Source organism: Eptatretus burgeri, chromosome 6, assembly GCF_056783735.1.
Source record: "Eptatretus burgeri isolate ZD-2024b chromosome 6, Ebu_testis_v1, whole genome shotgun sequence".
NCBI classification, from domain to species: domain Eukaryota; kingdom Metazoa; phylum Chordata; class Myxini; order Myxiniformes; family Myxinidae; genus Eptatretus; species Eptatretus burgeri.
In genome coordinates, this window is record NC_140966.1 from 77831962 (window position 1) to 77894887 (window position 62926).

General features: G+C 42.9%; 1 protein-coding gene and 1 long non-coding RNA gene across 5 annotated transcripts; one reads left to right on the top strand and one right to left on the bottom strand.

The window, feature by feature from the left end:
- Positions 1–4615: 4615 nt before the first annotated feature.
- On the bottom strand, positions 4616–48675 carry LOC147025126 (uncharacterized). Of its 2 annotated transcripts, none has more exons than XR_015059361.1 (2): positions 48574–48675; positions 4616–4765 (listed from the first exon to the last, which is right to left on the bottom strand). It is a non-coding gene; the product is annotated as an uncharacterized LOC147025126 (long non-coding RNA). The 2 variants fall into 2 exon arrangements; XR_015059362.1 differs by lacking the exon at positions 48574–48675 and adding an exon at positions 8052–8083.
- Positions 10446–60173, top strand: MPL (MPL proto-oncogene, thrombopoietin receptor). Of its 3 annotated transcripts, none has more exons than XM_085885776.1 (12): positions 10446–10611; positions 18051–18153; positions 19932–20443; positions 20621–20790; positions 21289–21445; positions 28055–28163; positions 29298–29515; positions 34733–34878; positions 41748–41901; positions 43437–43527; positions 47416–47497; positions 56103–60173. In XM_085885776.1, exons 1-12 carry the CDS (start codon positions 10479–10481, stop codon positions 56829–56831), a joined length of 2604 nt encoding a protein of 867 aa, XP_085741902.1. In that variant the 5' UTR covers positions 10446–10478; the 3' UTR covers positions 56832–60173. The 3 variants fall into 3 exon arrangements, with proteins under 3 accessions (XP_085741902.1, XP_085741903.1, XP_085741904.1); XM_085885777.1 differs by lacking the exon at positions 10446–10611 and adding an exon at positions 17033–17570; XM_085885778.1 differs by lacking the exons at positions 10446–10611; positions 18051–18153; positions 19932–20443 and having other exon boundaries at positions 20631–20790; positions 21285–21445.
- The last annotated feature ends 2753 nt before the right edge of the window (positions 60174–62926 follow it).

The window sequence follows — 62926 nt, forward strand, 5'->3', positions numbered from 1 at the left end:
GTTCGTGCGCGGGCTCAGCTCACAACTTGCGCCGTTAACGCGGTTGCTCAGGAAGGACGAGCGCTTGGCCTGAGGGCCTGCACACCAGGCGTCGTTCGACCGCGTCAAGCGGCTGCTCACAGAGGATACGGTCCTCGTACACTACGAGCCTGTGCGTCCGTTCCTATTGGCATGCGACAGCTCTGCATATGGCATCGGGGCAGTGCTCTCCCACAGGATGGACGATGGTTCCGAGCGGCCTGTTTGTTTTGCTTCCCGGACCCTGTCCACAGCAGAGCGCGGATATGCCCAGATTGAGCGTGAGGCTCTCAGCCTCGTCTGGGGTGTGCGGAGGTTTCATCAATACCTGCTGGGGCGGCATTTCACTTTGCAGACGGATCACAAATCGCTTCAATTCATCCTGAGACCCGAACGCGGAGTGCCGGTGGTAGCAGCCGCGCGAATACAGCGGTGGTGTCTGTTTCTGGGTGCTTACGATAATGATATTCAGTTCCGAAGCACTGAGAAGCATGCTAACTACGACGGGCTCTCTCGCTTGCCGTGTGCGGAGGGTCCAGCTGCGTCTGAGTTGGGCGACCTGGTCGATGTGTTCGCGCTGGGCCAGGTCCAAAGCGGGCCGGTCACGGCCAGGCAGGTCGTGGTGGAATCGGCTCGTGATCCGGTGCTTGCCCGTGTCGTCCAGGCGATTTCTACGGGGAATTGGAGCGATCTGCCTTCGACACCGGCATTTCAACCTTTCACGTCACGCGCAGCGGAGCTGTCGTTGGTCCAACGGTGCGTAATGTGGGGAATGAGAACGGTGATTCCACCGAAGTTCAGGCAGCGGTGTTTGGAAGAACTGCATGTCAGTCACCTTGGCATCGTGAAGACCAAGAGTCTTGCTCGTAGCCTGTTGTGGTGGCCGGGGTTGGACAAAGACATTGAGCAGTTGGTTAAGCGTTGCGCCACGTGCCAGACAGATGCTGATAACACGCGTCGAGCTTCGGGTCTCTGGCCTGTGCCAGACCAAGCTTGGCAGAGGGTCCATGTAGATTTTGCGGGACCGGTTAATGGCAAAATGTTTTTGATTGTGATCGATGCATTCCCTAAATGGCCGGAGGTTGTAGTAATGCAGCATACATCAGCAAACATTACAGTAGAGAAACTGCGGACGATCTTTGCTAATAAAGGGTTGCCGGAGATCCTGGTCTCTGATAATGGTCCGCAGTTCATCGCGGGTGTATTTGATGAGTTTATGCGTCAAAATGGTATTCGACATCTAAGGTCCGCAACGTATCATCCTGAGACGAATGGCCAAGCTGAGTCGTTTGTCAAGATGTTGAAGTGGGCTTTGCGCAGGGGGGGGGGGGTGTTGCACCTGTGCAGACGGTGGTCGATGTCTTTTTGCTCCATTACAGGAACGCAGTTCATCCTGTCACGGGTGATTCGCCTGCCATTCGTCTCTATGGACGGGCTTTGCGGTCCAGGCTGGATTTGCTGCGACCTGGAGGGTCGGGGAGTGGGGCAATGTCGCGTCCGATGCAGCTGCGCAGCTTCGAGGTGGGGCAGCGGGTAATGGTGCGCGATTATTTCCACGGTTCCAAATGGGTGCCGGCGGTGGTCTCTGTGGTGCTGGGGCCGGCGAATTGCATGGTGCGGACTGATGGTGGGGATGTGTGGAAGCGGCACGTGGACCAAATGCATGATCGCTGTTCAGCGTCACCCCCCCCCCCCCCACACCTCCCCGGGCCGAACGATGCGGGACCCCCACCGGTAGTATCGCCGCGCCTGACGTTGTATCGCCTGGGCTGGTTGGGCCGACGCCAAGGGGGTCTTCGCCTGATGCCGTCCTACCCGGGGACGTCGAGCAGGCTGGGCAGTCGGGGGTAGCTGGTGTTGCGGAAAGTGCGAGTCCGGCGAGGGTGTCACCTCGACCGAGCCGGGAGGCGTCTGAGCCTGGGCTGTCTGGTGGCGCTGCCCGTCCGAGGCGGGTCAGGGTGCGGCCGCGGTATTTGGAGGATTATGAGTGTTGATGGGTTTCAGATGGTCATGTTGTGATTGTCCATTCATCATGTGACGGGTCATTTTACGAGGGAAGGAGTGTGCTGTGTCACGTGATTGGGTTTTCGTATATCATGCCTCGCCCGCTAGGGGTGGCAGGAGTGTACTTCTGGTCGCGCAATAAAGCGGAGTTGATGCTGGCCCGCGTGCTTCTGGCGTCCCACTGCACCTCGTACACTCTAGAGGCCACCTCAAAAACTCTGCGGACGCCGCACATTTCTGTCAATTCAGGGGGGGGGGGTACGGCCGCCGTATCCTTGCCGTAGAGCAAATGTGACTCATGCTTACGTTCGCAATCAACAAATGAGTTTTATTGTTCACTGGGACATGAACAACATTAAAAAAATAATTACAAGTCTGAAGACGACGATGGTTCACGAGCGGTATTTGACGATGTAGATCGTTTCAGAAGTCAAGGATGAGACAACGTGATAATGTTTGACCAAGATATAAAAATGATCAACATGATGTGGTACGAGGACAGGCAAAATGTCAAAAACCCGGTTTCGTTTGACAACTTTAAAAATTTGACCTTTGCATAACCTTTAAAGGTCACAAAACAATGTTGCGGACATAGCTTATTGGAGTTAGTTCGTTGAAGAAGGTCGAAAACCCAGTTCAATTCCCACAACTTTGAAAATTTGACCTTTGTGAACTTTAAAGGTCAAAGGTCAAGGTTTATGACCTTTGGTGAAAAACTTCCTCTGGAACATTCCAAGAACAATATAACGTCATATAGGCTATATGGAATTTTGCACTCCTCGGATTATGCATACTTTGATGAAATCAGCGTAAAAACAAACTTGAAGGGGGCGCCACGGGCAAGGTGTTCGAGATAGAACAAAATGGTTTCAAGACTTTAGGTGGGGAATAACCTCAAGATTATGCATTAAAAATTATTGTCATCCTAGCTCTCAAAGTTTGGGCGGTCATTTGATTTTTATGTCAAAATTCGAAATTTTCTAAGTTCATGACCTTGTGACCTTGATCTTGTGACCTTGACCTTAGGACTAAAATGAAAAATCGAGCTCCGTGGGGCTATGCAGTTGCCATTGGGCTAACCAAATACCAAAACCCCTGCCAGATTCGACAAACCCCTCGGAGAAAAATTTTTTACGTCAAAATTCGCAATTTTCTAAGTTTGTGACCTTGTGACGAAAATGAAAAATCGAGCTCCGTGGGGCTATGCAGGTGCCATTGGGCTAACCAAATACCGAAACCCCTGTCAGATTTGACAAACCCCCTAGGAGGAGATGCAAATTGAAATCGGATACCCCCTAAAAACACATGTTGTTTGGGCGTGGCTCCGCCCATAATGGGCGGACCACGCCCATTTTCAGGAAAACAATTAGATGATGATATAAACCTCCCACCAAAATTTTGTCAGGATCGGATCAAAATCCACGGAGCTATGCTCGGGACAGACAGACAGACAGACAAGCTGGTAGGCGGACATGGGTACTTGACTACCCAATAGAACCTGACGCGATGGGCCCGTTCGATGGGGAATGACCTGAGGATTAAGCACAGAAAATTCATGATTCTAGCTCAAGGGTTAATGCTGCAGATTGTTTTTTCGTTAAAATACCCCCACATTTAGAGGTTTTTCGGCCGTTGCTCGGCAACAGAGGGGTCCATAGCAACGGTTCTTTCTCACACATAACTAGGACATACCATGAACCTACCATACCAGTTTCATGCATATCTGACTCATAGTCTCTGAGATATAACGAACTTCGTTTTTTATTGTTTTCGACCAGGGTTCATTCAAAGTCTATTTTCTGCGACAGTTTTCATAGGATTCGGCTGGAAAATTTTGACAATATGGCTGAATGTACTGCCCACATTTGCTCGTGGCCCGATTTTTGAAAAAAATAATTTTTTTAATTATTTTTCAAAGATTTCAAAGTCCCGTTGCTTGGCAACGGTGGTGTCCATAGCAACGGTTCTCATTTGCACACAACTTGGTCATGGTATGAACCTAAAAACCAAGTTTCATCGAAATCGCCATTGTATTTACTGAAAATCGCCATTTTAAATTCTGATAAGGGCAGAACAAATCTCAAAAAAAAATAATTTTCGACTACATCGACAACCCAACAGACACACAACAATAACGAATATAGTGGTCACTTATTTTTTTCGTGAACCAATAACCTTTAAATGTCATTACCAGGTTCTCAACAACCACTTCCTGCGAAATAGATCTCCATGGATTCTTGGGTCTTGGGTAGAGACTATCAAGATGCTCTCTGTCTCCTTGAGGCTTAGTCTGTTTGGTATCTCCATTTGAGCACTTGACTCCGAAACTGGAATCCCAGGTGCAAATCCCATAAACCGTATGAATCTGTATATTGTCACCACCTGTCCTTGTCCTACCTGAAATGTATGTGCAAGCTCCTCCTGAGTTTTATGGCAACTATAAAGTGAAGGTGAAAAGCAAAAATATGACAAAAACAAAAACACAAAAAAAAGCAATATGTACACAGCATCAACCAAGGTGAAAGTTGAGAAATAATTTACAAAAGTGTAAATACGAGTTCAATCATAGGAATCTACATTTACAAACAGTTACCTGCATGTTTTTTTTTTTTGTTTGGATACATTTCGTGGTTCTGTTGAGTGTGTTTTTGACATGAGTCTTCTAATCGCAATGAAGTCGTGCTGAAACCCCAGTGCTCCAGCATTGAGATATTATTTCAGAAGTAGATCGAGCCGCAGAGTTCTGTGCAGGGAGATAAGGGTAACACATAAATGACGAGGGCAGAAGGGAGGAGTGTGGGGAAGAGGAAAAGGACTTGGTCTCGCCAGGCAAGCAAAACGAAACCTCATGCAAGTGTGAAAATGCAGGTAGGTTTTGTTCCTCCTCCGATGTGACAGAGTAAACTGGTTACGAGCGATGAGTTGTGGGTAATCGTTCTCCATTTGTTACCGGGGAAAGGTTTTCCATGATTGGACTTCACCACCTTTGAATTGTGTTCTTGGGTTTGAACCCTCACTGCCGTTGATCCCACAAACTGTTTTCCTTGTGTTGTACGTAACACCTGCGCTGCACTACAGTCGTCACCTTTTATGTGTAAACTAACAAGTGGATGCTTAATTTGCTGCATTTTATGAAATAACGAAATATTGTATCATATTTTTCATAAATCATTACAACTCTACCCATGCTAAGCAATATTTTGCTTTCTTTGTTTTCAAACTCCCTGAATCACTAGATTTGGTTTACTATTACTGAGAGATTATGTTGTCGAGCAATAAGTTATTTCCGCTTCTATTGCATTCTGAGAGGTACTCAATATAACCCGCCCATGAAATGAGCCAGATGCAGTTGTTAAGTATGATCTTCTTGTCCTTCTTCATCTTCCTCTTCTTGCATATAGCAGCTTGGCTGCCAGGTTGCTAACAGTTTGTTGGGGCACAACTATGCTGCTGATGCAGTGCCCCATACCAGTAAACTGGTACTCATTTCGCCAAACTTGGAAGGATGACGGGTTGCTTCAACCCCACCTGCTGTTAATTCAGCAGCAAATGGGCTTCAAACTCAGGGCCTTAAGATCCCAAGCCAGCCACCCAAACCACTAAGTACTAATTACTAAGCTCGAGGTCACCACCAGGCTGTTCAGTATGATCAATGATAACCACTGAGATTGCCCACGTTTAAAATGTGCTGTGCACAGTACTGAGTATAGAACTTTCTTTCTTTCAACTTGAAAAGCTTTCTGACATCGGTCCATGGTGACGCACGCACGCACGCACGCACGCACGCACGCACACACGCACACACACACACACGCAAGGCCGATATTGGCAATTTTTGGGGAATCGGTAGGTTGGAGTCAGTGTGATTACCAACTACAGTGCGTACTGTATACAACCCAGAAGCCTTGAGTAGCTTTCACCGAAAAACAACGTTACATTTATCAAGACGTTTCAGGGAGATGTTCACAAACATTATTCTTTATAAACAGCTGTGTGACGGGTGGAAAAAAATTGGCTCGGTCATTTAGAAAATACGTTAATACGGCAAACGGCTCAGAATTCGGGTGTTATCAAATATATTTTGCTTTGAAACTCACAAAGAGAAACCATTTAACCTTTGCAAAGCAAATCTGATAACTAAATGCTTTAGAACCAGGTGCGAGGACAAAGGAAAACCTGAAAGAACCTCCATATGATATGAGATTAAACTTTGTCACCACAGCACCTGTAACAGGTATGGCATGTCCACACACCCACGGAGAGTCCATACACATCCAAATCTACCGATATGTACCGCGTCCGTGTGTGCTGTATACGTACCTCTACCTTGTGGTATCTATCGACTGCACATCCCGATCAGGACACGAACCGTACTGTACAGCTCGGTAAGTGGCTTAAGCACTCAAGCCCTCCAACAGAATGCCTGGCTTGGCAACGATTACCAATTGCCATCGATGCAACTATGCCCCGGAAACACCCGTGTAATGTCTGAATTGGATAAACTAGTACTTGCGTGGCCGTACGTGCAAACCAAAAAAAAAACAAAACTTTCAAACCGCGAGCCAGAAACAACCACACAGGCCGTGCCTTCGCTCGCGCATGCCCGTACGGGCAAACCCCCAAAAAAACAACAACAAAAAAAACTTTCAAACAAACACACAGGCCGTTCCTTCGCTCTCATAAACCACGACTGGATTGGGGCATTGTGTTTATCTCTAAATGCACATAACAAATCGAGAAATTATTTGAATACATTAAGCCATCACTATCCAGAAGTGGTGCGTGCCCGTACGGAATGTTCACATGCATTCCACGAATTATCGCTTGCATCGAAGTAACAACTGCTGTGAAACTTACACACAGTTAATTAAAATCCAAATTAAAATCAAGTTTACCTCCCTGTCTTTGCTTGCCATGACATTCGCTGCCATTGACCATTGCCACTCCTACGCCAAGGTGACAAAAGCACCGATCCCCATCAAACCGGCACAGCACGTGACGTCATCGTCGGCCGGCCGTGCACCAGCCTACGCAGCAACGTGTCCTTTCATTGGTTGGTAAATAAATGGCCATAACTTGGGAAGCACTTGTCCGATTACTATCAAACCTTGAAAAGGCACATCCACAGGGCCCAAGCAATATACCTGGCAAGTTTCAATTATATCGGACTAGTGGTTGGCGAGAAACAGCGCACACACACACACACACACACACACACACACACACACACACACACACACACACACACACACACACACACACACACACACACACACACACACACACACACTGCTGGAATTATAGATAGATGAACACTTTTTGGGGGAGTCGGAATTGCTGATACTTTCAAATCTGGAGCTTACATTTTGTAATTCTGGTTTGATGAAGAGATTCTCTCAGTTATTTAGATGCGCAAATTAAATAAAGCCATGAACACTGGCGTCTTCAGGCGTTTATAAGCATTGCAATATACCCAGCGATTTGTAGCTATGATGAACAGGCATTCGATATGAGTGAGGAAAGCGGAAAAAAAAACTTTACCGTTAAGAAATCGTTGCAGCCTGTTCCAAGTCAAGGCATGGTTGAGCAGGCCAAAAAACATGGCGGCTGGAGACCCAGCAAGGCTACCCAGGAAATGCCTGAAGACCCCAGACAGCGAGGTGGCCGAGGATCACCGGATGAAGGATATAATTAAAAAAGGCCGTTAATTATCTTCAAAAGGGGTGTTTTAATTAACCCAAGCACACAATTTTCACTCTTGCACTTCCTTGGAGCATTCTTAGTATACATGCAAAGTTTCAGGCTCCTTGGTTTTACAGTTTTGGAGAAAACCCCCACACACACACACCCTTTAATTAATATATATATATATATATATATATATATATATATATATATATATATATATATATATATATATTTATATATTTATATATATATATCGATATAGATATGTATGTAAAAACATGTGGAGTGTGACATGCACTTCCCCAATCCCCTTTGGAGACAGTCCTACACCAAAGCATCACCTCAAACACAGAGGCCTCGGTCCAGTGATTCTGTCAAACAGACAAAGATTGGTCAACATCAGTTAAACATCAGTTAAACATCAGTTAAACATCAAACAGAACCAACACTTCCGACTCCCGACTCCCGACTCCCGACTCCCGACTCCCGACTCCCGACTTCCGACTTCCGACTTCCGACTTCCTTACCCACATCAGGATGGCATACCGATAAATATCTAACCAATGATAACCACATTCGTCGTTTATACATTAGACGCACCTCCTGACTGTTGTGGTGAGTACTGTTGCGGATCATGTCTCACACGGAAGAACCGCATAATCCGCACAGAGCAACTGTCCATCTGCCACCCAGACAATTGTTCCTGTTAATGCAAACCATTCAACCAGAAGGCATGTGTTGCGATCGGTGGGCAAATCGAAACATGTGGAGTGTGACAAGCACTCACCCGATCCCCATTGGATATAGTCCTCCACGAAACATCACCTCTATAATTTTGTCAAAATCTTAATTGAAGAAAATGCTTCTTCCTTCATCCTTTAAAAGCTTTTGTAAACATATTAAATTTCTTCAATTCCTTTATCTCTCTGGCATCAGCATGACATGTGTTCTTCTTCAATACAATCTCTTCTTCTTCTTCTTCTTCTTCTTCTTCTTCTTCTTCTTCTTCTTCTTCTTCTTCTTCTTCTTCTTCTTCTTCTTCTTCTTCACAAGACATAGGATAGGCTACTTTGAAAACCTCTCATCGAAGCGTTTGGTCTGTCATCTATCCTCTGGTTCCAGGAGTACTGCTCTCCCCTCCGGGCTGGCTCCCCTCCTTCACTTCTTTCTCAGCTTGATGCCGTGGAAACCAAGGCCTTTAAAATCATCTCCCGCGATGATGCTGAATCTATGGGATAATCAAGCCACCGTCACAGAAATGTCTGTGGTCTCTCTGTCTTCTACCACCTCCTTTCTGGTCTTGCATCCTCTGCTCTTTCTGTGCATTGTCCACCCCCTTCTGCCCCCCCTCACAGGTTTCTGCAGGGTCACAAGATCCACACAACTCTCTTCTGGTGAAACCACCTAAATCCAGGATCCCTGCTCATCTCCACTCATTTGTTCCTCTTTTTCCCCACCTGTGTAATCAACTTCCACATCCTCTTCAATCTCATTCTTCCCTCCAAATCTTCAAGACAGCTGTTCACCACCATCTCAGATCATCCCCAATACAAAACCATAATCTTTTCTATCCCTTCCCCCCACTCCCTCCCTAATCCCTCCTTCCAATTTGCCAGTTTTCTCTCTTTGGAGTTTGCTTCTGTATCTATCTTGTCCACTCCATGCATCCTCCGTGTCCAACTTGTCCATCGCATGCATGCACGTTTTGCATCCTGTTTTTGTCCGTTACGTCCTTATCCATTCATTGTACTTGCTCTTCCAGAAGCCTCGACGATGTATCCAAAAACAATAAATTTGATACCTTCTATTTCAAGGCTCCAGCATCAACACAAATGTTAGAAATCCATTTTCATTTGCAATCGGGTTCCTTCCTGTGTTGTATGCAATATTCATGAAAGTTTAGGTTTTAAGGAGAAAAATAGATCCCACTATTCATAAGCACCTGCAGAGCATGATAGATATTTAATATTAATGTCTATTTGTAACCCGAAATTACAGTTGATGTATGTGGACTGTATTGTTCCAAAAACAATTTGGAATGTTGAAGTATAGACGAATGATAATGCCTCGCATGGTTTCAACTTAGATGCTTGTCAAATGTGCTGACGTGGTCATGATTGGTTGGTGTGCAGGGCATGAAACTGACTTTCGACATCTTCCTTGGCCGTACAACATCCAGATCACAACCCGTTTGATAATTATGTGAGTAAACATGAAACATGGACACAGAGCATGAACACAACTATAGTGGGGAAACTTAGCTAAATATAGCATAACAATTGTGCATTTTGTGAGGAAAGCACCAAATTTGGAACACTAGTAGCCTAACATATTATGAACAGATTTGGATATTGGGCCATCTCAAATTTTTGATGGCAGTGGAAAATGGCTGCCACAGCCATCAGCGGCTGAATTTGAGATGGCCCAATATCCAAATCTGTTCATAATATGTTAGGCTACTAGTGTTCCAAATTTGGTGCTTTCCTCACAAAATGCACAATTGTTATGCTAAGTTGCCCCACTACTACTGCTATGGTCACGAGGTGGGTGTTTTAAAATCCTTCTGCATGACCATGGATTAATTATTATAGATTAATTGTTTTCTCCTGATCATTTAGTGGTCATGTTTTCTTGACTGAGGTCACCAAAACAATAATAATTATCGTTGGCCTTGCAGTGTATGTGTTGTACATTGATAGATTTGTAATGAATTCTATTGTTTATTTCAGAGGCATTATACAGATGTATGCAGAAGTGAACAAGTGTACATGGAGAGAAGTCAAAATACTCAGATGACCTCCAGGTTGTGCACGCTACAGGGCGTTCCCACTGCCCTGGGAGCTGTTCTGCTGCTGTTTGTTACTGCTGTGCTTCCTGCCACAGGGATTGGTCGATTTATCGGTGGGTAGCTGGTTGGGTTTCCACTACGGAATTCCAGTTCACCCCTCTGGTGCTCCTTGTTGTGTTATTTTCTTTCTGCTTGTAGTGTTACTTACTCTACAGTGTTATTCTACATCTAACCTCGTTAAACATTACATACCTATAGACGGTATCAATTCATGTGCGCTGTCTGATGAAGTTGTGTACACCGAAAGCTTTAATATCACTATCGACAATAGAAGCTGTCCTATAAAAAGTTACACCTTTTAAAAGAGCTTTTAAACGTTTTTTATTTATTTTTATTTTTAGCTTTCATCCTATGATTATGAGACAGGCATCATTATATGGGACAACCCTTAAAGGTTTTGCTTATATTCTTTTCCTTTTTACAGATTGATTGCTTCATGAAAATGTCTCAGCTAAAGTGAAGAACGACGTTTTTGTGGAATAATAGAATAAGACCAATTCTGTTGCTTATCAGTATCGTAATCATAGGATGAAAAACCAGGGATGAATAAAGGATTAAAACTCTATAAACCTTTATGGGATAACCTGTACATCCCTCATTTCTTTATTTTTCACTTCAAATGGAAATTAATTGTGATATCGGGTATTATGGCCTGTAGCCTGGTGTTGGCGCAGTGGTTAGGGCCGTGGCTTGGGATCCAAAAGGTCCTGAGTTCAAGCCCTGTTGGGCCACTGAATTAATAGACCAGGGAGTTGACTCAGCCTGTCATCCTTCCGAGGTCGGCGAAATGAGTACCAGTATACTGGGCCGGTGTATACCCCGGTTAAAATAGGTGTACCATATCCCTGTGTCATAAGAGGCGACCAGGGTTGCGTCAGGAAGGGCATCCGGCGTAAAACCTGTGCCAAATCACTATGCGGATCAGACGGATGATCCGCTGTGGCGACCCCCAACGGGAGCAGCCGAAAGAAGAAAAAGAAGATCGGGTATTATGGCCTGTTCATGAACAAGTACAATCATTCTTTATATGGAAGGGAATGAGACCTGAAATCAACCATACTTTGATTAATATTATATTTGACCACAGGTATGATATGATATGATATCCTCCCAAGGAATGAGATTAATTTGAGTAATTGAGATAACAGAGGTGAATTAATTTCTCCAGGTGTGTGTGTGTGTGTGTGTGTGTGTGTGTGTGTGTGTGTGTGTGTGTGTGTGTGTGTGTGTGTGTGTGTGTGTGTGTGTGTGTGTGTGTGTGTGTGTGTGTGTGTGTGTGTGTGTGTGTATGTGTTGTTATGTCTGGCTTCCTTCTTGAGAGTACGGTGCAGTAAAAATTGGTCTTTATTTTGATTTTGTTCTGAAGACTTTTCAGGATGGTCACTGAGACCCAGACAGCTTCCAACTGTAGTTAATTTGTAGTAATATTCCCAGGGATGGTTTTTAAATCTCCATGAGGTTCTTCTTTATCATTCCCATTGCTCCAATTAATTATCATTGGTACAATTTCGGTGCTCTTCAGCTTCCAAGATATTTTCACATCATTTTTTTTTATTGCTGTGTTGGTTTGGCGAAAATCATTGCGTAATGAAACCTCAATTACCAATTCCGTTTTTTTTTTCTTTTTTGTATCAAAGTACAAATCCGGTCGCAATGCTTTGTTTTCCATGTTCACACTCGATGGGATCATTTGGTCATGTGTAAGCATCACTTTCTTGTTTTTAATGATTGTTGTTGGTTGATGTTTCCATTGAGTTTTCTGGACCTGGGATATCATAGTTTTTACAGATGTGCTTTACATACTTTGTTGTGCCTTTGTTTGTACAGCTGTTCTGACATGAGTTTTTTTTAACATGCTCATTGGAGGTTGCTCATGCTTTCTGTTTCAACTTTGCAGAATCGACACTAGTCCGATTGATTCAGTCATACCATCTTGTTAAAGCCATTTGTGTAGTGTCCTTGATCTTGAGCATTTGTAATGATTTGTTCTCCACTCCAGTTGAGCTGATTTCTTCTTAGCCATTCCAATGAGACTTCTTTACCTCTGGCCAATCTGCCCAATTGTTTTTTTGTACCTGCCTGCTGTGTTGTCATTCTCCCAGTTGTCGGTGTACATCTGTTGATACATCGTTTTATATTTTTCTATTGTCGTTTTTGTAATAGTTGGGGCTCTATTCATTGCTGTTTCGGTTTCATGTGTGACAACTTCTTCTCGCATCATTCCGTGTTTGGGAATTTTTTGCTCGGTGGGTTAGGGATACCTTTTCTGGTTTGCTGTCTTTGTGTTTGCATACAAATTGGATTCAGTAGTTTGTTGAGCTTTTCATGTACTCAGCCAATCCTACTGTCGTCATTCTGCATACTTGGTTGAGTTCCATCAGCCTGCTGCCTCCTCATCTTGGCAGGTACATTCTCGGGATGCACTTATTTTTGAAGAACGTTTTGTGGATAGTGAGGAGTTTCCTTGTTTTGATATCTAGCTTGTTGATTTCCATTTGTAGCCAGTTTATTATTCTGCAGTTGTATTGGAACACTGGTACTGCGAATTGGTTTACAGCTTTGAACTTGTTTCTTGGGGTGAGATACGTTTTCAGGCTCAGCCTCATTCTATTGCAAGTATTCTTTGGGAATTGTTTTGCACATTTGTTTGTGACATATTTTGTGGCCCTCTTCTCCACGAAGTTTCTTGTATGATGCTTTATTTTATTGTTCCTGTATTGTTGTATCTCGGTCAATTTTTATGCCATCCACTTTTGTTGGTATACCCTGAACGAATGTGCAATTGACACACTAGTTTAAGCCAAATTCCATTTAAATGGCGTTGGAGTACTGCTTCACTAATTTCAGTTGTTCTGCCAGTTTTTTGGCGTTTGGTGCAAAGAACGTTTAATCATCCATGTACAATAGATGTCACTTTTCCTGTCTGCATTTGAGGTTAGGTTATGTCCTTGTCCTTGCTCATTTATGAGGTTGCACAGTCGGTCCAGAACCAGGCAGAACAGGAGGGGTGAGATGCTGTCTCCCTGGAAGATCCCATGACATATCTTCACAACTAGTATTTCCGTTTTTCCTTCTGAGTGCTGCAGTATCAGTGTGGTACTCGAGAGCAACATTGTTTTCTCAATCAGTTTGATTATTTGGGGATTGATTTCGTATATTTTCTTGCATTTTATCATCCATGAATGTGGGACACTTTCAAAAGCTTTCTTATGGTGTATGTGGACTTAGGCTGTGGACTTAGGCTGTGTATCTTAGGCTGTGGACAATTTTGTTCTTTGCATTTTGCAGTTTTCAAGAATGACCTTGTTCAGTAGTAGGTGGTCCATTGTTCCATAACACCTTCTCTTACATCACTTCTGTTTAGTCCCTAACCCTCATTGCATTGTTACGTGGTGGTGTAGCTTTTCTGTGATGATTCCAGTCATAAGTTTGTGTGTTGGTGGTGGACGTGTTATTGGCCGATATATGTGAGGTAGTTGGGTTTCTCCTGATTTTGGAACGAGGAAGGTGTTAAATTCTGTGAGCCATTCATCCATTGTCTTTTCTCCTTGGATAAATTAATTGAATGCTCTAGCGTAGTGCTTGTGGAGAGCTTCCAGTTGCTTCAGCCAGAAGCCTGGGATCCCTTGGCCAAGGCTTTTGAAGCTTGGCATTTTTTCCAGTTACCTCCACTCCTGAAGATAGATGGAGGTTATCTTTTCACCCTGTCTGTCTGACTGTTTGTTATTTGGCAAAATATTGTTTTTGCCAAGTATGTTATTCTGTCGCGTTTGTCTATTTGTCTGTCTGTTTGTCACATTATTTTTTGGCCACAGTTTTCAAGCAATCGTTTTGAATTTTTTTTGTGTGTGTAGGAGAGCAGCCACAGAAGGTAACGCTAAATTTTGGTGAAGAGCTGAATCGAGATCCGGATCTGAGAATTTTCTAAGTGATTCTTCACAATTGAGAGACAGAACCAAAAACTATATTGCACAATATCTCAAAAGGTTATGTAGAGATTTACACAAAACTTGGTGGATAGGTTGGGGGTGCCACTCGGAAGAATTGATTCAATTTTGGTGAAGATCCGAATCCGGATCTGGATCTTTCTGGTGATTCTTCACCCTTGAGAGATGGGGCCAAAAACTATGAAAAGCATGTTATCTCTAAAAGTTGTGGATGACTTGTGACAAAACGAGGTGGAAGAGTTGGTTTGGTGACAAGAACAAACCAATTCGATTTTGGTTAAGGTCCAGAATCAGATCCGACCTATCAGTGGCATACAGAATGTAAACTATTCAGTCTGGCGGAGGTATGTTCTCTACGGAGTGCCGTTACGTTTTGCCAAGTTGTCACTCTGTGAGTGATTTTTCATTTGAAGGCAAAAAAATTTTTGGGATAAGTATGTTGATCGCCTCTGTTTGTTTGTTTGTTTGTTTGTTTGTTTGTGTGTTTGTTTATCTGTCTGCTCGCCTCCAGGCCAAACCATTCAACCGATCTTTCTGAAATTTTCAGTGAATAATGTCACTGACCCTGTGACAGTCCCGCATTGAAGTTTCGTAAAATTCGATCGACCGAAAAGGTCTACATAGGCCAATTTGAGCCAAATTTACTTACATCCTCAAATTTCATCCGTTTGACTTGAAATTGGAACATCATTTCCATATCAGGTCAGTGAATTCAACCAAGTATTTCTTTTGAGGTTATCTTCGGTCAAATGGTCAACATGGGCCATAAGGTCAACCCAAAATAGGCCAAATTTTAAAATTGTTTCTAAAATCCTCAATTTTCATTCGATCGAGTTGAAATTTGAAGAGCATTTGCATATCACGTCACCAAATTCAACCACCTATTAATTTTGAGGTCAAGATAGGCCAAAAGGTCAACATAGACCAAGAGGTCAACACAGGACAAATTTCGAAAATTCTCAATTTTCATCCGATTGACTTGAAATTTGAAGAGCATTTGCATGTCACGTCACCGAATTCAACCACGTATTAATTTTGAGGTCACCATAGGCCAAAAGGTCAACATAGACCAAATTTCTAAAATTCTCAATTTTCATCCGATTGACTTGAAATTTGAAGAGCATTTGCATATCACGTCACCGAATTCAACCAGCTATTAATTTTGAGGTCAACATAGGCCAAAAGGTCAACATAGGTAAAAAAATTTCTAAAATTGTCAATTTTAATTCTCACTTGACTTGAAATTTGAACAGGATTTGCATAGCAGGTTAATGAATTCAACCATCAATTATTTTAAGGTCAAAAGGTCAACATTGGCCTGATTTCTAAAATTGAGACATAGGGCAAAAAACTATATATATCATGATATCTGAAATAGTTGTAGACGAGTTATGACAAAGCTAGGTGGATGAGTTGGTTAGGTGACAAGAACAAGCGGATTAGATTTGGTTCAGATCCAGTTTATCAGTGGGAGACAAAACATAAACTGTTCAGCCTGGTGGAGGTATGTGCTCTTCCGGGTGCCATTCTACTTTGTTCTGTTTTGCCATGTGTCGCTCTTCGAGTGATTTTTCATTTGTCTATTTGTGAACAGGGTATCTCAAAAAGTTGTTGACGGATTCTGACAAAATTTGGTGGAGAGCTTGGGTCTGTTAAACGGACGAAATTATTTTAGTAACGATCTGGATCCATGTCAGGATTCGATAATTTTTAAGTGATTTTCACCATTCAGAGATAGGGCCAAAATGACATATAGCAGGATTTCAGAAAAACTTGAGGATTGATTTGGATGAAACTTGGTGGATGAGTTAGGTGACAAGAACAAGCCAAATAAATTTTAGTTCAGGTCCAAATCCAGATCCGGCCTATCAGTGGGATACAAAATGAAACTAATCAGCCTGGCGGAGGTATGCACTCAACCGAAAGGCCGTTCTAGTTTTCTTAATCTTTTCTTCATCAATTAATTATCATTGGGGGTACACTTCTCCAAATTTGCGATCCATTCCACCTCCTTGTTATATTGTTTTCAATCTTCATAAATTCCTTTCTCAGAAGTCTTTGAGGTTATCTTTTTCAGGGGGAATGAACACTTTCTGCCTTTGTATCCCTCATTCTCAGTGGAATCTTTTTGGGTTACTCTCACACATATGGTTTTGTTTTCTTCCTTTGTTGGCTTCGTCGTAGTTTTTTTTTTTAATCTTCCTTGCTATGATTTCTATTTTTGGGGTTGTTTTTATTGTTTTCAATTCCATATTAAATTTTTATTTTTTGAATTTTCTTCTTCATTTTGGACTGTGATTTCCTCATTGGAATTGTTTCATTTGTCATCTCTTTTCTCAATTGTTCTCTTGTCTTTCAAGAATTTGCTTCCATGGTGGTGTTTGGCTTTTATTCATGGGTCTTTTTTTCTTGCTATGTTGTTTTCTTTTTCTTGAATGAACATTAGTGCTGCAAAACAGTATTGATGGTTTTTTTTCTATGGAAATGGTGGGGGTGGGGGTGGGGTTGGTATCATTTTCATGATCGCTTGGTTGGTTTCTTTGTTAACACTTTCATCTGTTTGTTGTTTTGTATTCCGTAAATTTTTGGCCTTTCCCCAAATGGCATCATTCTCATCTCTACTATTTTGTTTCCCAGTTCTTTTAGGATGTTTTGTTCTTCACCATCGTCATCTTTCTCCTGTTCCCTATTCTGCTGATTTCCCTTGTCTCTCTGGTTTTCTTCTTCTTGCTTATTGCATTCATTATTTTCTTTAAATCCTCCTGTTATGTCATCTCTTCTGCTGTGTGTGTCGTAAGGTCATAAGGGTGTGTCCGTTTTTTTCCCCTGGTGGCAGTCTGCTTTTGCTTTTTCAGCCTTGTCCTAGCTACTGCCACTGATACTCTCATCACTAAGTCATGCTCAAAACCCTTATCCTGCCACTCAGCTCCTCCTGTGCCCCTTCCAACAGGCTCCTATCATCCTCCATCCCATCTCCTGGTAAACACCCATCATCTCCATCAATTGCTCAGGCTCTCCCAATGTCCCATTCAACAGGCCCTTGTCATCCTCCACCCCACCTCTTGGTAAGCACCCAAACCCCATTGTCTCCAAAGCCCACTTAGCCCCTATAGTTGTCTCCTCCATCAGGCCCCTAACATCATCCACCCCACCACCTGGTAAGCACCCAACACCCATTGTGCCCCTCCCCATCCCCCTTCAATAGGCAATCCTCCTCCATCCCACCCCCCCCCCTCCCCCTCCCCCGGAAAGCATCAACCCCCCCCCATAGTCTCCATCTCTCTTGTTACCTTTTTCCTGGCTCTAGTTGTTATTTCTTCCATTTTTCTTTTGGACAGGTATTAATAAATTATGGATGCTACTCTATCAAATTCATTTTCTGGCACTGTCTCTGTTCTGATGGCCAATTTTGACTTTCTCAGCAGGTGTGTGTGTGTGTGTGTGTGTGTGTGTGTGTGTGTGTGTGTGTGTGTGTGTGTGTGTGTGTGTGTGTGTGTGTGTGTGTGTGTGTGTGTGTGTGTGTGTGTGTGTGTGTGTGTGTGTAGACATGACATGTTACAGTGAGAAGCTCTACTCCCTGCGATGTTTCTGGCAAGTGAGTGAGCATACAGCTTCTCCCAGCCACTTCACGTTATTCTACAACTCGAGGTAAAGACCACGAGTGTTCGTATACTCTGTATGATCACAAGTAGAACAATGACAATGGGAGTCATCACTACTTTTGCAATAGCTGAACTTAAACAGTTCAAATTTCGTATAAAATGGATAAATCGACATAGTAAACGAGATTTGAACCTGGAGCCACAACATTATGATATAAGAGTCAAATTGAAACACCGAATACTGTGAATAGGAAAACTCAAATACAACTGATTATCTTTTTCTTGCGTATGGCTGCCAGGTAGCTATCATTTTGTTAGTGCGCGACTATGCCGCTGATGCTGTGCCCCGATACCAGTATACTTGTACTCATTTTGCCGACCTCGGAAGGATGACAGGCTGAGTCAACCCCACCTGGTGTTAATTCAGTAGTGAACAGGTGCTCAAAATCAGGACCCTGAGGTCTCAAGCCAGTCACCTTAACTGCTTAGCCCACATCAGGCAATCTTATACCATAGACTGTACATATTAACAGAAGTTTCAAGGCTGCTTTTTTTGGTACTCAGATGTTCAGCTTCTTGAAGCCTGTTTGGTGTCCTGTCTAGTTTTAACATTTATCAGTGGATGTAAAATAATCTATTGTGCCTTTTGTTTGAGTTGGCCATTTTTGTAAGCACCCAAGCCAAATTATAAATGAATACCGGAATGTGCAGGGGCACTACATCAGTGGCACAGCCTCACTTCAGTATTGATGGAACAACTGGTAAAACTCATAATTGAACCCCATATCGATATGCATCAGATAGATGAGATGAGATGAAGCCTGTTATATAATCCTGAGATTCTTGACATGTAAACTGGAAAATTCCTGGATTGTCCTGTAATTTTGTTTGCTGGGAAGCTTCCAGAGCGCATCCTTAATACGAGCAGGGGTACCTGGTGTTGCCCGGTGATGTTCTAATCCTGTTGGCATTTTGAAGAAATTAAATTGTTTTTTTCTATTTTTTGTGAGGGTCTAAAACACTTCCCTACACCCACTGAGTAATTTAATATTACCTTTCCACATACTGAAGCTACAAAGGCTAAGGGCATTTTAGAGTGATTTAAAAATATATCCAAAAAAGTGCAACTTATAAAAAAAAAAATTCCCCTAAAACACTCCCAGACACTCACGATGAACCTCTGAAACTTTGATGAAGATCCATTTGGCCATCTCTGAAAAAAATGGTGATGCAAACAGACAAACATCTCTCTTGTTGTATAGACAATAGATAATAGTAATTTATATCATAGCTAGTTTGATATGATGGTGCAGGAGTAGCATACTTACTTTTGAGCTATCTTCCCTGCATGGAAATATAAATTGTCAGATTGGTGCTTTGCAATGAGGGGGTTGTATCTCAAAGTGTGCCGTCCCTCAGACGGAGGTTTATCTGGGTGTCCCATCTGCCAGCAATGGTTGTTGGTGTAGGTTAAAGACCCCATGGTAGATTTTGCTTGGAGTTGGTGAGTTTTTGCTCAGCATCCTGATCAAATTACAAACTTCTGCCACTTTCAGTCGAGCTTCATCCCCGTTCAGCATGTTCGTGAAAGACTTGGGATAAAATTGTTTCCCGGCTGATTCAACAAGAAGTTGGGGATAATTGGGACTGTTAAAATAGAACTAGTAGTAGTAGTAGTAGTAGTAGTAGTAGTAGTAGCAGTAGTAGTCGTAGTAGCAGCGGCCGTATATAATTACTTTTTTTGTTAGTCTATTCTGTGATCTTTTTTAGTTTAGAATTAATAAGCCCCCCCCCCCTTCCACCCCACTTATTCTCCTCCCTTAGTCTGAATCAATGCTATCCATGCAAAAGCATCAGACGGGACATCACCCCAAGCACTGGTGCCAATTTCTACTGTGATTTTCCTGCAGAGTACGTGATATATTTTGTACCAATAACCATCACGCTCGTCACGACAACCCCATCATGTTCAAGGGCAAATGCAGACCAAAGTGAACAAGGCTTTCCTCATCTTCAAGACCTCGTTCATCAGCCAGATAGCTACGTTGAACCTTGCGACCTCAGTGCACATACCGAGATCCCTTTGAAGCAAAATGACAAGAAAGAACTTCAATATAATGCTCACGATCAATCAACTCCTCAAAATGAACTCGATAACAATTATTATGACCACGAAAGGCAATCTGCAACTTACCGAACCCCTTTACCTTCCATAAAAGTCATGCATAATCTGATTCGTGAACCAAAGGACTTTATGACAACTCCAGAAACCTCCATTAACTGTTCTCCAACCACACAGATGCTGCACCGTTTGACGTTTCGTGTTGAAAGACACAGTGAGACATACTTCGTTCTTGCATTCACACTTTGTCTAACAGATATGTATCATTTCACACGAGCACGTCATACAATCTTGCTTTTATTGCCAATAACTCTTATGCCTGCTCATTTAATTAAAAGGGTATAGTGTGGGGTCTCTGCGATGTTTAGATGTTACGTTTATCCACCAACAGTGAGGGTACGAGAGCCAAGGAGACTGCAAGTGCATCAAAATGGTGGCGTGCAGAAAGTGGTGAAGCAGGGTGTCCTGTGGGTGAGCTGGCAAGAGCCAGATACAGGTGGTCTTGGTAGCAAAGTAGAGTATCGACTCCACTTTGGCCCTGTTAATGCCACTTCGCACACGGTGAGTTTTCAAGGGTGAATTGTCACTGATGAGATAGAGAAATTGCATGACATCAGGATATGTACAATTGTGTGATGTGGTATTATGGAGTGAGGTGTAGTGTGGGCTAGTGTAGTGTATTGAGTTGCATTGAGACAAGTTACGCAGACATATTGTAAAGAGTTGGTGAAGGATGTGGAGTGGGTTATGGGGTGGAGGGTGGGCACTGTAGAGGGATGGCGGAGAAGTTGAAAAGTTTTTCGGTGAGAAAGTTTTTTCCTTGACTGTAAGCGGAAGCTCGTCATCGGTGTTAGTTATTTTTAGTGGTGGCTGAGTTTCTTGATACCATTGGAATTGTTACATTTTGGCTCTGACATCTTTTTAAGAGGTAAATCTTTTGACCATCCTCCCCCAGTTCTAAGTCAGATGATATGATAAAAAAAATCTTGTTTGATATCATCAAATGCGTTACTGTAGACTGTATATTGGTATGGTGTGATTATTGATCTGGCAAGACAGGAGCTTGTGATGAAAGAGACCCAGTTAAACCTGACAGACCTGAGGCCTGCCCAGCCATATTGGTTCCGAGTTTCTGCACGACCAGACGGACGTTCCTTCTCTGGCCCCTGGAGTCCTTGGTCTCCAGATAGCATTGCCACACCACCACTAGTCACAGGTTAGTGAATCACTACTAATGAGATTAGTGTAACCTAGCAGGTAATCCTTTCATCCCATTGGATATTAAAAACATTCTATTTTAATGGCTGTACTGTATTATTTTAAATTTTGATATCAACATCCAACTGTCACAATGGAGGGTAGTATGGAACAATGGAAGGTAAATGCAGAACCCCATGTTATTACGTAGGATATCAAGTTAACTCTTAAAGCTAATGCATGCCACAAAACGATTTCCCATGAAATTCTCAAACTGAAGATGTTTTTGTAAACCTGGTATGTGCAAGTCCATGATATGAAATTCCATCGTTTATGGTTGATTACAGAGATTTCTGAGCATTTCTGTTGCTCATCCTGGTTTGGCGTAGTGGTGGTGCAGTGCATGGTAGCTTTTTTCTGTTTTCTCGATTCACTCGGTCGTGTGTTAATCAAGGAATGGGGAGAATACACATGATCAGCATCTCAACATGTGGAGTATAGCTTATGTGTCGATGAAGGTACAGTGTATGATCGAGAAACAGGATAAAATTCTGAAGATATGCTCTGACAATTTTTGTTGGCCCCTGACTGATAATTTTTTTTTTTTAATGCGACATCAACTATCACCAAGGGTTGGCAGGCTGGCCTTAAGGTGCACACACTTCAAGGTCACCTGTTAACTGTCAGCTGTCTCGCCTGGTTTGAATCTTGTACTCAGCTATAAACTGTCATCCTGGTGTTTTACAGGTAGGGTGATTCATGAATGTGTGTGTCGCCCGTCAGATGGATGTTAAACTGATGTCCTATCTGCCAACATTCGTTAGAGGATGCTAAAGATCCCTTGGTGTTCTTCATGAAGAGTTGGCTAGCTATCGCCGACAACATGAACAAATTACAAATTGCTGCTCTAACCTACAGGGGCCTTGCATCAGTGCAGTGGTTCAGGCCCTCCTACCCACCTTTCCCCCTCCCCAAAGAGAAAATATTGCTATCCACAATCATGAGTTGCATACAAAACTAGAACGGCATTCGGTAGAGCGCATACCTCTGCCAGGCTGAACAGTTTACATTTTGGATCCCATTGTGAGGCTGGATCTGAATCCAGACCTGAACCAAAATTGAAGTGGCGTGTTCTTGTCGCCGAATCAACCTGTCCGCAATGTTTTGAGATATCGTGCTATACCGTACGTTTTGGTCCTTTCTCTCAATGGTGAAGAATCACTTCAAAAAATATTTTAAAATTCCAGTATCCACATCCGAATCTCTACTAAAATCGAAATGGTTCTTCCTTGTCACACACCCAACATGTCCACAAAGTTTTGTCCAAATCCAACCATAACTTTTTGAGGTATCCTGCTCACAGACAGACAAACAGGGGTGAAAAGGTAACCTCCATCAAAATGCAAAGCCCGTCCACATCCTCTTTGCACTCAAACTAAACTTATTGTGTTATATCTGTCATATGTTTGGACAAATTTCAGTCTGAAGAAAAGAGAATAAAAGTGTGATTTATATTAACTGTTGGTCGGCGTTGTTTATCACAACTGTGGGAGAAAACTCGAAACCTCGATCAAGTTACTCCAGTCACAATGCAGGTTGAATCAATAATTTAATGCATACGCATGGAGAAATACAATCAATGCAACGTGATGTCTTTCTGACTTGATGTTTCAAACAGAGTTTCTTATATCGTTAAGAGTAAATGGTGGGGGGAGGGGGTGATCTGCTCGCATGCAAGTGAGTTGACCAATACCAGATAGTCACATTCTGATAAGAGACAAACAGAACATTATCAATCATGTGGTATTGCTTTGGAGGCAAAAAAAGAGATGTTATTCAGTCTTTTAAACAAGACTGTTTTTTTAGCATATCGAAGCAAATTCCTATGGTCTTATTCTCAAGTTTATCAGGCATTTACATGGCTCCACAGCCCTTCTCCTTCACGACTATTGCATCATGCATGCTTTGTAACAATGCCCTGTGTTCCAGAGTTGTGCGATTATGTGATCCCGAAAGTTTTACTCCCTTGCAAATTTGTCATTCAGCATATTGTATGCATTCATGAATTGCAATTAAATATTATCATGCCTCTCTGTTGCCAAGCAAAGGTAGCTGCCTTCAGACAGGGTTCATTTAATTTAACTTGCCAATCGATAAAGAAAAGACTTGTTACACTATGTCTATCAATCAGTATGTGATGATCAATTATCAAGCATATATATATATATATATATATATATATATATATATATATATATATATATATATATATATATATATATATATATGTTAAAGTAAACTACAGAGAATATAATTAATTGTAATCTACTGTTTATCTATTGAAATCAAAGGGCCCTTCTTGAAAGGGATATATACAGGGTGTCCCAAAAGTCACCTAAGGATTTGGGTCATTCCGTGTCAAATCAACAAATGCCTCCACGTCGACCATCTCAGATTTTCATTATTTTTTGTGTGGGTTGGACAAATATTGAACAGAAAAAATGTCAAATATTAGTTCTCTATTCCAAGGAGTTTTTGAGATATGATCCCTAGACCGTGTCAAGGTTGGTTGAAGAAAAACGACCCCCTAATTATCCTTCAATTTAAGTAACCCATTTGTTGGCATCTGTTTGAGATAAAGCAATGAAATTTTTTTTCCAAATGCAACTTTTATGGTATTCTAAAGAAAAAATAAAGACGGATACATTGCAAAAAAATGAGGCCTGCAGCAACTCTCAAAAATGGTTAAAAAATCAAAATAGCACAACTGAAATGGGCAACTTTGACCCATGTTAAAGTACCTTTCATTTATTGTCACCCATGTAATTTTTTGTGTGAAAAATATACTAAAATGTCTACTAAAATATGAATTACCAGGTGTCTACTGCATTTATTTTTTATTTTAGGCCCTTTCAAAAAGGGAAAAATATGAAATTTCATGATTTTCAGGTCAAAAAAATCACATGTGGTCGACCTTCAAAATATACATGCTTGGTATCAAATGAAAGCTCCTTTCATGTACTATAACTGTACCGAATCTCATTAGTTTTACAGCAATCCTTCATGTCCTACCAACCCCATCAATAAAGCTAAACAACACCAGTGCGTTAAATCCATTTATAGTACACAGTACAAAACACCTTACAAAAAACGCAGCGCAACGCAACGCAATGTCAGTGTGGCCAGGCCATTAGTCAAAATAACTGTTAATTTCCACTTGAAAACTTCAAAGTTGATCCCTTCAAATGACCGATACATCGCATATTACTGAAGTTATTCAGGCACTGATAATGTTGTGCAAGTTTTGTTTAGAATCCAATGACATCAAAGTAATGCGCACATTAGCTCAACTACTGATTCATAAAATTGACAGTATAATTTAGAAAGAACCAGACATGCATTTGAAAATTGCCCTTTGTATGCATTTATTGTATTAGTAATAAAGTTATTGAGGCATTGTGTTTATCTATAAATGCGCACAAGAAATCGAGAAATTATTAGAATACATTAAGTCATCACTATCCGGAAGTGGTGCATGCCCGTACGGAATGTTCACATGCATTCCACGAATCATCGCTTGCATTGAAGTAACAACTGCTGTGATACTTACAGACACAGAGTTAATTAAAATCAAAATTAAAATCAAGTTTACCTCCCTGTCTTTGCTTGCCATGACATTCGCTGCCATTGACCATTGCCACTCCTACGCCATGGTAACTAAGGCACCGATCCCCATAGCAACCGGCACGTGACGTCATCGTCGGCCGGCCGCGCACCGGCCTACACAGCAACGTGTCTTTTCATTGGTTGGTAAATAAATGGCCATAACTTGGGAACCACTTGTCCGATTAATATCAAACCTTGAAAAGGCACATACTCAGGTCCCCAGCAATATAGCTGGCAAGTTTCAATTAGATCGGACCAGTGGTTGTCCAGAAACAGCGGTCAAACCACACACACACACACACACACATTGCTGGAATTATAGATCTAAAGTATAAGTGTAGCAAAGAAAAGGGAGAGGTACACATTTCATTTGACCAAGCATGTACTAATAACCAAATAATATTGGGAAAGTCAACAAATATATCAATCAACAGTCCTAAATTTCTTTAAAGATATGTTACACAGTTATTTGGATCTAACAAGGTCACAGTATGTTTGAATAAGGATTCTACCCCCCACTCACTTGTGGTTTGCCATTTACAAGCAAACATTTGAGATGAGCAAAAGAAACTCACAAACTGAGGACGATTCACATTTGCAAGCTTAATGAGTTCTGCCTTTGATCCTTCGTCAAGGACCTGATAAGTGTCTTTTATGCTGCAAGCATTTTAAAGTTTTATCCTCAACTCCAGGTAGTGCCTTTACCCATGATGCTTTCTGGTGAACAATTCCTGATATTGTGAAAAAATGACTTTCATCAATTACAATGCTTTTCAACAGGTTTTAAACCTCAATATTATTTAAAAGCATTTGAAAGCATGCAGTAAGAAATGATTACATAATTTGTGAACAAAGAGTGCCAATCCCACTCTGAAAAAAACTTTTTTCAGAATGATTAACACCAATGCTTTGTGATAGTCATGTGATCCACAGAGCTTTCTATGACCTTATATGTCCATAAATTGTGGGTGTAGCATATTATACACATTCCACTAGATGTGATAAATTATTTTAATTCCACAACAACCTCATCAAAATGAACTTTTAGTTAATGTCTGATGTGAATAGTTACAACAAGGGATAATACAAAACCCACAAAACTCCACATCAGCAAGCGAGAGAATACATACAGGTAGAGAGATCTTCATAGAGGCAAAGGCAGTCAGTATGTGGTCCACAAAATTCCACATCCAGACTGCAGGCATCATCAATCCTGACTTTGAGCTAATCCTTTAATCCTCCCTCCCCCTCAATGGACTGATAACATGATGATAATTTAACTGCTGAATTATTCTTGAGTTCATCCCCTCTAATGTTCCATTATATTTGCCACTAATTCTGTGTTAGTGGCCTCCCGCCACTGACGTTTATCAATTTAGATTAGAGTGTATCCATTCAGGCCTTTTTTATGTTTCAATTGTGAAATCATGAACCTATTCGGTGAAATCCAGCAATGAAGTCTTTTATTAGTCCCTCAATGGTTTAACCGGAGGAGACGATAGGTTTTCTCTCCGTCTGTCCAGTCGTTCATCAGTCCCACCTGTGTTTTTTCCAACTTCCCCCCCCCATACCCTTTAACATATTGAACTGAAACTTGGTACATGGCTTTATTGTGATAAGTTACAGAATCACATATTATACATGGGTCGGTTTTCAGTTGCCCTGATTCCACCCCACTGCTTTAAACCCATTGGCTGGACAACTGGCCTGACTCCACGACAATAAAAGAATGTGCTGCCATTCCATGAAGCAGCACACATAGGCAGGCCTGAGGTCTGGGTGTTCGTGCATGGCCCAGTGAAAGTAGAACGATCCCAGATATATAACCTCAATGTATTTTATATGCAAATAAGCCGGAGGCATGTTTTTGTATCATGCATTATGTACATCGGATTATTTTTAAAAATTATTTTCTGCACTGAACGCGCTATTATATACCACCCAAATAAAAGGATGTTTTTACTGGTTCAAAAAGTTTGGTAAAAACCGAAATTATGCACAAAAAAAAAACCTCATTTATTTCACTTTTGTGTAAATAGCATAATTAAAGGATTTAAAGGGTGTCAGTGGATGGCCTATAGTTATGCACACTCGCCTCTGTCTTGGTGGAGTTCAAATCCCGATCCAGCGATGAACAGTCACCCCGTCACACGCATGTTTTTGCTTCATGTATGTACATCGGGTTATTTAAAATACCACGTCGGTAGGGGACATGTATTTAAAAAGCAATTCTCGCTCTTTTAAAAAAAAAAATTGCATTCAACAAATGAAACTTTTTGATGACGTTTGATGTGGGGTCCTTGGTGTTGGAGTCCAGCAAGCCGAATAAACATTCTCTGCATTTATCGAAAAAGGCCGGAGCACTTTTACTCATTTTTCCTGCTGAGAAACGATGAAACAGTTCACAGGGAGAGGTCTCGGTGGAATCAGCTTTTCTTCCTCATTGCAACCACATTCCCTGAACTCGTCCACAGGGTGAAAAAAAACCCCGCAGTCTCGTGCTTGAAAGCAATATGTATGGCTGGGCTAATAAAGGCAATTTGTAGTCACTATGAATTTGCACTTTCACATTTTGACCTAATTTAAAAAAAATAATTCTCCATATTCTCATAATAAAGGTTTCTTGAAAATTTGATGACAAGAGCTCAAATGGTAACACAAAAAGAAAAGGTGAGGGCCTGGACGGACGGACAGACGGACAGATACACATATGCACAGAAGCAATTACAAAACCCTGTCTCTCACTGCCCGTGGGGTGGGGGGGGGGTGGACGCTAACAAGAAGAACTTTACAGCAAATCATACACAAAGTCAGGACTCATGGCAGAGAGAGTATGTATGCAAAACTTTTGATTATCTTGTGCGGTACTGTACTATTTGAACTGTCGTGTTGACTCTTGGCCCCAAAAAATCTTTGTTTTTTGTGACTTGACAATTACCCTGTACTACCTTCCAAATCTCAGGTGATCCAGACCTGGAATGCTTCACTTCAGACATTCTTCACCTGAAATGCCATTGGGAGGTTAATGCTTCACTTCCCACAATTACATTCACTGTAAACTACAGGACAAGGTACAGCGTATCTCTAATGTATGTAATGGTGCATAATGCCTGGGGAAATCATATGTAGTCACTTTTCATGTTGGTGATTTGAAAAAGTGTACTTGTCAAAGCTTGAATTCTATAAATGACTGTTTTGAGGATTCAAAAAATGGATGCAATAATAAAGAGAAACAAGGGTGGTGGTCACACATTGAGGATGGACTACTCACAATAACACCTTTACAAACATGGATCAAGAGTCAAGTATTGGAGAAATTTTACTTTTGGCACTATCTAACACTCATCTATCCTGGGTTCCGATCTCGGCCCAACTATAAACTGTCATCCTGGTGTCTTGCAGGCAGGACGAGGCATCAATGTGTGCACTGTCCCTTGGATGGATATTGAACCTGGTGTCTCGTCCGTCAGCATTAGTTTGTGGCCGTTAAAGACACCACAGTGTCCTTTATGAACATTAGGTGAGCTATTGCCGGCATCCTGGCCAAATTACAATTTGCTGCCCTGGCCTACTTGGTGCGTTGCATTCATGGCACAGCCGCGCACCATCCAGTGACACGACGCACATCCTTGTGCTACATACGGAAGAAGAAAAAGATGCTATATATGATGATTATATCATTTCCCTTAGTAAATGAAGTGGAGGCAACTATGTTTTGCCTTTGTGGTTCCTTGATTGGCTGTGAAACTCTGAGATGCACGTGAAGTAAATAAATAGGTTTTCATAGTTTCAGAGCCAATCAGAGAACCACATAAATAAGACATGGCTGCCAACGCAGAAATCATGTATTTGTTCTCTTTTCAAATAAGCACATGAAGAAGTCAAAATTAGATAACAGTGAGGTGTAGTAAATCTCCCTTTTCAAAAGTGTGAGTTTAGTTTTGTTACGTTTCCTGGATCTAATTTAGTGTTATGCGAGGCATGCATTGAAGGTATATCTTTAGACACAATTTTATTTTCCTTCCATGAGATAAGGGTATTATTATTGCTAACTTATTTTGATCAACCTCCAATGTCCATGGTATGATTGACCGTGACTTTAAAAATTGAAGTCAAGGTGTTCTATTCCCCTGGCCTTGTGATGTTCTGGCACCATGAGGCTTTCAAGATTTCTGATTAGTGATTATGTCCATTTTATCCCATAGGTCCTCTCAGGGTTTGTGCAGAGACATTCTGATGTTCCATGGCACCAAACGACTGGAATACACTTGTCAGTTCTCTGTGCTAAAACCTGAAAACAATGACTCTCAAAACGTGGATCCGACAATCGAGGAGAAAACATGGGTGGAGGTTGTTCTACATGGAGAGAGTGTCGCTGGACAGCACACAGTCATACTTAGTCCTTTCATACTCCAATATGCAGGTGGGTGAGACGAGGCTGAAATGTGTCCATTTTTCAATGTGCTGGGAGATGTGAAATGAACAGAAAGAAAGGATTATAAAACAACGTGTGAGACCGAGATGAGTTGTTCTACATGTTAAATGACTTGTTAACAATTATGATTAACAATTAACAATTACAGTCAATAGGTAAAATGATATTAACTTCTAAGTTTGCATTGTTTTTTTAATTCATAGAAATACTTTGCTCATTAATGAATATGGATGAACAATAAAAAGGGCAAAGAAGAGGAGTAAAAAGAAACGCAATGACATCAGCGAATAGCAAGTGCTATACTATACAATTGCGATGTCAAAAAAGGCGAAATAATAATAACAAAAAACAAAAAGGTAACAAGATCTGAGAATGATTGATATATATTAAAGTGGATTCCCCCCCCCCCCACACACACACACACACACACACACACACACACACACACACACACACACACACACACACACACACGCACACACACACACACACACACACACACACACACGAGATAAGTGTACCAAGTGCACATTCATACAAGGTAAACCAACAAAAATGGACAACATAAAAATCGATCTAAATACAACAATACAGCAACTTGAAAACAAAGCATCATAAAAAATATCTCTGAGTTGAAGAGGGCCACCAAATATGTCACAAACAAATGTACAAAGTAATTCCCAAAGAATGGCCTGCATAGAACGAAGCATACCCTGAAAACATACCTTTCTCCAAGAAATAAAATCAAAGCTATCAACCAATTCACAGACTCACTGTTCCAATTCAGCTGCGGAATAGTAAACTGGCCACAAGCGGAAATCAACAAACTAGATATCAAAACGATGAAACTCCTCACCAACTACAAAAATCAATGCAGTTCATGAATGTACCTGCAGAGACCAGAAGGAGTTTGCGGCCTGATGGAACTAAACTAAGTGCACTGAATGACATCTGAAGGATTGGCTGAATATGTGAAAAATTCAACAGACTACAGAATCCAATTTGTATGCAAACACGAAGACAGCAAGCCAGAGAAGATATCCCTAACCCATGAGCAAAACATTTCCAAAAAACAGGTGAGAATATAAGATATCAAATGAAACCAAAACAGCAACAAATACAGCCCCAACTATTGCAAAATAGACAAAAGAAAAATATAAAGACAAATATCAACAAATATACATTGACAACTGGGAGAATGACAAAACAGTCAGGAGGTATGAAAAAGAGTTGGACAAATTGGGCATAGACAAAGTGGGCTCATTGGAATGGCGAATAAGAGGTCAGCTTCACAGGGATGGAGAACAAATTATTACTAATGTCCAAGACAAAGGCCACTACACAAATGGCTTTAAGAAAATGAAAGGACTGAGTCAATCCGACAAGTGTAGGTTTTGCAAGATAGAAACAGAAAGCATGAGCCACTTCCTATTGGGATGTAAACATCTCATGTCAAAACAGCTGTATACACAAAGGTACAGAAGAGTTTGTGCAACAACGGGGATGCCTCTCTGTGGTGGACATACCCCCCAACGCAAGTCGGGGCCCAAGTCTTCCCCATTCTTCCCTGATGTCCCAGGTTCGTCAGGGCAATGTAGTCACGGTTAGAGTGCCGAATGGTCCCCAAGGACTGGCCCTTTCCCTCTCGTCTCTGTTTCCTGTCTCTTCTCTCTCTCCCCTCTCTCTCTCTCTAACTCGAACTCTTTCATGGCCCTGTCTTTGTGAAGGCAGGGGTACACCATCCTGGATGTGGGTGATCTCTGCGTCGCTCCTGGGAGATTGATTGGCTGTCTCTGTGCGGCAGGCTTGTTCGAGAGAACTGTCTGTGGCTATACAACAACAACAACAACAACAACAACAACACAAATAGAGTTTGTAGAGTAATCCACTGGCACATCTGCAAAACTTCAACATGTCAGTTTCAGAAAACTCATGGAAACATGAAACAAAAGCAATAATTGAGAACAAGGAAGTAACGCCCCTTACCCAGCAATTGCGGCCTAAACAACACAGAAATCAAGAAAATGAACAAATATCAAGATCTCAAAAATGAAGTCAAAAGATCCTGTAAGTTGAAAAATGCCAAAATCATACCAGTGATAACTGGAGCAACGGGAATGGTAAAGAAGGACCTCACGGGATCTTTAAAACCACTTATATAGGTCAAGGTATGAGAACATGATGATTTATTTCTCCTCTGATGAAGTCAAAGGTCCTCACCGACGATACACCTCCTTCTTGATGAAAGTTGAAATGAAAAGATATGGGATGCAATGCATAATTCAGATAATGGTGGAAATCCAACTTCTTCACACCCAGTACAGACTCTTAAGCTGAGCTATGTACTTGAGATTACTTGTGAAAGAAAAAGGGACAACACATACCCAGACATACAGATAAGTGAGAGGAAGGTTCCAGTCGGGATGGTAGGGTGGCCTACAGCTGTACACACTTAGCTCTAAGCCGTCGAGCCTGAGTTCAAATGTCGGCCCAGCCACAAACTATCATAGTGGTGTCTCACAGGCTGGGTAAGCCATCAATGTGCATGCCATCCCTCTGATAGACATTAAACTTAGCTTCCAATATGCCAGCGGTAGCTGGTGGACATTACAGATCCCACGATGTGCGTTGCGAAGAGTAGGTGAACTATCACCGGTACCCTCTAAGCCTGCTCTTGGCTTAATTACGAAAGTATGAGTTTGAGCCCCGATCCAACCATTGAAATAACACCAGGTGGGTTGACTCAGCCTGTCATCCGTCCAAGGTCAGCAAAATGAGTACCAGCTTATTAGCAACAGGGGGGACTGCAAAAGCGGCACAGCTGCGCTTCCAGAAAATGATGCAACCAGCAGCCGCAGGCTACACACGAAACACAACAACTGGAGTTTATTGAACACGATACCCCACGCAGTGTTCAAGTATATAGTTCAATTTTAATATAATAATGAATTTAACACGTTGACTGCCGACCACGAGTGCACTCGTAGTGCTGGGTGTACCAGATTCTGGCACTGCGAGTATTCTCATAGAAAAAATTACACTATTGTATTGTAACCAGAGTATATGCTGCTACGCCAGATCATGCAACAAATGATCTGCTGGCAGTTCGGTGAACATAAATCCATATAATAATCATGATCATCATTATCAGTCTTCATGAGAAGTTTTTCCGCTTCACCGGCATTCATACGTGCCATTTTGAAGGGTAATGACAAGTAGCAAAATAAAAATAAAAACATGTGATACTCAGCACATGATCTACCATTATCAACGTCGTCATACCAACGTCTATCAGTGCTAAAAAAAAATATTCCCACCAGGTAGCTCGTACCTGGCATGCGGAATTGGAAATCTTGTCTCAATGCCTGCTTTGAGTTTTCTCATAACATGGGGTTTCCCAAGCAATGGATAAGAAATGGACTTTATTGATCACCAGTGATGTACATAGCCACATGGCAGCTTCTTCACCCCTAATACTGAACCATCTCAAATGCCACGCCTGATAATGCCATACATCAATACACTGCATGGTTCATCGAAGTGTTACTAAGGCGATTTGTGTCATGCAGTATTCAAATGTGTAATTCAATTTAAATTAACGTTTAAAGAGGTTTAAAGGCGATTGGAGAAAAACATCCCATTAGTTATTTGTGCCCGTTGTTTGTGTCCATTATGACGTCGTCAAAAACAGGAAGTTTCCTGTTTGGAATGATTTTCAATTTTGTTTGATTCTCAGGCAGGCAGAGAGAAAAACATTATCTCACTCCTCTCTGCGCATGTGCGGACGGGATGAATACAAAGACAAAGTACATTAAAACGAAAGACTTGTCTTTATATTCATGTTCCGATTCATGTTCAAAATATAACAATCAATTTTAATAAACTTTTCCTCGATTGATCATAAACTGATAAGATGGACAGATATGAACCAATTCCTTAACTCCGCTTTTTGCTTCGCGTGTTTGGGATGACAACCGATATCCTGAGTGTGCGTGGGATGACAACCGATATCCTGAGTGTGCGTGGGATGACAACCGATATCCTGAGTGTGCGTGGGATGACAACCGGTATCCTGAGTGTGCGTGGGATGATAACGGGTATTCTGAGTGTGCGTGGGATGATAACCGGTATCCTGAGTGTGTGTGGGATGATAACGGGTATTCTGAGTGTGCGTGGGATGACAACCGGTATCCTGAGCGTGCGTGGGATGACAACCGGTATCCTGAGTGTGTGTGGGATGATAACGGGTATTCTGAGTGTGCGTGGGATGACAACCGGTATCCTGAGTGTGTGTGGGATGATAACCGGTATCCTGAGTTTGCGTGGGATGACAACCGGTATCCTGAGTGTGCATAGGATAGTAACCGGTATCCTGAGGGTGCGTGGGATAATACCTGGTATCCTGAATGTGCGTGGGATGACAACCGGTATCCTGAGTGTGCGTGGGATGACAACCGGTATCCTGAACGTGCGTGGGATGACAACCGGTATCCTGAGTGTGCGTGGGATGACAACCGGTATCCTGAGTGTGTGTGGGATGATAACCGGTATTCTGAGTGTGCGTGGGATGACCACCGGTATCCTGAGTGTGCGTGGGATGACAACCGGTATCCTGAACATGCGTGGGATGACAACCGGTATCCTGAACGTGCGTGGGATGACAACCGGTATCCTGAACGTGCGTGGGATGACAACCGGTATCCTGAGTGTGCGTGGGATGACAACCGGTATCCTGAGTGTGCGTGGGATGACAACCGGTATCCTGAGTGTGCGTGGGATGATAACCGGTATCCTGAATATGCGTGGGATGACAACCGGTATCCTGAACAAATTTCAAATTCCTACTGTAAGCTGCAGGGGATGTTGTATCCGTGGCAGAGCCACGACCTCAGCCAATGACTTGCCTACTCACAGCCATGTGCTGCATACATGAACTTATTTGAACAGAGATAATTCAAATTTTACTGCTAACACATGTGGGATACCCAACACCTTGCACACAGAAGATCATTACCATTTATAGAAAGGGGAATTGCAGACTACCTTGTACATATCAGTTACTGAGATAATGTTACAAAAGTAAACTCAAAATGAGCATGCGACGATAATATGACTGTTTGAAAGTTTTTCCCGATCCCCGAAAGTTGCATGAAAGTTGTATGTGCTCTCTTTATGTTGCATGCACTGTGGTCTGATGTTCTTCAGTGATGCCTGATGCCCCACAAGATGTGCAAGCCATGCCAGGTGTTCATCAGGGGGAACTGAAGGTGCTCTGGGATCCTCCCTCTGAGTTTCTTGCACCACACCTTCAGTATCAACTTCGGCATCGCAGGGAAAAACAGACTTGGCAGGTATATTCACTTCAAGCACGTCACATCATCACCAGCATCTCCATCTTCTGTAGGCTCCTTTTATATTGCTCAAAAGAGCAGGACTTCATTGAATGTTTGATAGATCTTGCATCATAAGTACTTTAGTAAGAGCAAATGTATTAGCAGAAGAGAATTGGCAGAATAGCTTCGAGGAAAGTGCACCAAAGAGATTTTGACCTGTTTGGCCTGGGTTCAAATCTTGACCCAGCAATAAACTGCTACTCTGGTGTTGCACATATTGAGCGAGTCATCATTGTGTGAGCCATCCATCTCTGGCATTCCTGCCATTTTCAGTTGAGCATCATGTGACAAAGTGGTAATCCTTCCAATATTGATTCGAGTCGAGAAACATGATACCATTTGTCATGAACACTCAAGAATGTCCGATCAAAAGTATGGGCCTCCATAAGGATGACGATGTATGGGCTTCTATTATGATGAGCATGAAGTATGAGCCTCCATTGTGATGATGATGAGGATGGTGGTTATTATTATTATCATTAATATCAGATGTGGTTCATAAGGTTATTCTCTAATGATGACCACTTCCTTGAACTGTGCAGTCTCGCTGACATTCTCCCAGTCTATAATAATGAATGTCAAGAGTGTGTCAGTCAGTCAGTGCGGCTCTTTCATAACTCCAAAACCGTGAATCCGAGCAGCCTGAAACTTCGCATGCACACAAAAGGAACTCCAAAGAAGTGCAAGAGTGAAAATTGGATGTTTGGATAAATTAAAACACCCCTTTTGAAGATAATTGATAGCCTTATTTAATTATAGTCTTTATCAGGCATATCCTCACCCACATCGCTCTCAGGCCAGGTCAGGTATGCTACCATGTGCCAGTGCAGCGCTTCGCTGTGTCCACTTTCTACCGGTACTCCAGGGCCTCCATCTGGCCATCCCCCAGGCAGATGCCAGGCCCATCCCCATCTCCTTGAGAAGCTGATCAACCTGGTGCAACCACAAGGCACGTGGTCAGCGCATTGGCTTCCTCCACTCACGAGGCTCCCTCGCAGATAGAATCTGGTGCAGGATCAGCATCAGGAAAACGAGCCACATGCCCATAGAGCCACAGCTGATAATCATGCACTGTGCAGGTAACATATCTCATTTGAGTCTCTCTCAGCAACCGATCATTGGACACAAAGTCCGACCAGCGATAGCCAAGGATTCTCCGAAGAGACCTGGTCCCAAAAGGAATTAAGTCTCCATCTCAGATCCCTGGTCAGAGTCCAAGTCTCACATCCATAGAGCAAGACTGGAAGCACCAAGGACCTGAAGACTCGGACTTTCGTCCTCTCGCATATGTATCGGCAGCGCCACACCCCATGATCCAGTGAATCCATTACTACCCAAGCCTGACCCAGACGTCTATTGACCTCTGATTCACAGCCAGCAGAGACATGAATATCACTGCCAAGGTAAGTGAATCTCTCCATGACCTCAACATCCTTACCTTAAACAGGTACAGACAGGACAGCAGCATCCAAGATGTCAATGAAAGCCTGGAACTTCGTTTTGACCCAGTAAACCCGTAATCCCAGCAGCATCGACTCCTCATTCAGCACCTCGAGGGCCCCCAAAAGCATATCTAGAGTCTCCGCAAAGATGACTGCATCATCTGCGAAATCAAGGTCATTGATCTTGACATTCCCAAATGATGCACCGCAGCGTGATCTCTCCAACATCCTCCCCAGAATCCAGTTCAAACAAGTGTTGAAAAGTGTGGGGACCAGTACACACCCCTGCCAAACTCCAGTAACAACTGGAAATAAGTCAGTGATAGTGCCACCACATCTCACAGCACTCTCAGTACCAGAGTGTAGTTCAGACATCAGATTGATCAGTTTTGGTGGCACCCCACGAAGACCAAGAATCCTCCAGAGGGCGTCCCGATTCACTGAATCAAACGCTTTCCAGAGATCAATAAGAGCTGCAAGCAGCCCCTGCTGAAACTCTCCTCTGCGTTCGGTGAGGACACAAAGAGCAATGATACCGTCATTCCTTGAACTATTTGGAAAAAAGCCTGACTTGTCTGGATGCTGGTGCTCAAGCAGATGGTGGTGGACCCTGTCAATAATTATCCGAGCAAAGACCTTGACGGGACAGAGAGCAGCGTCACCCCTCGGTAGTTGTTGCAGTCTTGGCGATCACCCTTCCACTTACAGAGAGTGATAACAAGGCCCCTCTTCCAGTAAGTTAGGATGATGCCTGTGTTCCAGGCAGAGCACAGAACTGCATGCAACGACATGAGTGCGGCATTTCCACCAACCTTCAGAAGTTCAGCATGGATGCCAAAATTCCCAGGAGCTTTACCCCATTTCAACAGGTTCACCGCAGCCTGTGTTTCCACAAACAAAAGAGGGCCACAATAGATTGGAGGGTCAGCAATAGGGATTGTAACATCCCTGACATCCAACTTCACAGCTGGTGGATCTGCCTAGTACAGCTGCTCAAAGTAACCGGCCCAGCGGGCCTTCACTTCGGACTCCTCTGGCAAGAGCCCTCCACCCTCTGCTCGAACTGCAGTACAACGAGGAATGGGCCTGGATGAACGCAATGTGCGAATTTCCCTGCAAGCAGGACGAGAATCCCTTGACCACAGGTGATGCTCTACCCCCTCACAGATTTCTCGCACATAGGCCTCCTTGTCCACCCTTAGTGCACGTACAGTTTTATGCCTCAGCTCCCTGAACAGCTCAGCTCTGTCATTCAGCCGAGCCCTACGACTCTGGGCAATGGTATCCAGTGTCCCTTGGGAGACAAAATTCTCCTTCACCTTCCGGTGAGTTCCAAGACATCTACCGGCAACATCAAGAATGGTGGTCTTGAAGACACTCCACAACTCTTCAGGAACCCCCAAAGCACACAGACCCCCCAAGTGTCCACTCAGCCTCCTCAGCTACCCTCTCATCCTTGAGCTTGCCAACTTTCAGCCAAGGCTGGAATGGTATCATTCTCCTGGATTTATGCTGCAACTTAAGAGTTGCTACAACAAGTGGTGGTAAGTATTGAGTAACTGAGCACTCCGGTAGACCTTGCAATTCTGGATCATCCTCCAGTGATTATCAATGAGCACATGGTCAGTATCCTTTACCACACCGCCAGCATTGGAATACCAAGTCCAGTGATGTGCCTCTGGGTGCTGAAACCATGAACCAGCCACCCTAAGTCCATGACTTCTTGCAAAGTCAAGGAACTTAGTGCTGCTATTCTGGTTCACAGTTCCAGACCCATGGGGACCAACACATGTCTCATAACCATCCCTATCAGTTCCATTCGATGCATCGAAATCCCCCAAGACTAGAAGAGTATCTCGCCTGGGACACTGATCAACCACAGACTCGAGCGTGGCATAGAATGCGTCCTTCACGGTGAGATCACTCGCCTCAGTCGGGGCATATACAGAGACCAGGGAAATGACACCCAAGGAGTGACGAATTCTTCGTCTCATAATATGCTCGTTGACCAGTGTTTCCTCAATTATCATTGGAGTCAGTTTATTGGACACAGCTACAGCAACTCCCTGGGCATGGTAACCATCAGAGCGACCAAACCAATAGTAGATGTAACCACCTGCCATTATCTCGCTGCAATATGGTCTCTGAACCTCAGAGAGTGCTGAAATACCGATGTCCAAATGCTTGAGCTCAGATGATAACGGGGACAGGTGATCATCCTCTCTTCGGGAAGGACATTCCAGGCACCCACCCGAAGGGGCCACCTCAGGTTAACCCAAGGAGATCACTGTCCGGTGGACGACGCCTCAGCACCACCCCGACACACAATCCCACAATCTGACCCGGGAATGTTACCTCGTGGTTTCCCTCCTATCATCAAAGATTGGGGGTCCCGAAGGCTTGGCCCCAATCCTGTCATCCGGTGAGCTGCCCTGTAAAGGGAAGCTGCACCGAGTGGGTTTTCAGATTTTGTTCATGCTTTTGGAATGTTTTGTGGAATGAAGCGTTTTACAGTGTCCGGAGTAGAAATCTTGCCACCAACTTCCCAATAAAAAGTAACCCAACTGCAGGAGGACGTCTACAAACACAGTTGGGCACAAGATAAGGATGGCCGTTGGCTCACAAGGAGCTCCTCCGCCCGATGACAGGTTTTGTTCTTCATCTTGCTGGGTGTCCATATCATACACCCTCCTCACCAAGAAACTTTGTGGGGGAAACGGTTTAGTCTCCGACATGAAACAGATTCGTACAGGTTTCTATGGTACCTGTAGCAAGTCACAGATCTTGTCTGACCTGACCAGACACATAATCGCTCTCCCTCACTGGGATCTTAAGGCACATCCTTGTTTTGTCACTCTCCCTTGTTTGGATCTTAATTTGCCATTTTGTTTGGCCTACTCAACAATGCCTTGAGTTGGAACAGGCTGCAACGGTTTCTTAACGATAGGTTTTTTCACTGTCCTTACTCATATCATTGAATGTCTGATAATCATTGCGATGAATCACTGGCTACATTGCAATGCTTATAAATGGCCAGAGACACCAGTGTCTGTGGCTTTCTTTCATTTCCGCACATGCAATAACCTCGAGAATCTCTTAAACTAAGCTGAATTACAAAATTTTAACCTACTGAATTGAAGTTAGCAGCAGGTTTGACTGCGAAAACAGTGTTCTATTCATTTGTTCAATTCAAACATATTTGATATCATCATACCTATGAATCGCTGGGTACATTGCAATGCTTATAAATGACCAGAGATGCCAGCGTTCATGGCTTTATTTCATTTCCGCACATGCCATAACCTCGAGAATCTCGTAATCTAAGCCAAATTACAAAATTTTAAGCTACAGAATTGAACTAAGCAGCAGATCCGACTCCTAAAAAAGTGTTCATTTGTCCAATTCGGACATATCTGGCATTTTGGACATCTCCGAGAGGTGTGTTTAATATGATGGTTCAGCGATTCATCAGTTTAATTAGAGTACTATCAGTTTAATCATCAACAGTTTCATTAGAGTACTTCCTTCAGTGCTTAAGCCACTTGGAGAGTGCTCTACAATATTCACACTGTCACTGAATACTGTATATCGATTGACTTGAATAAATTCAGGGGCCACTCACCCACATTTGGCTCCACATTTTTCTGTGATTCATCGGACATTGGCTGGCTCGCTGAAAATGGGAAATTTTATTTTACGCCACATTTCCCCTTTTTGTATGATCTTCTTTGAGAAAAAGTTTGTGAGAGAAAAAAAATCATCTTCATGATACTGCAGGCATGTGGAGAAACGTTTTGTGGTCAGCCAAGACAAAAATTGAATGTTTTGGTCTAAATTAAAAGCGTTACATTTGGTGCAAACATAACACTGCACATCACTCAGTCCACACCATCTCTACTATCAAGCATGGTGGTGGCAGCATCATGTTTTTGGGGCTACTTTTCATCAGTAGGGACTGGCAAGATTGTCAGGATAGAAGGGACAATGGACGGTGCAAAGTACAGGAGAATCCATGATGAAAACCTGCTTCAGTCAGCCATGAATCTGAGACAGGGTCAGAGATTGACATTTCAGTAGGACAACGATCCGAAGCACAAAGCTAAAGCCACACTGCAGTAGTTTTATAAGGATAAAATTAATGTTCTTGAGTGACCCAGTCAAAGTCCTGACTTGAACCCAATTGAATATTTATGACGAGACTTGAAGATTGCAGTCCATTGCCGATCCCCATCAAGCTTGGCAGAATTCGAGCAATTTTCACATGAAGAATGGGCAAATATGTCACCATCTCACTGTGCAAATCTGGTAGAGATCTACCCCAAAAATACTCATTGCAGTCATTGCTATAAAAGGTGATTCCTCCAAGTACTGACCTTAGGGGCTGAATACTTTTACAACCAGTGAATTTTGATTTGTACATGTTAGTTGCAGGTATTCATGACAAGTAATCCCCTTCAACTATGAGTTTTAGTTTGATCTCTTCAGTTATGAATAAAAAAGTTCATTTTGAAAAATTGTTTCCTCATAATTTGGAATTCATTTAAATTTGGCAATTTTGGTCGGGGTGAATACTTTTGTCGGCCGCTGTATATAAAGGCGATGTGTAATCTTTCCGAGAGCGTGCTGTACCAGTCTGTAATGCGAGCCTGACTGAATCTAAGATAAATGAGTGGAAAGAATTAAAAAAATAGCCCACAGTATAATCTTGGGTCCATCTTATCAGTATTATGATCAGGCCCAGCAAGTCTGCAGAGTACAAACTCTGAAGCAACGCAGATTGGAAATTTGCCAGAAATTTGTGAAACAAATGGTTAAAAAACACACTCGAGTTCAGACAGTGTTTGTCCAGTTATAGGTATGATGAGATGCATTGTGCTCTTCGAAATGCACTTAACATCTCCACAGATCTTCTGTAGAACAAGTGGCTCGAAGAAAAGTGAAAATCCTTGTTTTGTTTGGATTTTGAATGAAATCCATCAATTCTGCCCAAATCGATGTAAAATGTTTGGTTGTTTTTATTTTGAGCCACTGCTTGGAAAAATAAATGCACGCAATTTAGTTTTTAACTATTCTGTACTTTATTGGCAGACACATCTTACATTTATTCCCATGCTACTTGTTTCAAGTGCTGAATGTTTGAAATAAACCAATACATTGCTGAATGCTTAAAATGAAAAAAATAAAGCAAAAAAAAAAAAAAAACCCAATAATAATCTGTCTATTCTATGACACCCAACTTAAAGAGGGTATTTGGGTATTTTTCAAAATTACATGTTAAATTAATTTAACATTACAATGAGGGAAGACTGAAGAATAATAAAAAAATTCCTCTTTAGTGTGAACCATTGACCCTGACTATGACGTTCACCTTCCACCCCCTCCCAGCTCTTGAGTGTGACCCATGGCAGGAGCCGGCTATTGGATGGGTTGTCCCCAGGGGAAAAGTACCAAGTCTCAGTCCGTGCTCTCCCAGCAACCCTTTCCTTACAGGGTACTTGGGGCAGCTGGAGTGAGGAGGTCACAGGACAAGTGTCAAGGGGTGAGCAGTTTAAACTTGGATCAAATTTTTCACACGTCTTTGGTCTCAAACCTGATCTTTGATCGATTTTCAGCTAAAAACCTAACTTTTGGTTAAAAGGCCAAATGGTATTGAATTTGTATGCCTTTATTATACACAATTATACATTTTTAGATCCTCGTGGAGGATCTCTAAGTCTTACTCACGTTGTTCTTCTTGTGGACTTTTTTGTTTCACAGCCTACAGTTTTCATCGAAACTTCCTGAAACTTGGTGTATATATGTAAAAATACCCTGCGCAGACAGTAACCATCTCCGATTTTGAAAATTCCTCCTAGAAAAAAAGTTATGACGTCAAAATATCTCCGCTAATGGAAATCACCTAAAAAAATATCTCGGAAACGAGGCAAGCTTTTTGAATTCTGTTTGCGGGAATCGAACAGGGCATTAGCAGAGATGAATTACCGCACATATGATACATCACTATGATGTCATACCAATTTTTATGATGTCATTCCTATATTTTGACATTTTTTGTTTCACAACCCAGAGTTTTCATTGGATCTTCGTGAAACTTGCCATGTATGTGCAGAAAGCCCACGTGCAGGCAGTAACCATCTCTGATTTTGGAAATTCTTCCTAGAAAAAAAGTTGACGTCATAATATCGCCACTAATGGAAATTGCCTATACCATTATCTCCGAAACTCGGCAAGCTGTTTGAATTTTGTTTGCGGGAATCAAGCCGGGCATTAGCACAGATATAATTTATCGCAAACCTGCTACATCACAATGACATCATATTCGTTTTTATGACGTCATCATTAAGAGGACGAGGATCTTAGCTCATTGGAGCTTGTTAAACCAGACTGGGTGGCGTAATGGTTAGAGCATCTGCTCCGAGTTGGGGAGGCTGGTGGTTCAAACCCAAGCTGAGTCATACAGAACACATTAAAAATGGTATGTGCTGCTTCCTTGCTCAGCATTTAAAAAGGATAGAATGTGGACAAATCATGTTAAGGCAATGGCAAACCACCCAGTATAATCCTTGCCAAGAAACTGCTTTGGCAGCACCAATGCTCTGTAACAAGTCTGGTACACCAAAAATCAAAAAATACATTTTGATGCTACGTAGATGATGGTAGAACAACATCATAACATCTCATTGGGATCAGATAATCCATCGCAAAGTTAGAGGGCAACGAAACTTGTGCTCAAACCTGAAATACGTGGATGTTTAGAAATGTTCACCAAGGAAGAGAGAAATATTGTCATGATGGGATCACCTGTCCTTGCAAATGGCTTTGCCCAAATTCTGAGACATCATTTTATCAAATGCTACAATTTAAATCTCAATCATTTTAATGCTCAATCTCATTATTATTGCGAAAAATTCTTGCTGGTGTCATTTATATTGTGAATGACATTTACTGCTGCCATCTTGTTGCTTTTCAATCACATTGTCCATGCCTGCGCTGCTATGAGCAACTGATATCTGCAAATTAAGAAATAAAATTCAAACCCTTAATAATCTTCTTTTTTTTAATGTCTCACTTAAGGCCTGACCATCTCGATGTGGATTTATTATGCTCTTGGTACCTTCACTGCTCTCCTGGTGATCTGCTTTTGTTTCCACAAAATCCAAGCCAGGTAACTTATCTGTGCTATTCTCTTCCTTACCCACTCCACCAGTTCCTGTTTAATTTATCGAACTTTGTGAGCATCAATTATGGACCAACTACCTTTTTGTTATTTTGCCATTTGATCCATAAAAAGCTGGAATATAGACTCTCCAACCTGCACATGCATATTTTTCCCCCATTGCAAAGAATCGCTTTATAAAGGTGTGCAGCGGGTTTCTAAAATTAATTAGTTATCACTTGGCCATGAGACAAAATGCGAATGGATTTCCAAATGGAATGCCATGCCAGATGAGGGGTAAGAGTGTCACATCATTTCCTTAACATTGGGCCTTCCCGGGTTAACTCGGGTATTGCTACACAAGGATACACAATTGGAACTTTGGCACAGGAGGCCACTTGGCCCATCATGTCTGTACTGCACCAACCCCAGTATCATCACCCGTCCACACACAAGCTACCTATCATGAAAACAAGCCAATATCCCCAATACCCCTCTATCTCCAATGCATACAAGTACCTATCTAAACTTATCCACTCCTTCCGCTGCCACTACCTTTCCGGGGATTCCATGCATTAAACACTCCCCAATTGAAAGACCCCCTGCCTTAATACTGTCATACTAGTACAGGCAAAATGTCGGATGACCTCCCACAAATTGCAACAAAAGCAAACTCAACAGATTTTGATTCCTGGATATGTCCTCAGTGACAGAAAAAAAAAGTCCGAAGGGATCCTCCGGGGGGGAAAGTCCTGAAATAATGGAAATCCAATATGGCCGCCACTTGGCTTCGGAGAAAATGAGAAAATTGTAAAGATTGATATTTTAATATGTAAATATATGTTTTTCTGCATTCTAATTGTTTCTAGTTATGGTCAGTATATTCATATAAAAGAATAATTATAAAAAAGTGAAATGTATTGAGGGTAAAATTAAAAATTACAGGTATGGTACAGGCACCAAGATGGTGCCTGTAGCATACCAGCGAGTAAGTGATACTCAGAATATGACTAAATACAGGCAAGTTTTACCTCTCCACCATATCTCTCCAAAATAAGCAATAAGCGAACCCATCTTTATGTTTCTTGAATGAACCTCTTTCCCTTTTGAATCCGAGTAGCTGTTTTACCAGCCGCTATTCAAACCTCAATACACCCGAGTGGCCGTTTACCGGCCATATTCAAACCTCCATACACCCAAGCGGCTGGTATACCGGACATATTCAAACCTCCAGACACCCAAGTGCCGATTTACCGGACATATTCAAACCTCCACACACCCAAGTGGCCGGTTTACCGGCCATATTCAAACCTCCATACACCCAAGCGGCTGGTATACCGGACATATTCAAACCTCCAGACACCCAAGTGCCGATTTACTGGACATATTCAAACCTCCATATACCCAAGTGCCGATTTACCGGCCATATTCAAACCTCCAGACACCCAAGTGGTTGGTTTGCCGGCCATATTCAAACCTCCATACACCCAAGTGGCCGGTTTACCGGCCATATTCAAACCTCCATACACCCAAGTGGCCGGTTTACCGACCATATTCAAACCTCCATACACCCAAGCGCCTGCATTATCGGCCATATTCAAACCCCCATGCACCCAAGTGCCGGTTTACCCGCCGAATTCAAACCTCCACACACCCAAGTGCCGGTTTATCGGCCATATTCAAACCTCCATATACCCAAGTGGCCAGTTTACCGGCCGAATTCAAACCTCCACACACCCAAGTGGCCGGTTTACCGGCCGAATTCAAACCTCCACACACCCAAGTGGCCGGTTTACTGGCCATATTCAAACCTCCAGACACCCAAGTGGCCGGTTTACCGGCCATATTCAAACCTGCATACACCCAAGCGGCCGGTTTACCGACCATATTCAAACCTCCATGCACTGAAGTGGCCGGTTTACCGGCCATATTCAAACCCCCATGCACCAAAGCGGCCCGTTTACCGGCCGAATTCAAACCTCCACACACCCAAGTGGCCGGTTTACGGGCCATATTCAAACCTCCATCGACCCAATGCCGATTTACCCGCTATATTCAAACCTCAATACACCCAAGTGCAGGTTTATCGGCCATATTCAAACCTCCATACACCCAAGCGGCCGGTTTGCCAACCATATTCAAACCTCCATGCACCCAAGTGCCGGTTTACCGGCCATATTCAAACCTCCATATACGCAAGTGGCCAGTTTACCAGCCATATTCAAACCCCAATGCACCCAAGTGCCGGTTTACCGGCCGAATTCAAGCCTCCACACACCCAAGTGCCGGTTTATCAGCCATATTCAAACCTCCATATACCCAAGTGGCCAGTTTACCGGCCGAATTCAAACCTCCACACACCCAAGTGGCCGGTTTACTGGCCATATTCAAACCTCCATACACCCAAGCGGCCGGTTTACTGGCCATATTCAAACCTCCATACACCCAAGCGGCCGGTTTACCGACCATATTGAAACCTCCATGCACTGAAGTGGCCGGTTTACCGGCCATATTCAAACCCCCATGCACCAAAGTGGCCGGTTTACCGGCCGAATTCAAGCCCCCATGCACCCAAGCGGCCCGTTTACCGGCCGAATTCAAACCTCCACACACCCAAGTGGCCGGTTTACGGGCCATATTCAAACCTCCATCGACCCAATGCCGATTTACCCGCTATATTCAAACCTTAATACACCCAAGTGCAGGTTTATCGGCCATATTCAAACCTCCACATACCCAAGTGCCGGTTTGCCGACCATATTCAAACCTCCATATACCCAAGTGCTGGTTTACCGGCCGAATTCAAACCTCCATACACCCAAGTGCAGGTTTACCGGCGATATTGAAACCTCCATATACCCAAGTGCCGGTTTACCGGCCGAATTCAAACCTCCATACACCCAAGTGCCGGTTTACCGGCGATATTGAAACCTCCATACACCCAAGCGGCTGTTTTTTTTTTTCTCCAGGAGCACAGGGAGTGGGAGTCGAAAGTCCAAGGAGCTCTGGCTTCAAAGGGTTAAGAAGGTTGAATCCCAGTACCTCTCCTGACCATACTGAGCATACCAAATTTCCATGCTGACATCTACAGGGTAGCTGCAGACTGGGATTTCAGTTGTGCCAACTTCTCAGCTGGGTATTTACCTCTGCCACCGAAGGTGGATGGAGGTTATATTTTCACCCGTGTTTGTGTCTGTCTGTTTGTGAGCAAGATATCTCAAAAAGTTAGGGACGGATTCGGACGAAATTTGGTGGACAGGTTGGGTGTGTGACAAGGACGAATTGATTACATTTTCGTGAAGATCCGGATCCAGATCCGGCATATCAGTGGGATACAAAACGTAGAGTTCAGCCTGGTGGAGGTATGCAATCTACCGTGTGCCATTCTTCTTTCAGATGTGATACTTGAGTAAAATGTATTACTCTCCCATGTAGATTGGCTCCTCCACATAATACTTCTCACTCAGGTATGCTGTGAGGATGAAAACCTCATCAGCATTTCCTGCACCCTCACATAACTGCTTCTCTGCAGTTCTACCATTCATAAAGCAATGCTGTTCTCATTCGCTTTCCAAAGTGCAGCATTTTGCGATCTTCACTCATCTATTCACCTTTTCTCCCATCTGTTTCAGTCCAATTCCATTCTTACCTACATTGTTTCAAAACATGTCAGTCTGGCACCATCTCCTATCATGTTTAATCCTGACTTGTGATTTTTTTTTTTGACATCCCCACTATCTCTTTTCTCTGCTTCCTTCAACTCTGATGTGCAGTCTCCTTGCTTATTTGTCCCCTTCTGATTATTAAAATACGTTTATAAATAATTTCAAAATAAATATAAAAACTTCATCCATTCATTGATTCCTGAATTAATCTAATCACTGATATTATTCTCAGGCTGAAGATATGGCTTTGGCGACCTCTGCCAAGTTTACATCGAGCTTTTCCTGGACACTCGGGAGTCGAAGGGGATGTTCAGGTCAGCCTCCCCTCACCTTGACACCCTCTTGTTGATCCATATCTCTACATATTTCTCACTGCCCTCAAACTATTTTGCTCCTTGAATCAAATATAAACCAAATCACTGTTATGGTTCCAGGAACCACTTGCCATACCAGCAATTGCTATTTGGATCCTGACCATCTTGGTATGTACCTGGTCTGATACATAGGGAGTACATTTGCCTTTTAGCTGCCTTGTCCTGGTTAGATTCTCAGCCTGAGTATAAACTGTCAGATTCATGCTCCACAGGCAGGTTGCTACATCTATGAGTGTGCCATCCCTCAGACAGATGTTAAGCTGGGTACCAGTTCATTGGCATTAGCTGGTGGACGTTAAAGATCCAAGATATCTTTTGACAAAGAGTCGGCAACTCTGTGTCAAAAGATATCTTGGATCTTTAACGTCCACCAGCTAATGCCAATGGACTGGTACCCAGCCTGGCACCCGGGTCAAGTTCAAATTGGCACCTGGGTCAAGTTCAAATTCCTGCCAGAGCCTCCAGGGGCACTACATCAGGACTCAGGAGCACAATCATGGTCCTTAGTTATGGTCCACACCTGCAGGCCAAACTCATAATTGACTCCCAGTTTCAATAGGCAAAAGAAAGACGGATAAGGAAAGAATGTGCCTATGTCACACCATCCTGTTTATGGTCCACAATCAGGATCGGCTTTATAATTCCGGTTCTGGTTCTTGAGCGACGGTGGTGGTTCTTCTTCAGGGTCTCTGCCGACTTTCTCAAAGATAAATTTTCCGGTCGTTTTTACTGTCATTTTTTTTATCTCTGTGTTTACCGTGTGTTTCTAGTTTGGTCTTGTTTTAAAACTTGTGCTAATTGTTGAGTTTTCGTCGTATTTTCCGATCAGGTTTCCTTGAGGCCTACCCTTCTTCCCGTCTGTGTGCACGATCGTGTTTCTTGTATTTTCTCCTTATTACCATCAGTTTTTATTTTCCCCACTTTTCCCTCCACCCTCCTTCTATCCCTCTCACCGATACCCTCTGTTTCATGTCTTAAAATATGAAAAAAGACATCAAAAACAAAAATAACCTTACCCCAAGGAACTGCGTGACTTCCTGTGCCGACTCTTCTTCCTCCTCTTTCTGCCGATCGACCATCGATTACTTTTGCCAACCCACATTCACCATACACCTTCACGATTTTTTTTTTATTCAACGTTTCCTTTATAGTCAGGAGGCCCAATGCAGAATAGTGTACGACCCTGCTGATTCCGTGTTAGAATAGTGCAACAGGTGTAAATTGACTGTCCAGACACACAGAAACGTGAATCAACTTGTTGCCAACTCTGGATATGGATAGTATGGCCGCCATGACAGTTTACAAAATGGTCGCCATTAAATACACTTTTCGTCATATTTCAGCCGCAAATTGACATGAAATTACAAAATTAGGGTCGATTTCCATGTTTTTGAGCATGCCTGAGCTGATGGGAGTATAGAAAAAAACATTGCTCCATCCATTTTCTAAAAATAATATGACTTGTTTTTCACTATATTATTTTTAAAGAAATGTTCAGGCTCGAATTAGAATGTCTGATTATACAAACCACAATCAATGAATTTTACAACTTTGCTATAAAATGAACCTAAACTACATAACTGTGTGTTTTTCTGTTACCCAGGACTAACTGAAAAATGAAAGCCGCAAGATTTCTCACAGGGGGTTCAAGGGATCGAGAAGAAGAAGAGCATGTAGACTGGAATAAATGCTTTATTTGCCAGGACAGTTCAAAAACTAGCAAGTCAACGCCACTTCGAAAGACTACAATCGTTGGTGTGAAAACTGTAGCTGAATGTTGCAAAGAAAGAGAGAAATATAATGACGCTAAATATGTTGACTCATTCTCAAGAATCAGAAAATATTCTGTACCGGAGCACGTCGAAAAGATTCAATGGCACAAATTCTGCTATCGTGACTTTACTCACGCACAAAAAATAGACAGACTGAAGTCAAGGATTCAGCCACAATCTGTGACTTACGCAGAAGAGATACCCACAACATCAGGTTCCTCAGAGAAATACCATGTCCCAAAGTCACTAAGATCCACGCACAGCGCTATGGATTGGTCAAAATGTGCTTTCTGCCAGACTGACATTCCTGGAAAAGCTGGTGTCCTGACAAATGTTGAATTTGATCACACATCATCCAGGATGCTTAGTTTGGCCCAATTTGACCCCACCATGCGTCACAGGTTTGCAGGTGTTTCAGACTTGATGGCAGCTGAAGGTAAATATTACCTCAAGTGTTATGTTTCTTTTCGCAGAAAGTATAAAAAGGAGAGTGGAGAGAAAAACCAGTCTCCTGAAAGCATCTGTTTCAGAAATGTGATGAACCAGCTTGAGAAAGAGCTGCAGAAGGGACATGTGTTTACCCTGAAAAACATCTGGGAACACTACAGCATGCTGTTATTGAATGATTTTGGAATTGAGGCTGGAGCCTACAAAAGCTACAATTTCAAGCAGAAAGTGGAGGTTCACTTTGGTAGTGACAAGGTGACATTCGTGCAGCAATTGGATGTCACAAAACCCCTCATAGTTGCGTCCTCAACTGTGACAAAGTTTGCCATGAGAACCGCCGTGAATGATTTATCTGAAGAAGGTGAAAGTTCTGAAGAAGATGAATTGGCCCAGTGCAGTCTGCCTCATCATGAGAACGAAATCCTTAGCTGGATCTTCAGAGTGGGTATAAAGATTTACAGTGACGTAAAACACTCTCCAGGGCATAGCATTATCGGTGGACTGAACACAGAAAATGCAGAGCGAATTGTACCTGAAACCCTGTACATGCTTGTAAAGCTTCTTTGTGGTGGTGACAGCACTGACAAGATGGACAATGAAGAAGCGGATGAGACAGATACCAAGAACAAAGTTCTGAGCATCTGCCAAGAAATTATTCATGTGGCTTCAGGAGGCAAAAAACTGACCCCCAAACACCTGGGCCTTGGCCTTGCTCTTCACCAGGCTACACGCTCAAAAGAACCACATCTACCTGCACCTGAGAACTGTGGGTGGGAACAGGTCGTCAAAGATGGCAACGAGACATTTCAGCCGCGACTCATGACTGCACAGCCTATTACTGCTTACTGTGTAGAACTGACGACATGCAAATGCCGTGGGTCATGCTCAACTCGACGGTGCAAATGTACACGGAATGGACTGCCTTGCACGAAAGCATGTGGATGCAAAGCCCTTTGTAGGAACCCGTTCAGTGTACAAGCCGATCAATAGCTCTGAAAATTGTACTTGGGTGTTCTCACAACACTTTTCTCTTCTGCAAAGCAACGTAATTTTGTGTTAGAAAGAATCTGACAGCTGTTGAAATAACCTTTGACTGACTGTAAACCCATCTCCATCAATAGTGCTAAACATTTTCTTTTTCACATTTGTTGCTCGTATGTGCATTTTCAATTTCGTCTTTAAGTTGTCAATTATGTGAAAAGTTGTGATCCAGTACAAAAATAAAGCACAAAATAGTGTTCCTCGTGTCAGATTACATAGTATTTCACAATCATGACAAATTTCTGGCTAGTACAATTTGCAGTAAGAAAAAGACTAAATCTGATGGCGGCCATTTTGATTACTGTCATGGCGGCCATAATATTCAGATGCAGACTTGGCAACAAGTGGAACTAGACTTGGTCATGCCTAGACTCTTCAAAAACACCAGTTTCACCATTCTAACATGAAATCAGCAGCGAACCTATTTTCTAGGCTAGCTACAGATTTTGGCTTCTAGACTATTACCCTAACTTACTCACCTAATCTTATAAAAAAAAAACCAATCAAAAGGTCTCTTAAAATGTTTCAACTTCCCCTTTCACACGTGTGGTTCTCGTTATTTCATCATAATTCACTACTCTTCCTCTTCTTCTTCTTCATAAAGACTGTTTTCAATTCGACCTTTCCTCATCCCATGTCTAAAAAGTCCAACTGTTACAACGTTTCCTTCCTCCATTCTCCTTAATTGCATCCCTCACATAATGTCTTTAGTTGTATCTCTGACTTAAAAAATTTAAAACTCCCAGTTTGCAATGTAATGTATGTTCTTGTTCCATTAATCGTCCTTTTGTCCCAGCTTCAGTGCCAATTCACGCTCCCCCCCTCCCTGACTGAAATCTACCAACTCCTAACAACTCACCTGTTATCCCCTCTCCTTACCCCTCCCATCTTTCCCCTCATTCAACCTTCGCTCTTGGCACCTCTTCATTGTCTTCTAATTCAGTATCAGCTCCTCTTTTATCCCAAAGTGTGTGGTGTTCTAACATCTGTGGGCTCCATTCTAACCTGACAGATGTTTCACTCTCAATCGGTATACTCATCACCACAAACATGTTCTTTCCTTCCTCTCGGCAAACCTCCCACTCTTCCCAACCTCTCAAATCTTGTACCTCCCCCTGCCCACTTCATTCTTTACCATACCTCGACCAAGTCTCATCCTTACCCTCTCCTCACCAATCCCATCACCCTCCTGCACCTTTCCCGTGCCTGCTCTCATCGTCTCTCTCCCTTTCAAAGCTTCCCTCTCACAGCAACCTTCACACTCTTCCCCCTCCAAGCTTCCATCTCACCTTTCTCAGAAACTCCCCCTAACCCTTCTTCATCAACTCTCCCTTCTTACCTTTCTCCCTCCAATTTTTCCCCTCACTCTCCCTTCCCAAAGTTCCCCCCCCTCACATTCACAAAGCTGACTCCTTCCCCCACCCTATCTCTTTCATCTCATCACTGCACCTCCTCCAATCCTCAACTGCCTTCTGCCCCCTCTCTTATTACCCCTCACTGTACCTCAAGCCATCATCACGAAGACCTTTCTCCTCCTTATCCGGCCCTCTCCCCTAACTCTTCTGCAATCCCCAACAAACTTTCCACAACTCTCCTTATCTCCTCCCTCTTTCAACCCTCCCCCTCCCATCCCCTGCACTCAAAACCTCCTCCCCTCCCTCTTCCTTAACAGTGTTAACCTCAAATTTCCGGGGCCTTCACTCAAACCTGACAGATATTTCCATACAGGTTGCCACTAACAAACCAGACATAATCTGCTTAACAGAAACTTTCCTCCTTCAAGACGTGTCTGACTCCCTTGTATCTCTTCCTGGTTACTCCCTGCTCCAGTATGACAGACCTGAGCCTCATCCTGGTGGAGGAGTTGCTCTCTTCATCAAAGACTCTATTCCTCACTCTCGATGTACTGCCCTCACTCCCCCACACCCCCAGGAATACATCTGGCTACGGCTTCCCCTCCACTCCCACCTCATGTTTACATGTGTGTTGTACCATCCACCAAACAGTCATGACTCCATTTACATCTCATGCTCTGAAAACATGGACCAACTTCTATCCTCTCATCCCAACTCTCTCTTACTCATATGTGGCGACTTCAATTGTCATCATGCCAGTTGGCGAGGTGTGGGTACCTCTCTCACCTGTCATGGCACCTCAGCAAAGGACTTCTGCAACTCACTGGGACTGACTCAATCTGTCAACTTCCCGACCGGATCTCAACCAATGGTCCTCCATCTCTTCTGGATTTGATTTTTGACCAATTTCCCAGAAAAATGTTTGCTGTTATTCTGCTCCAATTGGTTCATCTGACCATATGCTTGTTAAAGCGGTCATCTCTCTGGCTGTTATTGGAGAACCACCTCAGCGCCATCGGGTCTGGCATTTCACTCAGGCTGACTGGCAGGGATTTCAAGCAGCCCTCAAACTTCTAGAGTGGTCTCCCATCACTACTTTCTCCAACATCAACTCATCCTGGGAATTCTTTCAAAGAAACTTGCTCTCTCTCATGCACAGATTTATCCCCTCTCGTCTTCAGTTGTCCTACACATTCTCCCACCCATGGTACACAAAAGCTTGTGGCGAGGCAGTTGTCCTGAACCAACTTGTCTTCGCCTCATGGAAGGCAAATCCTACTGAAGGCAATCTCGGTTCCTTCCACAAAGCTTGTAACAAGTGTGTATCTACCCTCAGGAGAGCCAGAAAACATCTTTCTAATCTCAAGTCTGAACTCTCAAACCTGTCTCCCTCCTCCAAATCCTGGTGGCATCTTGTTAAGTCCGTTTGTGGTGTATGTTCCCCCTCCATCCCCTCCCTTACCTCAAATGGCCGCACTGCTGACACTGCACATGAAAAAGCTGGATGCCTAAATTCCGTGTTTGCTTCTACATCTTGCGTCCCAAACCCGTTGCTTTCTGTACCCACCTTACCCAGTCCTACCCAGCTTTTCACCCTCTCATTTGCTCAAGATCATCTGCCATCTGCTTGGAAATCAGCAAACATCACTGCCCTGCATAAAAGGTGCAAAAACAGATCCCTTAAACTACAGACCAATCAGCTTTCTCCCAATCATCAGCAAGATCATGGAATCCATCATCGCTTCAGACATTAAATCCTTCCTCTTCTCCAATGGCTTGATTTCTGATCATCTATTTTGTTTCAGACCAGGTCACTCTATCCAGGATATGCTGCTTCTGCTCTCCCATCAATGGATGGAGGTCCTCAATGCCAGACAAGAAATCAGAGCCATCTCCCTTGACATACCACATTCCTTTGATAGGTCTGACACCCTGACCTGCTCACCAAACTCTCTTCCTGTGGTGTGGACTCTCTTCCTCAAAGGCCATCTCCACTCATGGCTCGCAGACTTCCTCTCCTGTCGCAGTCAACGTGTGGCCCTAAATGGAGTTCTCTCATCCCCTCTTCCTGTCCAAGCTGGAGTTCCTCAAGGCATTGTTCTGGGCCCTGTTCTTTTTCTGGTTTTCATCAATGATCTCTCTGACTCTGGAAAACCCTCTTTACTGATGAACTCCAACCTCTGCCGGATCATCTGTCATCCCTCAGATCGGCAAGCAGTAGCATCTTCACTCTCTACAGATATGGATAAAAATCACAAACTGGTTCAACACGTGGAACATGTTTTTTAATCCTGATAAATCTCACACTCTAACGATGTCTCTTCAAAAGGACTGATTAGAACCCACCCCCCGACCTCCCCAATCCACTTTCTCAACAATCCTCTGAAAGAAGTCCTTTCTTTCAAGCTTCTGGGTCTCACTATTTGCCATGATCTCTCCTGGGAAAGCCACATTTCCAACCTGGCCTCCAAAGCCAGTCACCGACTGGGCATCCTCTGTTGTGCCAAGTCCTTCCTTGGCACACCTGAGCTCCTGACCACAAACAAAGTTTTCGTCTGCATCCTGATGGAGTAAAGCTCTCCCCTGTGTGCTGGTGTTCCTGCTTCTCACGTTTCTCTGCTTCACGCTGTGGATGCCAAGGCATTCAGGATAATTATTGGTATCTCCTGCGATGTGGCTGAGTGTTTGGGCCTCTAACTACTGGCCTCGCCCCCCCAATATTTTCGCAGGGCGCTCAAGGTCCACCAGCAACCCCCTTCTGGTAAAACTACCAAAATCAAGAATCAGTGCTCACCTTCACTCTGTCATTTCTCTTTTTTTTCCCCTGCCTTTGGAACAAACTCCCACATTCTCCTCAATCCCACTCTTCCCTGCAGCTCTTCTTTTCCCCCATCCAAAACCATGATCTTTTCTACCCCCGCTAATCCACCTCCTTCAAATTCCCTGCTTTCCTTCATGAAAGTCCCTGTAGTCCCATCTTGTTTTCCACATGTACCCTGCCCCCATCCCTCTCCCTTCCACAAATCTCCTCATGTCTCTGTTCCTCACTGTTTTTGTTCTCCCCCCGCCCCCCTCTTGTCTCCTGCTCCCCTTGTTGTACGTTCTGTGTGTTAGCTCTCATACGAGTCTCGACAGTGTATGCAAGACAAAAAAAACATCGTAGCAGGATCTGCTTTGTTCAGACTGCACATTGCTGTTGGTTTCATGGTTATTTTCACCATTTTTGCTCCTTTTATCATTAATTTACCAAACATTGTTTTGTTCATTTTCCAACAAATTGTTCATGTGCAGTAGAGTAGATAGAAAAAGTTGCTTGCGCACTTTTCTTTCTCTCTTATCACTTCCTGCCAGATGAAAGTTGAAATGAAAATCCATGTCACACAACACATGCGGAAAAAGGACTCATTTAGCATTAATACGTCATTTTGAAAGTCGCGTACTGTATTGAATGTGAATGACTTTCCTCTAAATGTAAATAAATGTAAATGTAACACATGTTATTACCTCTGCCACCGAAGGTGAAGGAAGTTATGTTTTCACCCCTCTCTGTCTGTTCGTTTGTTTGTCTGTGTGCAGGATATCAGAAAGTTGTGGGCAGATACAGGTGAAATTTAGTGGGCAGGTTGGGTGTGTGATAATGACAAACTGATTAGATTTTGGTGAAGATCCGGATCCGACGACTAGAATTTTAAAAGTGATTCTTCACCATTGAGAGATGGGGACCTAAACGATAAATAGCATGATATTTCAAAAATGTATTGGCCAGTTATGTTCTCGTGTATTAGGCATTACATGGCGGAGGTATGTGCTCTATCGAGTGCCCTTCTAGTTGATTTTGTTTTTCCCAGAGTTGCTTTCTTTTCAGATAATTGTTTAATTTGCATTTGACTCTAAGCAATTAACTCAATATTATTCCTCTCTCCTTCACAGGCATGGCTTGCCTCCATTCCTGAAACTCCAATGTTGGCCTTGAACACAAGCCATCCTCTACAAGAAATCAAGCCATGTATGGTGGAAGTGGTGCGGGAAACATTGAGCATTCGATTGAGTGAGAAACTGAAGAGTGACTTGGAAACAAAGAATGAGGGATTTATTGAGAAAGTGGAGATGTGGGAAGAGATACAAGACAAGGAAGAAGTATGGAGGTGGAATATAGCAGATAGTCTTGGCAAATCACAGAGATGGGAAGACAGAGAACCAAAGGAATGTTCAAGTCGGGGACATCACGATGAATGGCAGGAGAAAGAGCATTGGGTAGAAAAAGTATGGGTTGAAAAGCAATGGAACTATGGACAGCAGAAAGATAATAGAGAAAGAACATTAGGAACGCGAGACTCGTTACTTTCCGATGTATCTGTTGACTCCGGTGTCCTTGACTCTAACGCAAGTGAAAATTCGACTGGTTCCTGCATCACAGGAACTCTTTTGAGCAAGACAGGAAATCCAGAATCTTCTTTGTATCCGCCATCACTTCCTATGGATGTGCTCAACCTCTCACTTACTCCAACTAACAGCTGGAATGGGTATCTGCTTCTACCTGAGGCTGAGCAAGCCAGAGAGATATCTTCAAACATAACGTATGCAAATATGTCCTACCAGCCAGTCATCCAGACTCCGGGAGCAGCGAATGGTCCTTTTGCAACTGTTGGAAGCAAGTAAACAATGAACAGCATGGGAAAGAGGAGATAGTAAGAAAGTAAAGCAAATCTATTAATGTTGTGTAAGGCCAAAAGGTGACATCACCTCGAGACAGGAGGAAATAACAACAAATGGTAGTTGAGGTGTTTAAGCAGTAGCAACACCCAAGAGCTTGCAGATTTCCCATCTCTGCTAAATTGGTGCTGGCAAAAGAATCGACATAGTCACGTATAAAGCAAGATGAAACTGTGAGATCCCAATTCCTCCTCGAAGTTACTTTCTTAAGGGGATGTTCGAATATAACAGCGATGAATATCAAGTGCTGTAGTTCAGTAAATGGCTATTGTAAAACTGCAAAGCCGTATTCCATGATGTCACAAATTTCAGGAAGCAAAGTTCAATCAAGTCCTTTATCCTTCTCTTTGCTGCACACCCTGATACTGTGTCAGAAGTGTGGCCATGCTTCCCTATTACCCAATATGCTATGCACATTAGGATCAATTCTATCCTAACCTGAATGAAAAAAAGCTATGAGCTCACTGAAATATTGTATACCAGTGGAATGTTTCGATCATCTCGTGAATGTTAAAAACTCCAAGTAGTTGACATAGGCATACCATCAAGGTAACTTACATGCAGTTTGTCACAAAGGCAAAGGCTTTAGGTTCAGCCGCGATATGACAATCGAGAATTAAACATCTCCTCTATTTGAGAACCGGCACATTGTTGAAGGAGAGGGCCATGTATTGAATACGTACAAATAATGCCAGAATTGTTGATCCTCATCTCTTCAACCCATATGCAAAGTACTCCTCCACATGGCCTTCTCCTCTATTTACTGCTATCTCCTCCTCATTCCTTCTGCACTCCAATCTCTCTTTCTTCGGCTTGCCACCTTCTTTTACTTTTCTCAATGTGACCCTCCTCAGCAGCACACGTGAAAATAGATAGCCATGAAGAATTATAGATTAGAAGTATCTTTTTTTCAGATGGCGTGAAGGTACAGACAACACAGAACCCGAAACTACTTTAACTCTGAACAATTATAATGATCTCCATCGTCATGATGTTTGTTCCTACACAAGTACAATCTCCGCATAGCAGGACATTTTGGTATTAAGGATAATACAGCACAATTACAAGGCTATAATTAATAGTATAATACAACTGATCAAGCAGATAATGTTTGCACTATGCACATGAAGCTACCACCGGGGTGATCTCTCGAAGTACCACAAGCAGAGAGAGCTTCAGGCTCATTTGATGAGGAAGAAGATGGCATATTGTTGACTTAAGGATATATGTGTCCCATCACATACCTATGTTCTTCTTTCACCCTTTGAGGACGACAAGAATCTTGAAAGTAATTTTCAGATAAAAGTACAATTTTATTATTAGTTTGGCTAACTTTCAATTTTTTAGATTGATATTCAAGATTTATTCATGATGAAAAATACAAGTTTTTCAAATCAACAAAAAACATGACAAAACAAATGAAAAATTATGGAAACGACAAAAGCTCTTACCCCAGTGTTTGCTATGATGTTTGCCAATGTACAATCATAAAGTAATATAAAATTGGAAGGAAAATTTCGGAGATACACCACTTCAAAGTTTATTGACATGTGTGCCCCTTGGTCCTTAAGGGGTTAAAGGATAGTACAGTACTCATTTTTTGTATCCTGCAGTGTCGCGGCTCATATTGGAGCAAGAACACAGAATGGATCAAGACGTAACATAAAAAGAACAGCGGAAAGAGAGGGTTGAGGGACAAAATAAGTGATGTGGGGAAGAATGATGACTCAAGGGGTGAACAAGATGGATACAGCCACAAACTCTCAATCAAGAAGTGGAAGGAAAAACTGTAAATTTGGAAGATGGGCTTGGGGGGATTAATGGGGGGTAGAAAAAAATCATGGATGTGGATGGGGGATGACCTGACCTGAGATTGTGGTGAACAGCTCTCTTTAAAGCTCAGGAGAGATGAATGAGATTGAATAGAATGTGGAAGTCAGCTGCACAGGCAGGAAAAACAGAGGAACAAATGAGTGGAGGTCAGCAGTGATTGTGGATTTTCACCAGAAGGGGGTTCACTGGCAGACTGTGTGCACCCTGCAGAAACCTGCAGGGGGTGGGGGAGAGGGGCGATGATGACTGAGGCATAGCACAGAAAGATTAGAAAAGAAGGCAGCAGAGGACAGAGAGACCATCATCCACGATGTGAAGGTGATAGAACCAGACTCAGCTTCATTGCACGAGATTCCAGTGATCTTGAAGACCTTAGTTTCCATGACATCAAACTGAGCAGTGACTTCAGTAAACTAGATGGTATTCATAGAACACTTACCTTGTGCAGTCAACGGTTTTGGAGATTTTAAGGTGCAAAGTTTTTCGGTTTTACCAAGATGGTGCCTGTACCGCATGACGTATGACGTCATAATTATGAAGAAACAAATTCTACAGGTGGAGGCACTCCTACGTAAAATTTAGTGTCAATCGGACCAAGGTTTGCTGAGAAAATGAATTTTAAAAATGCAGACACGCACGCACGCATGGACGTACGCCACACTTACGCATGTACACAACCGAATGCCTAACCCTGCTTTTCGCTTTGCGAGCGCAGGGTAAGAGACCAGCAAATTCTTCCTACATTCGTGTCACTTTGCCTTGTGACTAGTGTTAGTGTGATGCTACAAACCGTGAGAAACCTACTGCAAGCCCCCCCCCCCCAAAAATGTTATTAGTATTTTTGAAAATTTCAAAAACAGCATCTTGCTGGAAAATGTTGCAGCTTATGACTGGGCAGTACACAGCTCTGCAAATGTGTGCTCTTAGATTAATGATGCTTCAACTTGCATTGCTGAGAGATGATTGCAAATGTTGCAAAAGATGTGGAACGATTCGAGCATTGTGTGACGGGGTGATTATTGTGCAAACAGCATGTTGTCAGACCGATAGTGAGAGTATCTTCACTCCAAAACTGAGCCTTTTGTGATATTTACTATGTCACTGTTGTATAATTGCTAGACTCATGGACATTTTAAAATATTCTTTCAGAAAGTGTGACAAAAAGGTTTGAAGAAATGGTGTCTTTTCTTTGTATGAATCCCTACCTCCCCTGCCAGCAAACCCTCAAATGTGAGACCACCTTCCTGATCTCATCCTTCACAATCGAGTCATTTAATAACATTCCTTAGGACTCTCCATTTTCTTTTCCACCTGATCTGATTGTGTTTGCTTCCCAGGACCATGTTCGCTTGTTATGTATGGTGTCAACCGTCATTCTTCTACGGTTGATGGTTCCCTTGAATCTGACTTCTGTATATTAAAATGCATGTACAATTAGATTTCTATGAAAACGTTGCCAATCTTTTACGTTTTATTCATATCCATGTATTGTTTCACAAGGAATTGAAAAAAAAGCTTATGTTATTGTTACGGATTTGGAAGCCTCTTGCACACAGACAGTCAGCAGTCCCAAAGTTTAGTTATTTCGTTAAGTATATGTGTATAGTTAGAATCCATCCCGTGTCCAACGGGAATTTCATGTGTGCGCTGCGAGTTATTTTGTAGTTAGTTTTTTAAAATACATTCCCCAACAACAACATCCTGCTTCGTTCCGCCACCCAACCAAACCTTCGCGCACTGACTCCATTATCCACGAGTTTTTGGCTGAAGGTATGGGCGGAGCCCCCATCCCCTCAGATGGAGGCTCAGCTCCAAAGAAGGGCAGGGAGTGTTTCCTCCAGCCAATGGACGAAGAACGAGCAAAGCCGAGGCGCTCCAGCCAATGGGAAGCCAAAAGGCCAGAAACAACAACAGAGCCTCTTTGGTGGCGGGACACCGACACGCCCCCTGCCCAATGGGAGGCAGAGTTACCTCAGGACGGATCCCTCCCACCTCGCAGGAGGGGTTGAATAATGGTCGGTGTGACCCGTCTGGGTCGTCTCGTCTGGTCTGCTGGCCATCGTCCGTCTTGGTGCTGGCTGGCGTCTGCCACTTCGTTTTGGTTCCTTGGCACGAGGTTTTCCGCGTGGGTTTGAGTCACACCGTGGAGGTTGGAGCGTCCGATCTTCCCAAGCCCTTCCACAAGAATCCCGAGCTCCAGAAGGGCAGGTCGGCAAGCCGTGTGAACACGGCCAGGTACAAGCAGAACTCTGACCTCCAGTCTGTCTATCCCCTTGGCTGCGAGGGTCGAAATAGACAATCTGGGTCCATTTTCTTTTGGTATGTGTGTCTGTGGTGGTGCCGTCGTATAAGTAGAAATTGTACAAGTGTTGATTGCTCATTGTACATCTTCCTGTATATTCGTGATTAAGTCTGCTCTGTGTCTCCCTCCCTATTATAAATACACCCCTGTTAAATGTACCAGCTCGTTGCCTGTAATTTCTTTCGTTGATCCAGCACGGTGCGGGCTTGAGAAATAGTGAGGCCGTTTGTGTCGTAAGTCGTTCATTTGGTCCGGCGCGGCTTTGGTAACTTCCGCTCAGTTACGCAAGATCCGAGTCAGTAATAGCGACTCGGTTCGGACAAATTCGGCCGACGGTGTGGCTTCCCTGGTAGTTAGACGGCGTGGGTACTTAGGTAAATTGGAATTAGACAAGTGGACCCTACCTCACGCCATTAAAATATTGGCGACCACGGTCCTTTAAGCGACCCGTCGACTCCGGAGTTATCCGGGGTGACGACCTTTCAATTCCGGTGTTTGGTGGGATACGGCCCGATTGCTCCATCTAGCAGTCGTCCTCGCCACCGAACCCGGCACCACAACATTATTCAACATTGTATTTATATGTGTATATATATATATATATATATATATATATATATATATATATATATATATATATATATATATATATATATATATATCAGGCATATAAAAAGCAGTACACGTTTTGCTTCATGTCAGTCACCCGGGTTATTTATATTTTCGGAAGCGATGTTACCTATACACTGCCCTAATAAAGGTACGTGTTACAGAACGTGTTGCACGCTTGAAGCAAGATCGCCCCTCACGCAGTTACTCTGCTAGTCAACATGATGTTTAACATACTTCTCTGAGATACACGACTGGTCAAAAGTTTTAGAACACCCCAATTTTTCAGTTTTTACTGAAATTTAAGCCGTTCAAGTCCAGTGAATAACCTGAAATGGTACAAAGATAAGCAGTAAACTGCCAGAGGTTAAAAAAAAGTTTAGGTTACCAAAAACTGAAAAATAATGTAAATTTCAGAGTTGTTAAAAAAGGACCTTTCCAGGGAACAAGTAATGGGTTAGCAACTGCAGCTGTTCTGCAGCAATGGAAGTAAATTAAGCCTTGAAAGTTGATGCAAACAATTCCTACAGGTGTCCCAACTTTTGTTGATTAGTTCCAAACTCTCTGTCTGTATAAAAGCAGTGCTGGAACAGACTGCGGTGCCACACCGTCTGAAACATTATTTGGACAATATTGCACTGCAGGAAGTAGTATATTGCTATCATAATGGTGAGAAAAAGACAATTAACAAAGGAAGACAGACAGACCATTATAACCCTTAAAAGTGTAGGTCTTTCCTTAAGAGAAATTGCAATGAAGCCAAGGTGTCAGTGAGTAAAGTTTCCTACACCATCAAAAGGCACTTGGAAACTGGAGAAAACTCTGCAGGAAGAGGTCTGGCAGACCCAAAGCCACAACACCATCAGAAGACAGGTTCCTGAGAGTCAACAGCTTGCGTGATAGATGGCTCATAAGACAGAAGCTTCAAGCACAGCAGCTTAACATTGGTTGAAGTAAGGAAGTCTCAGTTTCAACTGTGAAGAGAAAACTTCGAGCTGCAGGTTTGACAGGTCAAGTGGCAGTAAGAAAGGCATTGCCAAGATGGCAAAATAAGAAAAAGAGGCTTGCCTGGGCCATGATGCTACTGAAAACTGGAAGAAGGTCTTATGGACCGATGAATCAAAATTTGAAATCTTCGGTTCATCACGCAGGGTTTTTGTATGCTGTCGAGTAGGTGAAAGGATGGTTCCCAGTGTGTAACACCAACTGTCAAACATGGAGGAGGAAGCATGATGATCTGGGGCTCTTTTGCTGGATCCAGAGTCGGCGACTTGCACAGTGACTGACACCCTGAATC

Coding starts and splice junctions, on each gene's coding strand:
- MPL (XM_085885776.1), top strand. CDS start 10,479: ATGGAGAGAAGTCAAAATACTCAGATGACCTCCAGGTTGTGCACGCTA. Junction 18,154..19,931: donor ACGTTATTCTACAACTCGAG/GTAAAGACCACG, acceptor CTCCTCCCTTAG/TCTGAATCAATGCTATCCAT. Junction 29,516..34,732: donor TTTCATACTCCAATATGCAG/GTGGGTGAGACG, acceptor GATGTTCTTCAG/TGATGCCTGATGCCCCACAA.